This window comes from Silene latifolia, chromosome Y (genome assembly GCF_048544455.1).
Source record: "Silene latifolia isolate original U9 population chromosome Y, ASM4854445v1, whole genome shotgun sequence".
Classification (NCBI taxonomy): domain Eukaryota; kingdom Viridiplantae; phylum Streptophyta; class Magnoliopsida; order Caryophyllales; family Caryophyllaceae; genus Silene; species Silene latifolia.
This window is the reverse complement of record NC_133538.1, coordinates 206,099,024-206,171,112: the sequence shown is the minus strand read 5'-3', so window position 1 is coordinate 206,171,112 and position 72,089 is coordinate 206,099,024. Positions and strand designations below refer to the sequence as shown.

The 72,089-nt window shown below is 37.6% G+C and overlaps 1 protein-coding gene and 1 non-coding gene across 2 annotated transcripts; one reads left to right on the top strand and one right to left on the bottom strand.

Annotated features, from left to right (window-relative positions):
- The first annotated feature begins 17,262 nt into the window (after positions 1-17,262).
- LOC141636387 (small nucleolar RNA R71) lies at positions 17,263-17,369 on the top strand. The gene has a single exon (XR_012541004.1). It is a non-coding gene; the product is annotated as a small nucleolar RNA R71 (small nucleolar RNA).
- A 28,667-nt stretch (positions 17,370-46,036) lies between these two features.
- LOC141629955 (uncharacterized) lies at positions 46,037-48,760 on the bottom strand. Its single transcript, XM_074442863.1, has 3 exons — positions 48,448-48,760; positions 47,363-48,309; positions 46,037-46,801 (listed from the first exon to the last, which is right to left on the bottom strand). The coding sequence occupies exons 1-3, from the start codon at positions 48,758-48,760 to the stop codon at positions 46,037-46,039; spliced, it is 2,025 nt and encodes a 674-aa protein (XP_074298964.1).
- Between the last annotated feature and the right edge of the window lie 23,329 nt (positions 48,761-72,089).

Sequence of the window (72,089 nt, the reverse complement as noted above, 5' to 3'; positions counted from 1 at the left end):
TTCCGAGTGTGGCCACGCATTTGTAGTCATTAACTCCTCGAGTGGCCTTGAGATATAGTTACCCAACGTAGGTGGACAATTCCGGTATGCCCTATCTATCCTATTGCACAATACAGATCACCATGACCTAGTAAATGCCCTTTTGGCCTCCTTTCACGGCACGACCTAGGACAAAGACCAAAGTCACTCGGAAACTGCACTTGCTCAGATAATAGTCTCCAGTCAAAAGAATCGACTCATAGGAACATCTTAGAGATCCCTGCCACGACCAGGCGTCTATAATAGAACTTAGGGACTCTCTAAATGGTCACTGTCCGACAAAGTGTCACACACTCTGTATATATACCCGACTAGTCATCACGTATGACCTTATGGTGTTGAACAACCATCAATCGACTTACAATCTAGTCACTCCGAGACATCACCTCATAAAGTGACTAGGGACAAAATACAATGTTCATCTTATTCACTTGAATATTGTTCTACATTGTCTCCACAAATTATTCAGATAAACAAGGTATTCAATGTTTTCAGTCAATCTGAATAAATGAGTTCTTAAGAGACTCAAACAATGAATGCGATCAACACTTATGTAAATATCAATACTCTATCTAATATTTACATAACGTTCTTCAGCAATTAAGGTATACTGCTCAATCGCATTGAGATGACATAACCATCATGTCTACCTTATGCCAACGGCTTTGGTTAGAGGATAGGCAACAGTTTCATCAATCTAATTTCAATTGCTAATTTCCTTTGTTCTATGCAATCTTTTCATCACATAGAGCATTTCTAAGTACACGTCTAAACAAGTTTTTAGACTCTGGTTCTAAAGCCAGTCAAACACTCGCGCTGTTTTCACACTCTCTTGGGATACGATATTCACCTAACAGAACTACTATAGTCCCATTAAATTCCGGTTATCAACTATCTCTCTTACAACATCGGATGTTGTAATGTACTTAGCTTTCGTTCATGATTTGTACGTATAACACTCATACATACACATCCTTCATATGACATTTTTATGTATGACTCCTCATACATGTTTGCTTTATACATTATAACTTCTTATACACATATGTATAACTTCTTATACATATTATTCTTTATGCACATAGCACTCTTACATGCTAACCATTCCTTAACGAGACCCATAACATCTTATAAGCATAAGAATGTTTCCGTGTAATCCTTTTACACAAAATTTATAGATTCCTCCAAACTACAAGAGTAAATTCTCAGTGCTTGTCAAGTACTCGAGAATCCTCATGATAATCATCTAGTGACACTCACTAGGAAATGAGTGGTAATGACTTCTCATATTCTCAACATGATAAGTCTCGACGAGAGAAGTTTTTAGCATATTTAATAGATCCTGCAGCGGAAGCACAAGAGATCATATTAATTGTTCAACAACTTGAACGAGTCAAGAATCTTATCACATAAGTCTCTTGACTATAATGCTAATATCCATAGAGATCTATCTCATTAGATCCGGATATTTAATATGCGCCATACTACTCTCAAGTATTCACCCGAGAATATTTCTAGTCACTAATATGTCAAACACATATTTTAGACTAAGAAATATCACCTTAGCTACATTTCTAGTCAATAATATGTCAAGCACATATTTTAGAATAAGAAACTCACTTTAGCTCCCAGTAAACTGTTGGAATATGTGTCCTCCGACAATAATGCGATCACAACTGTCGATCATGATGATCACTTGTTTAAGTCTCATTTTAAGAATACATGTGGGATGTAAATATTTTACAGTCAACTGGTCCACACATATCAGTAATGATTGGCTGACTAGAGTTTGACATTACTGTCGTGCGATGGTGGTGATCAGTTGATACCCTTAGGTCATACCTATAGGGAAATACTCTTAATTGATTATTTAATTAATCGTATGCCGATACGGGTTAATTAAATTGCTTAAAATTGACGGATGATTTTGTGAGTAAAGTTAACGTGTCTTATTGTAATTCGATTAAATTAGATACGGTCTAAGTAATCGAATTGTTTTATTACTTGGATAAAATTAATATTTACGAAACAATTGATATTGATTTGAGATTGAATGAATGATTTATTATAAATACAAGATGTTGTGATTTAAAATTGACAAACCATTTTGGTACAAGTAATTACGAATTGCTAGTCGATTTTGTAAATGACGTATTTTATGAGTATGTTGATTTTTAATATGTTAAAAATACATTACATTATGACATGTCTTGTAACATGTTACATGTGACAAAATTGACAAATGACAAAATAAAATGGACCTCCCATTTTATAGACATGTACCGAAATATTGAAGGGAGTTAGTGGAAAAATTGTGTAAATTGTTTTAAGTGGAAAACACAATCATAAAAGCTAACTACTAGCCTTGCATGCCTATCATTTTCTTGGGTAGAAAATCTTGCCCATGCATTTGGGCACTTATACTCCCTCCAACCGGTTTCACCATGAAAAATAGAGAGTGTTTCCTCTACAATTATTCATTCACTCTTATCATAATTTTTCTAGTGTAAGAAAAATGCATGCTCTCTACAATTTGTGTAAATTCTAGAGAAATAAACTCCAAATAATTCCTCCTCTCCACCGAAATAGTAGAGAGACAAATTAATATTTTGTGTCATTTTTAAGTTAGACTTTTATTATTACTAGATCATAATAATATTTGTTATTGAGAGGTTTCCTTGGGTATTCACTTTTGGGAGAGATTCTATACTTGAATCTTTGTTCATCCATTATTTGGAATGCTCAAGAACTAATAAGAAGGAGATCTTGTTGGTGCCCTTTTAATCCAAAATTTATAGTAAGGAAAACGATTTCTTTACTTATCTATTTTAGTTTGCATGCATAAGATTTGTATTTAATTTTATGACTAAATTATATCATCACATATATGAATATGTTAATTAATGAGATATAGATGTCTAACAAGCGGTATCATGAGCCTTAGGTTGTTTGCATGCAAATCGGTTATAGTTTTTCCGAGTTATACGATTAACATATAAAACTTATAAATTTGTGTTTATTATGATATATCACGAAATCAATTTTGCATGTTAAAGTTTCTGATCCTAAAATGTATTTAGGATATTTTGGTTAATTTATGGATTTTTATTGTTCATTTTATATAATAATGGCATTAAAAATGTGATTTTATGATAAAAATGTCATTTTCGGACTAAAATTAGCTAAGCTTCGAATTTTACAGGGGTTTTTTTATATGTTTTCACATATATTATTTTTAGATGACCTGTAAATTTTCATAATTTTTGGAGTTTTTATGCTCGAAATATGGATTTTTCATGATAAAAATCGAATTTAAATGAAAATAGGTTAATATGAGATAAATTTTGAATCTGGTCATATAAATTTAGTATGTTGTCACATGCAATTTTACAAGATGTGTGTAAAATAATAGGCTATTATGAAGTGTTTATGCATGATTTATGAATTTTTGATTAAAAATAGCATAAATAGTGACTTTAATTAGTGAATAATTCTTAAAACATACTTCATTACTAAGGAAAAACGTCACATATTGCATTTTATTACCTATTTCAGATCTAAAATTTAAAAGTTGATAAATATAATTTTTCTCATATTTTTATGATTATATTTGATAAATCCGATAAACCGCAACATTGTTTTTCCCGATAAATTTTCAAAATTTTAACCTAAGTTTTTGGACATTATGAGTGTCATGGTATTTTTCAAGAATGTTCATGTGTTTAAATTTCAAATTTCAAATTTATTTGAAATTTTTGTGATTTATTTGAGTTTATGGCTTTTTATTGTAATTTTGAGTCCATTAATGAACAAATTTTAAGAAATATACGATAATTATTGTCAAATGTTAGTGGAGACTAATTTTGAGTCCTAAGTTGGTTAGGGTAATTAACTTGAGCATAAATATGATTTGATGTAATTTATTGTGATTTTAAAAGGTTGAATCACGCAAATCCGTAAAAACCAATTAATATACGATATTGGCTCCTTAAAGGCGATTTAGCATAAAATTGGGCAGGTTCATACATATTATAATGCTGCATTTTATTTATGATTGACATAATTTAATTTTATGTAATTTTTTAAATTATGTAATTTTACTTAATATGGCCTTAGTTTTTAATTGGTATTACCCGAAATGTATGGGAATATCGATTCGGTTGTAATTTATTGTGATCTCGTATCACCGTTTTGTAATTTAATAGAATTATTTTATTTTAATTAAAAATATAGGAAATTATGTAATTTGTTATGTAATTTATTTATTTCGGAGTTCCTTGAAGACGGTGTCACTCAAGGAAGACGATACATAAAGACGGTGTTACCTCGAGATGCGTGCCAAAAACGAAGTTCAAGGGACCAATGGAGTTGGTTTCCGAATATGTAATAGTTAATTAGATTTTCTATTTTAGGAAGGCCATACTAGGATTTTATTTATGCTTTGCATTTTATTTATATGTTGCATGCATCGCTAAATCGCCATAACTAAAACATGCATTATCATTTTATCGAGTTTATCGACCGTGTCAATTACAATTATCGTAGTTCACCGCTTTAATTCACTTAAAACGTGATAGATAATAAATTGACATGACCTCTCGCTAAATAAACAATTGAGACTTAGCCTTACCAAAAAGTAGAAACCATGAAAACCTATTTCTTGAGGGAGTGCACTCGGCCACACCGGGGTACAAACCTTGTTACGTAGGGGAAGTGGGTGATAAATGTCTATCCACCGAATTTATGTTAATGAAGGGTATTTCGGCACACCGTGCCCTAAGTTGATATGAGTTTGGATCATGGACACATTTATTCGAAATTTGGGTTGAACTCAACGAAAGTATTCACGACGATTTCCGGATGTGTTTCGAGCTAAAGATAAATATTAATGTAATTTTATCGACCAAGAGTTCTAAAAGTAGAATCGATTAAAGAGTTAATCCACCGAGTTATATTAATAAAGGGTATTTCGGCACACCGTGCCCCAAGTTAATATAAATTTGGATCTTGGAATCATTTATCATAGCTGGGTAGAGGTCACTATGTAAATGCTTTACTTGTTATTTACAAGTATTATTATAATGATAAATGTTTTGTTTTCACTATTCTGTTATTATATTGTTCTATTTCTTTACCACAATTCATATACGATATCATTTCGATTTTAATTCAAATCTCCATTAAAACATCGTAACTAAAGACAAATATGAATTTTCTTCTAAAAACCTCATATGAACCATTGCTAAGGATCTCTCTTGAAGAGTATAGATAAAAGTTATTCATTATCAAACAGGTTTTTGATTCTTGACTAACACATCTACTTACAATGGATTGTTTTTCATATACTTAATTAAATTAAGTACCATGAAGCGATAAATTGTTTTGGTAATTAGATTTGTAGGAAATCGTAATAGACCAAAATACCGCAACCACTTCAATGAAAGATTTAAGACTAAACAAACGAATGAAGAGTAGTCTTCATGAATATAATTTTGCTTCTCAAAGCAAAGACTCATTGAAATGAGTGGGAGCATTCTCTTAAACCGTTAACAAAAGGATAAGGTTTTAAAGAAGTAAAATTAGAATGGAATTGATACAAGGTAATGTTAAAAGTAACGTTATTAAGAATAACAATACTAAACCTATCAATCCCGACCAATAAAGTTTCCATTGTCTTAAATGTTGGACACTAGAAAAGAAGCTACCCCAAGTTGTTAAAGAATAAACAAGTTAGTTGTGGGACATCTAATAAGACTTAGTTCTTTATATATTTGATTGACATAAATTTTGTTAGTACTACTTCGTCAATATTAGAAACCAGTGGTGGTTTTCATCATTGTACTTGATACATAAGATGATTATAATATGACGACTAGCATCAAATAATGTCGAGAGATAGAGTTATTGTGTACTCAATCTAGTTTTTGGGTTTATAGTTGTACTTAATTATGACTATTAAGTACATAAACTCTAAATAAGAATATAAACTTGTTAAGATACAAAAGAGGTTTCACTTTTGTGACCCTATACACCATGATTTGATGTATGGCTAGCCCGTTATCAAGGTGATTATATTCTAAACCAAACTAGAATGATATATCATGTAGATGATGCAAGACTCAAATTGGTAACCCAAGATTGAACCTTAAATTCTGGAATGATGAACGCAAAGAGTTTTCGAGTACTATTGAAACCATTAGATCTTATGGTATATGCGTATCTTTAATTCAAAGCAAGATGTCTCGTGTCTTTTCGTTGAAAAGGAGATCGAGATTGTAAATCATTGATCCAAAATAGGTTGATAATTTTCTTTTACCAACGATTTAAGTTGACGCTAATGTGTTCACTTAATGAGGTAAATAGAGAAATCTTTGAAGAAGTTCAAAGAGTTCAAGGAATCACGATTTAGTCGTGATGGGATTATCAAGTGAAGACCTTGATGCAAGCCAAATGAAATGTGATATAGTATCACAAATTAATCTCTCTTAGCACACATTATGGGATAATGTGTAGTTGGATAAAGAAATCAAACGCTATTCGATATGGTTTGGACTTCGATCAAGTTACTTTGAGTTACTTGATCCTTTTGGGGATTTTATCATTTTGTCTAAATTATTTTTCCACTAAATCTAAAACGAATCATATGAGATATGAAATGGTAGGCTACCATGTTTGTAAGTTTTCACAAAAAAACAAATGCTCATTTTTCCTTACTATAATCACGAGTACAACGAGTGTGCGGCTTGTGAAGTTGTCTTTCTAGAATACATGTTTATTTCTTGAAGACGGAGTGGGAGAAATTATTCAAGAGCCACAAAAGAATGTTATGTCGCGAGAAACTGGTCTTTCTTGGCTACATGAGACGTTTTGTACGTTTTGTGTTAGACGTTGTTTCTTCAAAACCTAGGAGGTTAAAGTCATCACTTGTTGAAGATGATGAATTCATGTTACTTTTAAGAAAGTAAAGAGCTAACAACTTACAAAGAAATTGTTTGATTCAAGTTAATTACTTCTGGAAAGTAATGAACATATGACTTACATGAGAATGTTTAAGTCACAACTCAATACAAGGCTTAGAACCATGAAAATCCAAAATAAAAGGCTTGATTAGTGACAAAGGGTTTTGCACTAATAAAGAGAGATTTCAAAGCTTGATTGGTAGCAAAGGTTTTTGCACTAGTTGAAATGGTTAAGTCTATTTGGATCTTCTTAGGGATTAAGTTTCATTATGATGATATACATATAGCAAGTGAATCTAAAACCCACTTCTTCAATTAGAAGGAATGTATTCAATACATGTCTTGAGTTATGTAGATTCTTGCAATCCTGAGATAATGTGCAACTTAAGAGAGGGTCTTAAGTAGGACATCAATGAGTTTGAATCACTGTCTTGATCATGTTAATAAAACTTTTCTCGAAGTTGTGTTTATACATGAGGTTTAGTGGGAGTTACGGAAATTTTAATTAGTCTTATATGTGGATGACATATTGATCATTGGGAATGATTTAAGACTTTTGGAGTATTATAATACATTTTAATATCCGGATTTGTGGAGATAAATCCACATAATATTAGCGTCAAATAAGAAGTCTTATGTTGATAAGATTCATGACTAGTTCAATCAAGTTGAACACATTTGATTGATTCCATTTGCTTCCGCTGTCGAATCAATTAAATAGGAAATGATGTATAACACTTCATATACTTTGAGTATGATGAATTGTTTCAAATCAAATTTAAGTAATAGTTACCAAGTAAGCCATAAAGATTACCCTTAAGTGTTTGCAGAAGCATTAAGGATGTAATGCAAAGTGTTTTTGATGCAATTTTGTGTAAGGGTGTTACACAAGTGACAATTGACAATTGAGATTGCGCATGGTTTCCGACAAAACCATAATCAAAACACATTAGGATGGTTAAAGATACCATTGTGCCTATGTTATTTAAGAAATAGATTTTCTAGAATCGTTCTAGGCAATAAAGAACAATGAGAAATATTTATAACGGAAATTGAGTACACTTGCAATCATTAGATGTGCAAGAAGGATGAGTCCCACACACTGTGAAAACAGTGGGAGTTATTCTAAGGCTAGAGGGCCTATGTCTTGATTAGATCTCGACACGTACTCAGAAAGTTTTGTAATACAAATGTATACATTACAAAGGAAAACGAGTATGTAGTAAGGTTGAGTGAGGTACAAGAAGTTGATAAAACCTATTAACCAAAGCCTTCTCATAGGCTTAACATGATGAGTCATGTTGACACGTCTGTCGTATACCTGTCAAAAATAAACTAATTCAACCAGCTATATAGCTAGGGAAGTCAGGTCGATCTCCGCAGGGAGACAAGACATTTATAGAAGTCCGTCTATTTGGTCACAAATAGGGGGGGTTGTTTGATTGGTTATCTAAACTACGGTATTTAAAGGAAAGAGGAATAAAGGGTAAGAGCAATAAAAGCAGAGAAAAAGGATAAAACTATCAGATAGAGAGGGACATGTTAGGATTTCGGTTCACTACGGTATTCCAGTGGCTCAGCTGTAAATGACTCAGACGAATTAATGTAAAACGAATGTTGAAAGGTCCTTTCGATCCACTTCCTATCCTAAAATACCACTAACTTAACTTTCGTTCTCGTCAGGGTAGTCTACTGTTCATAGCAGGCCTATTTAGTCCAATCTTTCGATCTAGGATTAATTTTAGCCAGATTAAAGGTTAACTCAGAAGTGTGCACTCAACTAAGTTGAATAAATACAGTTCAATTGCTATGGTGACAGAGTCTCGTAATTATTTCATCTGTTTCATTTACTACATCGTCACTTTCCTACCGCAGATCCCCTAATCCCAACATGAAAGGGGTTTAGCTACTCATGTCGCTAATTAAACTAACAGCAGATAAAATTCCAGCAGTAAACATAATGAAATAAACAATAAATTGCATAAAAGTAAATTAGGGCAGAAGAATAAATGTAACGAAACGAAGAATTAAAGCAACAAGAGATTAATTATTAATAAGAGAAGAGAAATAATTACAATCGATGCGAATCCGGCGTAAAGAACACAAAATCCGAGCGAAAGTAATCCCGAAATAAAGTTACAGTAGAGAGGAATGAAATACGCAGTAAAAGTTTGATAATTCAAAAGTAGATAAAAAATCCGATCCTCATAACCTAGTTAACGTAGGTTTAAATTGTAAAGTACTTAAGTTTTGCGAAATTAAACAACACACAGGCTGTTTAAAGCCCATAATCAGCGAAACCACTCGATCGAGTGGATTAAAACCACTCGATCGAGCAAACACCTCAGCAAATCTACTCGATCGAGTAGAAAGTTACTCGATCGAGTAACTGGTCTTTCTGCAGGCTAAGGATCGAGTGGAAAACCACACGATCGACCAATCTGGGACGTTAAACTGCTCGATCGAGTTCTTGGTCTTCATTTCAGCTCAAGTCCGCGCCTAAATGCCTCGTAATCCGTGCCATGACGCTTTTAAGTGCAGTATCTCACTCTGGAAAAATCCCGTCTCCTCTAAATGCATGCAAAAAGGACGAAAAAGAGTACGATTCCACTACTTTCGCGTTCATTTCTACAAAATTGGACAAAACGAACCAAAGTAGCCAATTCGGGGCAAAATACTATAAAAACAGTATAAAAATGCATAGAAATACGTGCTGAAATAGGCTAACAAGACTATATATTATGCACGTATCAAATCTCCCCAAACCGAACTTTTACTCGTCCTCGAGTAAACTCAAAACTATACTAGTGGAACGGAAATGATAACTCAGAGCTAGCTTAACTTGTCTACTTGAACCAATTTAATGCAACAAAAACTAACAGTTAAAGCTAAGCAGTCAATACGCAAACGAATTATAAGCTGTTCAGAAATATAGTCAACCTATCGACCTTGCAAGACCAACAAAATCGGACTCTCTCGTGGTCACTCTTCTCTCATGAAGCAAAGGGTGAATGTTATATGTAAAAGAGAGAAGAAAAGACAGTCACTCACCTAACTGCGACCTACATAGCATGCATGCAACAAAATGAAAGACAATTCAAGTACTAATGCACACACTCCAACCAATAATGTCCGTCACAGCCGAGGGCTTACAAATAATTTGAGAATCGTGAGGTTCAGGTGAGAAAAGGCAAAACATGTTATGGAAATGTGGAGGTAAAAGCGTCAAGCTAGTTCCTAACAGGACCATAATGAAACCATCCAAAACTCAACTGACTGAAAGACTAAGTACAAGTGCCCTTCATTTGGCACAAAGCTCACTAAACTGAAACACAATCTCCTCAAAAAGTATGGGATAAAACGGAGAAGTCAGACGGTCACAAACTTCCCTTTTTTAAACACCGTCTGAACGAACTAGCTGAAACAAACAACCTTTATTTTTCAAACTTTCTTTTTTTTTCCTGTTCACGTGATTCAGCCTTCTTCTTTCATTTTTTCATTTTTTTCATTTTTTTTCTTCACTTTCACGTTTTTTTTTTCTTTTTTTTTCAATTCTCTTTTTTCTCTTTCATTTCCTCCTTCCTCTATGCTTATACCAACTCCAAACAAGAGATACAGGCCAAAATGCAATGGAAAATCATACCACAAAAGAACATACTAACTAGCTTGACTAGGCAGGCTTAGTTTGGGATGTAGCTGATGGGTCAAAAAGGCAAATTTGGCTTATGTGGAGCTAAATGGGTGAAAAACATAAAGAAAGGGAAATTTGCAAGCACCTCCCTGCATGTGACACCAACCACAAACCCGAATATGTGCATTTGACAAGAAATTGAATGTCATAAAAGTGCAAAAATAATGAACATGCTATGCAAGGAGTACTACTTTCAATTCCTAATGAACTGGTCATGAATGTCACCAGTTATGGGCTCTAAAACTCAGAAATTTTCAAGTAGTTTGCCAATTTATCAGGTCAAGTCTAGACAGTCGGCTATATTTGAACAGAAACTCGTAGACTATGCGTATGACAAAGCTAATAACTATCAAAAGAAGTGCAGGGCTCAAGCAAAAAGACAAGTTATAGTGCATTATCATCGCGAAAATCTACCGTTCCGACTCAACCTATATGCAAAAATAAACGTGAATATTTTTTGAATTTTTTGAAATTTTCTAATTTTTTTTGGATTGTTTATTTTTTATGAAAAGAAACAACAATGCAGGCTGAAAAATAAACGTGAATGCAAAACAAATGCAAATGCAGACTCAAAAGGATGCAATACCCTCCCCAAACCAAAACGGACAACGCCCTCGTTGTCCTCCAGCATACACCAGCAGATATATACAAGAGAACGGGAATAAACAACAAATCAATAAAAAAACAATAAATATAAAGGAGACAAAATAAAAGAGTAAGAGATACATACAAAATACGAACTTCCCCAAACCAAATTTTAAAATCGGGGGAAGTGAGTAGACCAGTAGCTACTCGTCGTCGTCGTCGTCACTACTGTCACGGATTTCCTCCACCCTGAACTCCGGGTCTCTCTCCTCCTCTCTCCTCCTCTGCTCCTCAGCTCGAGCTCTCTCCACTGCCACCTCCGGGGGCTCGTCCTCCTCCTCGTCAGCAGACTACGGGTACCCCTCAGCTGGGAACCGGAAGAAGGAAGGGTGTGGCCAACCCTCTGGAATCGGACGGTGTCGCCGCAAGTGGTACTCGTACAGAGGATGCAAGGCAAGAGCCATGTCCCTCTCCATACGAGCCTGACGCGCTGCAATCTCAAGCAACAAACCGTAAACGACGCCCCCTTGGTCCATGACCGCGGGCGCCACAAAGGGAGGAGGTGGTACGAAAGTAGCCGGTAAGACCGGCTAAGTCTGTGTCTGGTCAGTGGGAGTGGGGGTAGGTGTAGGAGTGGTAGTGGTAGTGGTAGTGGGAGTAGGGGTCGGACCGGGAGTATCCGTGGAAGGCTGGGCACTCCCTGAAGGTGTAGACCCCTCTCCGGTCTCAAGACGCCGCTTCTTGGCGCCGGGTGCAGCAGGAGTAGGTCTAGGTGGAAGGAGAAGGTGAGGTAGTGGTGGCAGACGGGCGCCCCTAGCAACAGTAGGAAGGGGCTCAAGACGGGGGAGAGTGTCACAAGGTAAGTCTACAGACAAGGAGCCGTCAATCTTCCAAGTCTGGTAGTCTGGGGTCAGCCAATGCTGAGAAAGCATGGCGTCCAGACTCAGTAGCCTCTCTCCCTCGAGGTACTGCAGGTCACGAGTCCAAACGGGGAAAAGGCGACGGGCAAGAATGGTGGTTATGCCACCGCAGGCAATGGTTCCCGTCTCCTTCTTCCCCTGGCTCAGAAGGTAATGGGCGGTCAAATAAGCTATGTTGAGGGTAAAAGGACCCTCGCAGTAGATGTTTAGGTAACCGCCCAGGATGGAGAGCTCGGTGTTGGTAATGTTGTTCGGCTCCTTTCGGCCGAAAATAGTGCTCCCCATCAGTCTAAGGAAACAGCGGACAGGGGGAAGGTGGACCTGATGGAGCTTTCGCTCCCTAAAAGTGGTCTGGGCCAAGCACCGCCAAAGCTGACGGTAGACCTTCCTCGGGGCAGCAGTCAGGCCCGTAGAGGAAAGGTCAAGTAACCTACCAAACTCCCCTAGTGTCATCGGAAAGGTCCGGTTAAACAACCGGAAGGACACTGAAGAGCTATCAGGGTCAGCCTCGTGTGCCCCGGGGGAGAAGGTAAAAGAGCTGAGAAACTCGAGGCTCAGCTCTAAAAAGGTATGGCCGCTCATAGTGATGAGCCCGGCCATCCCCGTGCCCCGTAGTAAGTCACAAACCGACTCGTAGATACCGAGTCTCTCAAGTGCCGATTTCTCTAGAAATCGGGAAGGTACATACACACAAAATGGGTTTATAAAATTTCTTACGATGTAAGGCGTTAACGAAAAGTACCCGCGGGTAATCTGGTGAGGGTCGAGGAAGTGTCACCTCGGACCGTGATCGTGCTGTAGTAGAAGCGGCGGCAGTGTAGAAGTGCTAGGAGCGGAAGTAGAGGTGACTGGAGCCGGCGTAGCTCGGGATCCCATCTACGACCTCGGCCTCTAGAACTCAAAGCGTAAGCCCGTGCGGCGACGGTGTGAGGAACCAGTGGTCGCTCAAGGCAACTGCTAATCGCCGGCGAGTCCGCCACCGGTGTAAAGGTAGAGGCCGGTGCAAAGTTAGTGGCTCGCCGTGGTCACCGCCGAAGAGGACTAGCAAAGAAGCTAGGCGTGGTGGTGACCGTAGAGGAAGTGGCGACTGAATCGAGCTAGCAAATGAGCTAGCTGGAGCAAAAACTGTCCGTGCAGCTGAAACTAGAAACACTGGGCTGCAGTAATGACTAAGGCGGAGGCAGTGGCAACAGCAGGGGCCACTGTCTCACTCAAAGACGGGCTAGAAGTGGAGCTGGTAGAAGGTAAAGTACTAGACTCCATCCTGGTAACAAGTGGCACGGGACATGATAAGAAGAAAGCGGCTAACAGTGGCTAAAATAGCATGAAAAACTAGCAGAGACAGCATGTGAATCACCAACAGTCGAAAAAAAAAAAAATCGACTTCAGCCCTCAAATTTCCCAAATTCCTCAAAAATTTCGAAAAACATAGCATGCAAATGGTGATAGGGAACGGGATAGCAGTTAACAACAGTAGCTAGTGAGCGATGACTGAGGTTAATTAAGGCATGAAAGCATATAAACCCGTCGACAATAAAAATTCGACCAAATGCATTCTAATCGCAAAATTTCGCACAGAATTCAAATTGAAGCATGTTAAGCATCGACAGGGGTGTGATAACAGTCTAAAACAGCAGCAATTAAGCGATAAGGAAGCTAAATTAGACGAATCACAGCAGCAATAACCAAAGTGACAGTCGAAAATCTCGACTGTCCTGAACCCATTACGCAAAAATCAAGTAAAATTCGAAAAAGGCATGCAATAAACAGCGATGAATTGGGATTGATGATCAAGCAAGATAGATAAGGGCATACAATGACAAATTATGTCGAAAAATTCGACTAAACAGGGATTTCGAACCCTAATTTCAATTTTTACCTCATAAAATTCGAAATAATCGAAATTAAAACGCAAAGAGGTTATAGAAATCACTTACTTGATGGCAAAGATCCTACAAATGCAATTAATCTTCAAGTAAACAAGCAAGAAAAGGCGATTTTTGTTCGAAAAATCGCAAACCCTAACCCGCCTTTAAGACCGTGTAAATGACCACAAATAAAGGGAAAATTATGGGGCTTTGACAGATTAGTTAGCAAGCAATGGATTGTAGGAGGCGGATTTGGTAATTAGGCATCAAAAATTGGGATTTGGGGGAGTTTTAGATCGCAAAAATGGAGGGGTTAGACGAAATTAGGGGAAAAAATGAAATTAGAAACAAAACATAAGAGTTTAAGGCAAAAACTCCCTGCGTCCTATTGCATTTCACTCGATCGAGTTGTTTTAAACTACTCGATCGAGGACTTTTAAAGATCCAGTTGCTCGATCGAGTAAAAATCTACTCGATCGAGAAGTCCCCTTTTATGCTTTACTCGATCGATTGGAAGAAGTGCTCGATCGACCATTTTTTTCACTCGATCGAGTACAAAAAGTACTCGATCGAGGACTTTTCTCGCGTAAGCTCTTGAATTTCGTCTTTTCTTCTTTAGAATGTGTAAAAACTTCCCCAAACCTGCATAAAAACACGTGCAAAATTTTCCCAAAATACCAAATACGCATAAGAACAATCTATAGTCTTAAATCTACGCTAAAAACTGTCTAAAACTAATTGTCCTAATTAAAAGCAATAAAACAAATTCAACGGAAAATTTTAAAAAAATTATCTATTACAAAGTGTTACACGGGGCATTTCCCCGTTTAATTCCCAATGCAATTCAGTAGCCCCTTGAAGGGCTCCTGACTGGAGGACGTCACCTCAGCAACATTGACTGTCATCTTCAACTTCCATGAGCATGAATTATCATTTGAAACGGTATGAGGGGGGTAGTTCACATCCACATTAGCGCGAACTTTCCTCGTCCTTGCTCCTGTATCACCGGTTGTAGCGTCATCATCTCCAATTTGATTGACAGTAATTACACCATGCCCCTTGACAACTCCTTCATTGCTTTCATCTGTACCTACAACAAAGAAAACAGACGAACTTTCCTCCTTTTTGCCCTCAGTCTGAGGCGGAGGGGTAACAATTGCAGCATAATACTCCAAATTTTCATCTGGAGTGTCAATAATAGGGTCAATAGAAGAGAGGACATTGCAAGGCTGAGCTTGCATGGGAGCCCTACGGGACTTAGACTGATGAAAAATCAGCTCCTCGTCCCCTACCTGAAAGGTCAAAGTCTTTCCCCCGACGTCTATAACTGCACGGGCAGTGGACAAAAATGGTCTCCCTAAAATAATAGGAGTGTGTGCATCTTCGGGGATGTCTAAGACAACAAAATCAACGGGAATAAAGAACCTCCCGATCCTCACAGGTACGTCTTCTACTATGCCTAGTGGCCGTGATATACTACGGTCGGCCATCTGGACTGTCATGTTAGTGCAACTCAGCTTTGTCAAACCAAGTCTCTTAGCCGAGACAATAAGACACTTACGCTAGCGCCTAAAGCGCATAGCGCATTATCAATCAAATAGTTACCGATATGACACGGAATTGAAAAACTACCCGGGTCTGATTGCTTAGGAGGTAACTTATTTTGAAATAGGGCTGACCCCACCTCAGTCAAATATACGGTCTCACTATCACTAATACTCCTCATACGCGATAGAATTTCTTTCATAAACTTAAGATAAGAGGGTACCTTTGTCAAGAACTCGAAACGACACGGTGACTTCCAAGCTTTTTAGAAGTTCGACAAATTTGCCGAATTGTTGATTGGCCTTAGTATTCGCAGAATCCGCCTCGGGAAGGGAACCGTGATAGGTATCTCGAGTCCCTTGTTTCTCTCTTCCAATGTATCTTCCGGAGCAAGTTCTGTATCCTTTGGACGCTTCTTACCTCTCGAACGAGGTCTTTCCGGTGATTTATCGCTTAAACGAGCACTGGCAGGCTCTCGAATAAGCTTCCCGTCATCAAAACTACTCGATCGACCAATATACCCATTCGATCAAGTAGAATCTTCATCAATATCACTCGATCGAGTAGTTTTTTCACTCGATCGAGCAACTCCATTTTGCTCATCACTCGATCGAGTAGAAAAACTACTCGATCGACCATTCTGCCTTTCCTGTTCACTCGATCGAGTGGTATTTTCACTCGATCGACCACTTTCGTCCCTAAATCAGCTCGATCGACCACCTGAAACCAGTCGATCGAGCACTTTCTTTGCCGAGTGCTTATTTTCTTCGCCAGAACATTGTTCACCATCAGTTACAGCTCTCCTCGGGTCTGATTTCTGCATTTCCGGTCCCTCATATGAACGATCGCTTCTCAGATTGATGAAATTTACCATCTCGTGTGGATTCTTCTCATTTTGAGTCGGTAATTGACCCTGCTTTCTTGTGGACTGATTAGTGGCTAATTGGGCAACTTGAGTTTCAAGTGCCTTTATGGACGTGTCTTTCTGTTGATCACTCAATTGCCACTGCTTCGTGAAGGCTTGCAACATAGACTTAAGCTCACCAATTTCACTCACCCCACCGGAAGATGATGCACCATGGTTAGGGGGAGTAAAAGAAGGGGGCTTTTGAAAGCCTTGTTGATTCTTGTGTGGAGGGACATAAGGTCAGCTTGCAAAAGTGCGGAGGAGGAGTAGGATTGAGCACATTCGACTAGTCCACCTCGGATTGGGATGGACTGTCCCTTGATTATTGTAATAGGAACCCCCTCCTTGCCTATATTGCTGAAAGGCAAGGACTTGTTCCTTCTCTACAAGACAGCCAACAGTAGTGTGGCCATCATTACTCTCACATCTCTCACATGAAACGGTCTCTCCCGTAGTAAGAACATGGACCGTCTGAGGCTTCCCAGCAGGTTGTAATTCCAACTTGTCGAACCTAGCATTCATGGTCTCCAGCTGAGCCAAAACCTGCTTATCAACTGCATGAACTGTCCTAATCCCATCCCTCGGGTTACCATATTCAGCACTGTGATTCGCCATCTCTTCAATAAGGGACCATCCCTTATCATCATCTGTATTCTCCTGAAATCTTCCACTAGATGCCGCATCAAGTATGGCTCTCTGGTCGTCATACAGCCCATTGTAGAACTGATTAGCTAGAAACCATGGGCCAAAACCATGGTGAGGGATATACCTCACCAACTTCTTGAATCGTGACCATGCTTCATAAAAACATTCATTGGGAGCCTGTCTGAAACTAGTAATCTTGGCCCTCAGCAAATTGGTGCGTTGTGGAGGGAAATATCTCTTGTAAAATGCAAGAGCAAGAGACTCCCAATCTGTAACCCCAGCAGCTCTGCGGTCCAAGTCAGTCAGCCACTCCCTGGTTGAATCAGCTAAAGGGAAAGGAAATAGAACTTCCTTAATCTTGTCCTGAGTTACCCCCTTAGTGGCGGGGATAGTAGAACAGTAATCGGTAAAGGTCTCCATATGCTTCCTCGGATCTTCACCTGCCACACCTCTATAGATATTCCTCTCCACCAGATTAATATAAGAAGGACGGATATTGAATGTATTACCATCCTCAGTCTGGAGATTGAAACCCTTCGGAATAGGGGATGCTTTAGGCACTGAATGACTGGAAAGCTTTGGCATCTTTACTGTAGAAATCGGACTGTCTTCCGCGAAAAGAGAATGATCTAGCTCTGGCTTGAAAGTACTCAAGTCTTCCTTTCGTGATTTCCTTTGCAGACGGAGTCTATGCTTGAATAATCTCTCCGGTTCTGAATCAGCTGAAACTAATTCAAACCTGTCTGACCTGGTCATAAAGAACACTGAAAGAAAATAATAAGAACAGCCTCAAGGAATAGAAATTCCCTGAGATGGATAAAATAAACGGAACGAAAACAAATAGGGCAATTGCCTCCCCGGCAACGGCGCCAAAATTTGACACGTCTGTCGTATACTTGTCAAAAATAAACTAACTCAACCAACTATATAGCTAGGGAAGTCAGGTCGATCTCCGCAGGGAGGCAAGATATTTGTAGAAGTCCGTCTATTTGGTCACAAATTGGGGGGTGGGGGGGTTGATTTGTTATCTAAACTACGAGATTTAAAGGAAAGAGGAATAAAGGGTAAGAGCAATAAAACCAGAGAAAAAGGATAAAACTATCAGATAGAGAGGGACATGTCAGGATTTCGGTTCACTACGGTAGTCCAGTGACTCAGCTGTAAATGACTCAGATGAATTAATGTAAGACGGATGTTGAAAGGTCCTTTCGATCCACTTCCTATATTAAAATACCACTAACTTAACTTTCATTCTCGTCAGGGTAGTCTACTGTTCATAGCAGGCCTATTTAGTCCAATCTTTCGATCTAGGATTAATTTTAGCCAGATTAAAGGTTAACTCAGAAGTGTGCACTCAACTAAGTTGAATAAATACAGTTAAATTGCTATGGTGACAGAGTCTCGTAATTATTTCATCTGTTTCATTTACTACATCGTCACTTTCCTACCACAGATCTCCTAATCCCAACATGAAAGGGGTTTAGCTACTCATGTCGCTAATTAAACTAACAGCAGATAAAATTCCAGCAGTAAAAATAATGAAATAAACAATAAATTGCATAAAAGTAAATTAGGGTAGAAGAATAAATGTAACGAAACGAAGAATTAAAGCAACAAGAGATTAATTATTAATAAGAGAAGAGAAAGAATTACAATCGATGCGAATCCGGCGTAAAGAACACAAAATCCAAGCGAAAGTAATCCCGAAATAAAGTTACAGTAGAGAGGAATGAAGTTCGCAGTAAGAGTTTGATAATTCAAAAGTAGATAAAAAATCCAATCCTCATAACCTAGTTAACGTAGGTTTAAATAGTAAAGTACTTAAGTTTTGCGAAATTAAACAACACACGGGCTGTTTAAAGCCCATAATTAGCGAAACCACTCGATCGAGTGGATTAAAACCACTCGATCGAGCAAACAGCTCAGCAAATCAACTCGATCGAGTAGAAAGTTACTCGATCGAGTAACTGGTCTTTCTGCAGGCTAAGGATCGAGTGGAAAACCACTCGATCGACCAATCTGGGACGTAAAAATCACTCGATCGAGTGATTAAACTGCTCGATCGAGTTCTTGGTCTTCATTTCAGCTCAAGTTCGCGCCTAAATGCCTCGTAATCCGTGCCATGACGCTTTCAAGTGCGAGATCTCACTGAAAAATCCCGTCTCCTCTAAATGCATGCAAAAAGGACGAAAAAGAGTACGATTCCACTACTTTCGCGTTCATTTCTACAAAATTGGACAAAACGAACCAAAGTAGCCAAGTCGGGGCAGAATACTATAAAAACAGTATAAAAATGCATAGAAATACGTGCTGAAATAGGCTAAAAAGACTATATATTATGCACGTATCACATGTCATTTCAATTGAATTGAGATGAACAACTACATTCAAGATCAAACTGGATTATAGAATGTGAAGTATTAATCAAGTATTGACTACTCATGTGATAATCACATTTATCGTTCGAGTTTTTAAATCAGAAAACTCCTTTTATACTTTGTTACATCCAAACGGGTTGTAGAGACAGTATTGAACCCCGTTAAAGTGAACTCGGATTAACATTGAATTCGCCCATAGTCACTTATATGAGGTGACGTCTCGAAGCGACTAGAGTGTGATGCGATTGATGGCAAGTTCAAGTGCCATGGAGTCATATGAGAATGACTAGTCGATCACATAGCCATTGCTATTAAGAACACCTTGTCGGGCCTTATGACCGCTTATAGAGTTCTGGCAAATTTATATAGCCTCGTCGTGGCGAGAGCTACTATAGTATTCTAATTAGTCGATTCTTTTGACTAAGGACTGTTCGCCTAAGATGGCACAGTTTCAGATTAACTTTGATTTGTATTACTACGACCTTCGTAAATGGGGTCAAATGGGCATATTTTGGGTTATGATGGCTGTGGCTAGTCGAAGGGAATAAGTGCGATAGGAATTGTCCACCCCTTGTCAGGGTTATAACAATATCTCAGGGCCACTCGAGGAGTAATGAACTGGAAATGCGTGGCCACGCTCGGAAGGTATCTATGGTAGATAAACTCCGGTCAATCAGTTATTCTCCAAATCGAGGAAACCACTCTCGATATGATCACTTGCAAGTACGACCTGAAAGACACCTTGCATTGAGTCGGAGATAGTAATAGGACAAGAGAATTGGTGACGCACACTTGTCGAGGACAAGTGAGAGATTGTTGGAATATGTGTCCTCCGACAATAATGCGATCACAACTGTCGATCATGATGATCACATGTTTAAGTCTCATTTTAAGAACACATTTGGGATGTAAATATTTTACAGTCAACTGGTCCACACATGTCGGTAATGATTGGCTGACTAGAGTTTGACATTACTGTCGTGCGACGGTGGTGATTAGTTGATCCCCTTAGGTCATACCTATAGGGAAATACTCTTAATTGATTATTTAATTAATCGTATGCCGATACGGGTTAATTAAATTGCTTAAAATTGACGGATGATTTTGTGAGTAAAGTTAACGTGTCTTATTGTAATTCGATTAAATTAGATACGGTCTAAGTAATCGAATTGTTTTATTACTTGGATAAAATTATTGTTTACGAAACAATTGATATTGAATTGAGATTGAATGAATGATTTATTATAAATACAAGATGTTGTGATTTATAATTGACAAACCATTTTGGTACAAGTAATTACGAATTACTAGTCGATTTTGTAAATGACGTATTTTATGAGTATGTTGATTTTTAATATGTTAAAAATACATTACATTGTGACATGTCATGTAACATGTTACATGTGACAAAATTGACAAATGACAAAATAAAATGGACCTCCCATTTTATAGACATGTACCGAAATATTGAAGGAGTTAGTGGAAAAATTGTGTAAATTGTTTTAAGTGGAAAACACAATCATAAAAGCTAACTACTAGCCTTGCATGCCTATCATTTTCTTGTGTAGAAAATCTTGCCCATGCATTGGGCACATATACACCCTCCAACCGGTTTCACCATGAAAAATAGAGAGTGTTTCCTCTACAATTATTCATTCACTCTTATCATAATTTTTCTAGTGTAAGAAAAATGCATGCTCTCTACAATTTGTGTAAATTCTAGAGAAATAAACTCCAAATTAATATTCTAGAGAAATAAACTCCAAATTAACTCCAAATAAACTCCTCTCCACCGAAATAGTAGAGAGACAAATTAATATTTTTTGTCATTTTTAAGTTAGACTTTTATAATTACTAGATCATAATAATATTTGTTATTGAGAGGTTTCCTTGGGTATTCACTTTTGGGAGAGATTCTATACTTGAATCTTTGTTCATCCATTATTTGGAATGCTAAAGAACTAACAAGAAGGAGATATTGTTGGTGCCCTTTTAATCCGAAATTTATAGTAAGGAAAACGATTTCTTCACTTATCTATTTTAGTTTGCATGCATAAGATTTGTATTTAATTTTATGACTAAATTTTATGACGCAATATTATCGCAAAATTATCTCCTTATAACCACTGAGCCACAATAAAGAACGTCTTCTTTCATTATACTCGGTTTGTGGGTCTTGGACTTCCGTTAGTTCAAAATTTCTCCCACTCTGTCTTCCAGAAAATGAAAATCTTTCTGGAAAAACAGTATTATGAGCCACAATCTCTTTGTTCTCGTTTTGGAGGAGTAAAAATCAAGCGGTTCAATTTTGGATAACTCTCACAAATACACAAATTGGTTCTGAAGATAAACATTTATGATCCCAAATTTATAAAAAGACAAGTTAGGGACTCTCCCTATCTATATCTCATATGGAGTCATTTAGGCTATTAAAGTCGGGTTTTAAACTTTTAGTGAGAAAATAGCTTACAAAAATTGCGAAAAACCTCAAACTATATCTCATAAAGTTCGGTTTATATACTTGACTACACCATACTCTATGGTATCCCAAGGAGAAGGTATTATGTGAACTGGTTCACAATCTTCCTAGTGATTAACAAGGTCATTAGTTGATATTACCCATTTGATCTTCAAAGTCATTACTTTGAAACTTCCGATCAACATCTTGATCTTGACGTGCTATTGGTTTACTACTTCATTTTGAAAAAAAAATTCCACGTTTCAAAAATTACTTTTATGTCTTATTAAATAGATATGAGGTTTTCATATCTACTTAACATTACGGTAAAAGTAACGAAGTATATATATGTAACCAACTATCGGCCTTAAGCATCCGTATGTATATGGTCAATCACCTCACTATTGTGTTTCTTTTCTGCATAAGAAAAACATAATACATGCACACATACCATAAGTCTCACAATCAAATGGTTGTTCAATGTGCTTTTCGTTTACTCGTTTGAAACGAATTTAATTGAGGTTTGATCAATTGGGTTCACCAGATTAGAGACTTTAAAATCTATAAGATAGTATAACATTTAGTTTTCGTGAAGAATGTAAAATTCCTCTAACTTAAGTGGTCTAAACCAACCACCAAGTTATCATAGGAGTAGGTACAACAATTTGTTTTAAATCACATGAGTGATGCCTTCTATGTATAAACATAGATAATTACATTCTTTTAAAACAAAATTTAGGTCATTTGTCCTTATCGAAATAATTGCTACTCTAGCTCTATTTCGATACAAAAATTTTCTATGCTAGACGTCTTATATTTTGTCAATTTATGTAAACTTCTTTACAAAGAAATGACCCATACTTGGTATCTCATACCAAGATAGTGGAACTAGCCTATCCTTTGAGTAGATGTCTCCTTCAACTTTGTCCTATCGCATACATCTAGGGTTGCATCTTTTTAACTCCCACTCACTTTCAAATTCCTCTTTCCTTCAATCAAGCAAAAATGAATCTCATGAAGACCTCTCTTCATGTCATTTGTGATATTTTACACACATAGTAAGAGTGAATTACTATAAAGTGAGTGAAACATGTGGCAAAATCTCAACTTCTTGCGAAATTGGACTACCTAACCGTTCAATTGTTAGCATATGCCTAAACTCTTTAGCGCATAAACAATCGATTTGACCTTTCTCGAATTGAGCCATTTGACGGTATCATATTGGAGTATTATAAGTGTTTTTGAAAACTCTTTTCGCAAACTTTTGAATTACTATTGAGTAATCAAAACTAGTATGTCATCTTCATGAAGAAGGTGTCACTTCCAAAATCAAGACTCTCTTGATAAAATGTGACTTCCTTTTAAACTCGTAATAAGAGTTTGCAACATAAAAACCCCCTTTTAAATATGTAGGATGTTAAGTTGTATAATAATCGCAATAATTGTTGTAAGCTTATGTAGGTGAATTAGTAAATTATGTTACCAATCATTGCTACCGAATTCCTGCAAAGAAACCGCTTCCTATGAAAGAACGAAACGAGTATAATTATAAATAGAGAAAGGAGGACGAAGTGCGCGATGTCATACATTTATGAGAATGAACGAAAAATAGGAAAAATTAACATTCAATGTTTTAATTTTACTTGTGAAACATCTTTAATAAGTTTTAACATTTATATAATGATCTCCCACTAAATTATATAAATGATTCCAAGACCCAAATTTTAAACAAAAATGAGCATCGCTTGGACGAAACATCCCATAATTGTGTAAATTCGGTAAGTCACGTTGACTAATTCTACTTCTAGAACTCTTGGTCGACGAATTTCCTTAAATTCATCTACTAGCCCCGGAACATAAGACCGTCTTATACCCCGTTGAATCCAACCAATTTTGGCTTGTGATAACCGCTTCCCACCCTACTTACTCAAGGTAAAAAAAGAACACCCCGCTTGGGCGAGCGTGGCTCTAATGAACAAGAGATTCATAGGTGTTACAAATTGGTAAGACTAATCTCAATTTTAGTTATGTGAGAGATGTTATCAATTTAGTCATAAATTCCCTATAAGTGAACTAATTCAGTGAATGTAAATGACGTGAAATGACAACCGCGAAAATAAAATGCATGTGAATGGCGATTTTGGCATGCGCGAAAAATAAAAACAAGCAAACAAGTAAGCATATGAATAAATCCTAGTATGCCACCTAGTTAATAAAAACTAGACTATTACATATCGGAAACCAACTCCTTGGTCCCTTGCCTCTTCATTCCAAAAGTGGCTCCTTCTTGTGGGATTTGGAACACCTTCCAAAAATAGACTCCGTCTCGATGTAATCCGTCTTTAGGAAACGCCGGTAAGAATAACTATTACAATTGAATTATATAGCTATTCCTATTATACATAAATTAATAAAATAAATAAAACTATTAATTAATTACAAACCGACGATACGAGATCGTATTTAATTACAAACAAGTCGATATTCCCATTCATTTCGGGTAATAACGATTAAAATAAAACTAGGCCATACTAGGTACAACAAGATAAATACTTTAAATAAATGACAATCATTCATTCAACTTAAATAAATATGCTTAAAATGCTGTAAAAATGATGCCAAAATCGCCCTATCCATCAATCGTTGTTATCCATCTCGGGTTTTGTGGATTTAATCGATTTTTAACATGTAAAAATCAATAATTAACTCTTAAATCTCATTTAAGTCCAAACTAATTTTCCAACCTATTTTGAACCTCAAAATTAGTCCTCACTAATTTTATGATGCATAATTAGTTTATTTGGTGATATTTTGCTAATTTAATCGGTAATATCATAATTTTTAAGTAAAAATCCAAAATAATTGAAAAATTATCCAAAAAATTGAAACAAAAATTTTGAGTATTCTGGAACACTCCAAAGAACACCAAAATATCAAAAAAATTGCCCCATAAATCCGGATAAAATTTATGAAGAAAAAGATCAATATTTATCGGTTTTTAACCATTAAAACCAATAAATATCAAAACAAGGTGAAAAAACATTTTAAAATTCACTTTTCCCATTTAAATAATATTTTGAAATGTACATAAATTTATCAAGGGCAGAAGCAATTGTTTCGAAATTATGATTAATTTATTTCACTTTTATCGACTTTTATCTCATAAAATCAATAAACATGCAAAACTTCGAACCAACCTTCAAGCTTTTGCATACAATCAGTAGAAAACATGCATTAAAGACCATAAAAATTTCGTGGCCCGAATCAACTTTTAACTATTTTTAGTCAATTTTTAACTAAAACACGGCATTTTGACTCGGTTTTCTACCAAAAATCATTAAAAATAGCAAAATAACTTCATAAATCACCAAACTTTACCACAAATCTTTTGAGATCAGTAGGCATGCATGTCCCAAAAATTCCGTGCTAAAACCTCTTCTAACACAATTTTTGAGTTTTTATAAATTATCTCATAATTCATTAATATGCTTAAAATTAACATGCAAATTACAAGTCTAAGCTCTGATACCACTTGAAAGATCATAGATCTGAAAGATCATAGATCCATATTAGACTCTCTAATTAAAATTAAATTATCTCATAATTTATCATATAGGTGATCTATGTAACATGCATGCAAATATAAAAGCATGAAAATGAAAGTTTAAGGAAAAACAATTTCCTTACATTGATTTTATGGTAAAAAGGGCACAAACTAGTTCACCTTAATAGTTTGTTCTTGAGCTTATAAAACATGGATGATCCTCCTTACAAATCTTCAAAGAGAAGATCTCCTTCAAGATGCACCCAAGAACTTACCCAAAAATAATAACAAGTATTCAACTAGAAACTTGTCAAAATAATACCCTTGATATTATTTGTAATATTACTAACATTTCTTAGTAATAAAAAGGATTACTAACTTCTTAGTAAAGATGAATAATGATTTTTAGAGAGATGATAGATTTTATGTTCACATGCAAAACATACAAATGATGTAGTGTAGAAAAATGAAAAAAGGATGGAATATAAGGAAGGGAAAAGTGGCGGGTGGATGTGGAGTGTGGTAGTGGACAAATTGTCTTATATTATTTAATCTTACATCACATGCAAAATCTATATAAGATAACTTATGGTAGTATATAAGGTAAGGTGAAATGATTATGTGTGTAATCATCCACTACTCTATTTTACACGATCCACTTGCCCACTTACGGGTCCATGTTGGTTCTCATATTTGTCGCACAAATACGTGTAATTTTATTTTAAACATCGTTTCATGTTTAAATACTTCCATAATTAATTCGTCCAAATAACTCCGTAAATATACGTGTACCACTACACATATTATTTACGTACTAATATTAATCACATTAATAAATTAGTACAATTTTAGTGAATTAACAATTAATTAACTAAAATCCGTCTCCCAAAAATTTATTATTCAATTATCGCATAATTAGATAATAACTGCCGTGCCTCGAGTTCGCAACTCGAAATCTCTCTAAAAATAATCGACTAACCTTTTAGTCTATAAATCAAGGGACTAAATAAATTGTATCTCATACAATTAATTAGTTGTCAATGGGGTTCGTTCCTTTAGGTGTGACCGAAAGGGGTCAGTTGATCACCGCCGTTTCACGACAATAACATCAAACTCTAGTCAGCCAACCGTTATTGATTTACGTTAATCAAATAACGAGGATAAAATAATTAAATATCTGATGATATTCCTTTAATGAGATTTATTATATAAACGCACTATTGTGAGTAGGACACTAACTCCAACAATCTCCCACTTGTCTGACACAAGGTGTGTGCTACCAATTCTCTTGTCCGTTTTAATCTCCCACTCAATGCAAGGTGTCTTTCAGGTCCCACTTGCACACGAACATATCGCGAGTGGTTTTCTCGATCGGGAGTGTGACAATCTGATCGGAAAAATCTCCCACAGATTACTTTCGAGCGTGGCCACGCAATTATAGTCATTAACTCCTCGAGTGGCCTGGAGATATATTAACCCAACGTGGGTGGACAATTCTTGTCTGCCCTATATATCCTATTGCACAATACATATCACCATGACCCAGTAATTGCCCTTTGGCCTCCTTTCACGGCACGACCTAGGACAAAAACCAAAGTCACTCGTAAACTGCACTTGCTCAGATAATAGTCTCCAGTCAAAATAATCGACTCATAGGAACATCTTAGAGATCCCTGCCACGACCAGGCGTCTATAATAGAACTAAGGGACTCTCTAAATGGTCACTGCCCGGCAAAGTGTCCCACAGTCTGCCTATGTAAACAACTAGTCATCCATTGACCTTATGGCGCTGAACCTACCATCAATTATCTTACAATCTAGTCACTCCGAGACGTCACCTCATTAAGTGACTAGGGGCTAATACAATGTTCATCCTATTCACTTGAATTGGGGTTCAACATTGTCTCCACAACCAATTCGGATAGACAAGGTATTCTTGTTTTCAGTCAAACTGAATAATTGAGTTCTTAAAGAGACTCAACAATGAATGCGATCATCACTTATATAAATATCAATACTCTATCCAATATTTACATAACGATGTTCAGCAATTAAGGTATACTCCTCAATTCACATTGAGATGACATAACCATCATGTCTACCTTATGCCTACGGCTTTGGTTAGAGGATTAGCAACAGTTGCGTCACTCTAGTTTCCATTTCTATTTTCCTTTGTTCTATGCAATCTTTTCATCACATAGAGCCTTTCTAAGTGCAAGTCTAAACAAGTTTTTATACTCTGGTTCTAAAGCCAGTCAAACACTCCCACTGTTTTCACAGTCTCTCCGGGATAGATATTCGGCTAAGAGAACTACTCTAGTTCCATTAAAATTCGGATATAAATTATCTCTTTTACAACATCGGATACTGTAATGTACTTAGTTTTCCGTTCATGATTTGTACGTATAACACTTATACATACACATCCTTCATATGACATCTTTTATGTATGACTTCTCATATATATTTGCTTTATACATGTATAACTTCTTATACATATATGTATAACTTCTTATACATATATGTATAACTTCTTATACATATTATTCTTTATGCACATAACACTCTTACATGCTAACCATTCCTTAACGAGACTCATAACATCTTATAAGCATAGGAATGTAACTGTATAACCTTTTACACAAAATTCATTAATTCCTCCATTCAACAAGAGTAAATCCTCAGTGCTTCTCAAGTACTCAAGGATGCTCTTGATAATAATCTAGTGACTCTCACTAAAAAATGATTGGTAATGACTTCTCATATTCTCAATATGATAAGTCCCGACGAGAGCAGCGTTTAGCATATTTAATAGATCATGCAGTGAAAGCACAAGAGATCATATTAATAGTTCAACAACTTGAACGAGTTAAGAAACTTATCACATAAGTCTCTTGACTAAAATGCTAGTATCCAAGGAGATCTATCTCATGAGATTCGCATATTTAAGATGCGTCATACTACTCTCAAGTATTCACCCAAGAATGTTTCTAGTCACTAATATGTCTAACACATATTTTAGACTAAGAAACATCACCATAGCTACATTTCTAGTCACTAATATGTCAAACACCTATTTTAGACTAAGAAACTCACTTTAGCTCCCACTAAACTCCATGTATCATCATGGTACCTCGACAACTCGAGTAATTCCATAATGATTATGACATGATTTAACCCAAGGTTTCAACTCTTTGACGTATATAGATCACAAAATGGATATTTTAAACATGCTAGGCTTCTTAACATTGACAAGATCAACAAAACTTCCCCCAATGAGAAAGTTTCGTTATTCTTTTGCCGATCTCATCCTCATGAGAGGCTATATTGCTAAGAACATACGAATTGATAAAGGAATTTGGGTTGTCACAAACTCTCTATAACCAACCTGAATTTTAAACATCTTATGTAACCTTTACGACAAGATCAAGGTAACCTACCAAAGTATTCACCTTAAATAAAGTCTCGAAAACATCTCGTGTTTCCTTCCTTATCACATCTTGTGTAAGAAGACCAATTCAAATATCATGGTGACACGCCATCACATAGAGTTCATGCTATAGAAAAGCCTTTGATGAGGGGTTAAGATTCGTCACTTTAGAAAAGTAACGCAATATTATCGCAAAATTATCTCCTTATAACCACTGAGCCACAATAAAGAACGTTTTCATGCATTGTACTCACCACTGAGCCTTAATAAAGAATGTCTTCTTGCATTGTACTCAGTTTGTGGGTCTTGGACTTCCGTAAGTTCAAAATTTCTCCCACTCTGTCTTCCAGAAAATGAAAATCTTTCTGGAAAGACAGTATTATGAGCCACAAACTCTTTGTTCTCGTTTTGGAGGAGTAAAAACCAAGTGGTTCAATTTTGGATAACCCTCACAAATACACAAATTGGTTCTTAACATAAACATTTATGATCCCAAATGTATAAAAAAACAACTTAGGGACTCTCCCTATCCATATCTCATATGGAGTCATTAAGGCTATCATAGTCGGGTTTTAAACATTTAGTGAGAAAATAGCTTACAAAATTGTGAAAAACCTCAAACTATATCTCATAAAGTTCGGTTTATATACTTGACTACACCATACTCTATGGTGTCCCAAGGAGAAGGTATTATGTGAACTGGTTCACAACCTTCTTAGTGATTATCAAGATCATTACTTGATATTACCCATTTGATCTTCAAAGTCATTACCTTGAAAATTCCGATCAACATCTTGATCTTGACGTGCTTTTGGTTTACTACTTCATTTTAAAAATATTCCACGTTTCAAAAATCACTTTTATGTCTTATTAAATAGATACGAGGTTTTAATATCTACTTAACATTACGGTAAAAGTAACGAAGTATATATATAAATAACCAATTATCGGCCTTACACATCCGTATGTATATGGTCAATCACCTCACTATTGTGTTTCTTTTCTACAAAAGAAAACATAATACATGCACACATACCATAAGATTCTCAATCAAATGGTTATACGATGTGCTAATCGTTTATACGTTAAATGAATTTACTTGAGTTTGGATCAATTGGGTTCACCGGTTAAGAGACTTTGAAATCTACAAGATAGTATAACATTTAGTTTTCGTGAAGAATGTAAAATTCCTCTAACTTAAGTGGTCTAAACCAACCACCAAGTTATCATAGGAATAGGTACAACCTTTTGTTTTAAATCACATGAGTGATGCCTTCTATGTTTAAACATCGATGATTACATTCTTTTAAAATCAAATTTAGGTACATTTGTCCTTATCGAAATCATTTCTACTCTAGCACCATTTCGATACAAAAATGTCCTATGCTAGACGTCTTACGTTTTATCAATTCATGTAAACTTCTATACAAAGAAATGACCCGTACTTGGTATCTCATACCAAGATAGTGGAACTAGCCTATAAATTGAGTAGATGTCTCTTTCAACTTTTGTTCTATCGCATACATCTAGGGTTGATACTTCTTAACTCCCACTCACTTTCACATTCCTCTTTGCTTCAATTAAGCAAAAATGAATCTCATGAAGACCTCTCTTCATGTCATTTGTGATATTTTATACACTTAGTAAGAGTGAATTACTATAAAGTGAGTGAAACATGTGGCAAAATCTCAACTTCTTGCGAAATTGGACTACCTAACCGTTCAATTTTTATCATATGCCTAAATTCTTTAGCGCATAAACAATCGATTTGGCTTTTATTGAATTGAGCCATTTGACGGTATTATATTGGAGTATTATTTGTGTTTTTGAAAACTCTTTCCGCAAACTTTTGAATTACTCTTGAGTAATTAAAAACTAATATGTCATCTTCATGACGGAGGTGTCACTTCCGAAATCAAGACTCTCTTGATAAAATGTGACTTCTTTTTAAACTCGTAATATGAGTTTACAACATGAAAACCCCTTTTTAAATATGTATGGATGTTAAGTTGTATAATAATCGCAATAATTGTTGTAAGCTTATATAGGTGAATTAGTAAATCATGTTACCAATCATTGCCACCGAATTCCTTCAAAGAAACCGCTTCCTATGAAAGAACGAAACGAGTATAATAATAAATAGAGGATGAAGTGCGCGATGACATAGTAAATTCATTAATGAAAAAGAACGAAAAATAGGAAAAATTAACATTCATTGTTTTAAAAATACTTGTGAAAAACATGTTCAACAAGTTTTAACATTTATATAATGATCTCCCACTAGATTATATAAATGATTCCAAGACCCAAATATTAACCAAAAATGAGCATCGCTTGGGCAAAACATCCCATAATTGTGTAAATTCGGTAAGTCACGTTGACTAATTCTACCTCTAGAACTCTTGGTCGACGAATTTCCTTAAATCCATCTACTAGCCCCGGAACACAAGACCGTCTTATATCCCGTTGAGTCCAACCAATTTTAGCGTGTGATAACCGTTTACCACCCTACTTACCCAAGGTAAAAAGGGAACACCCCGCTTGGGCGGGCGTGGCTCTAATGAACAAGAGATTCATAGGTGTTACTAATTGGTAAGGCTAATCTCAATTTTAGTTATGTGAGAGATCTTGTCAATTTAGTCATAAACTCCTTATAAATGAATTAATTCGGTGAATTTAAATGACGTGAATTGACAACCGCGAAAATAAAATGCATGTGAATGGCGATTTTGGCATGCGCGAAAATAAAACAAGCAAACATGTAAGCATTTGAATAAATCCTTGTATGGCCACCTAGTTAATAAAACTCTAGACTATTACATATCGAAAACCAACTCCTTGGTCCCTTGCCTCTTCATTCCATAAGTGGATCCTTCTTGTGGGATTTGGAACACCTTCCAAAAATAGACTCCGTCTCGATGTAATCCGTCTTTTGGAAACGCCGGTAAGATCAACTATTACAATTGAATTACATAGCTATTCCTATTATACATTTATTAATAAAATAAATAAAACTATTAATTAATTACAACCCGACGATACGAGATCGTATTTAATTACAAACAAATCGATATTCCCATTCATTTCGGGTAATAACGATTAAAATTAAACTAGGTCATACTTGGTGCAACAAGATATATACTTTAAATAAATGACAATCATTCATTTAACTTAAATAAATATGCTTAAAATGCTGTAAAATGATGCCAAAATCGCCCTATATATCAATCGTTGGTATCCATCTCGGTTTTTTGTGGATTTAATCGATTTTTAACTTGTAAAATTCAATAATCAACTCTTAAATCTCATTTAAGTCCAAAATAATTGTCCAAAGTGTTTTTGGACCTCAAAATTAGTCCTCACTAATTTTATGATGAATAATTAGTTGGATTTGATGATATTTTGCTAATTTAATCGGTAAAATCATAATATTTAAGTAATAAATCCAAAATAATTGAAAATATTACCAAAAATTGAAACAAAAAATTTTGAGTATTCTGGAACACTCCCAAGAACACCAAAATATCAGAAAAATTTCCCAAAATTTCCGAATAAATTTTATGAAGAAAAAGATCGATATTTATCGGTTTTTAACCACTAAAACCAATAAACATCAAAACAAGGTAAAAACACATATTAAAATTCACTTTTAACATTTAAATAATATTTTTAAATGTACATAAATTTATCATCGGAAGAATCAAAAGTTTCAAAATTATGATTAATTAATTCACTTTTATCGACTTTTATCTCATAAAATCAATAAACATGCAAAAAATTCGAACCAACCTTCAACCTTTTGCATACAATTAGTAGAAAACATGCATGAAATATCATAAAAAATCCATGCACCGAATCAACTTATAACTATTTTTAGTCAATTTTTAACTAAATACGGCATTTAGACTCGGTTTTCTAAAAAAAAAACATTAAAAATAGCAAAATAACTTCATAAACCACCAAACTTTACCACAAATATTTTGAGATAAGTAGGTATGCATGCCCTAAAAATTTCGTTCTAAAACCTCTTCTAACACAATTTTTTGAGTTTTTATAAATTATCTCATAATTTATTTTATGCTTAAGAACAACCAAGATGTGTGATCTTGGTTGTGCCCAAATACTACCATTTCTCAATGTGAGGAAAATCGTTTTCCTCTTCTTTTATATTAATATGCTTTTATATTGCATGGAAATTACAAGCCTAAGCTGTGATACTACTTGAAAGATCATATATCCATATTAGACTCTCTAATAAAAATTAAATTATCTCATAATTTATCATATAGGTGATCTATGTAACATGCATGAAAATATAAAAGCATGAAAATGAAAGTTTAAGGAAAAACAATTTCCTTACATTGATTTTATGGTAAAAAGGGCGCAAACTAGTTCACCATACTAGTTTGTTCTTGAGCTTATAACAAATGGATGATCCTCCTTACAAATCTTCAAAGAGAAGATCTCCTTCAAGATGCACCCAAGAACTTACCCAAAAATAATAACAAGTATTCAACTAGAAACTTGTCAAAATAATACCCTTGATATTATTTGTAATATTACTAACATTTCTTAGTAATAAAAAGGATTACTAACTTCTTAGTAAAGATGAATAATGATTTTTAGAGAGATGATAGATTTTATGTTCATATGCAAAACATACAAATGATGTAGTGTAGAAAAATGAACAAAGGATGGAGTATAAGGAAAGGAAAAGTGGCGGGTGGATGTGGAGTGCGGTAGTGGACAAATTGTCTTATATTATTTAATCTTACATCACATGCAAAATCTATATAAGATAACTTATGGTAGTATATAAGGTAAGGTGAAATAATTATGTGTGTAATCATCCACTACTCTATTTTACACGGTCCACTTGCCCACTTACGGGTCCATGTTGGTTCTATATTTGTCGCACAAATACGTGTAATTTTATTTTAAACATCGTTTCATGTTTAAATACTTCCATAATTAATTCGTCCAAATCACTCCGTAAATATACGTGTACCACTACACATATTATTTACGTACTAATATTAATCACATTAATCAATTAGTACAATTTTAGTGAATTAACAATTAATTAACTAAAACCTGTCTCCCAAAAATTTATATTCAATTATCGCATAAATAATAATAACTGCCGTGCCTCGAGTTCGCAACTCGAAATCTGTCTAAAAATAATCGACTAACCTTTTAGTCTATAAATCAAGGGACTAAATAAATTGTATCTCATACAATTAATTAGTTGTCAATTGGGTTTCGTTCCTTTAGGTGTGACCGAAAGGCGTCAGTTGATCATGCCGTCTCACGACAATAACGTCAAACTCTAGTCAACCAACCGTTATTGATTTACGTTAATCAACTAACGAGGATCAAATAATTAAATATCTGATGATATTCCTTTTATGAGATTTATTATGTAAACGCACTATTGTGGAGGATACTAACTCCAACAAGATCCATATTAGATTCTCTAATAAAAATTAATTTATCTCATAATTTATTATTTTAGTGATCTATGTAACATGCAAGCAAATATAAAAGCATAAAAATGAAATTTAAGGAAAAACAATTTCCTTACATAGATTATTATGGTAATATGGGCACAAACTAGATCACCTTTCTAGTTTGTTCTTGAGCTAAAAAGATATGGATGATCCTCCTTGAAAAACCTTCAAAAAGAAAGTCTCCTTCAAGTTGCACCCAAGAACTACACCCAAAAATTTATCTTACAAATACTAACTAGATACTTGTAAAATAAACCCTTGATAATATGTAAATAATACTAACAATCTAAGTTATTATTTTTAGTTTACTAACAACTTAGTAAAATGATGGTTATTATTTTAGAGAGAAGATAGATATACACTTGCAAATGTTCAAGTGAAGTAGTGTAAAAATGAGCAAACATTTGGAGTGTATAAGGAGGAAAACCGGGTGGGAGGGTAGAGTGTACAAGTGGACTTATTTTAATTTTTGTCTAAAAACATTATGGCATGCGGAATGATCATATGACAAAAGATAACTTATGGAAGAATATAAAGTAAGGTGAAATGATTATGTTCATCCACTAACTTTATTTACCCGGTCCATTTGCCCATTTACGGGCCCATGTCGGTTCTTATATTTGTCGCACAAATACGTGTAATTTTATTTTAAACATCGTTTCATGTTTAAATACTTCCATAATTAATTTCGTCCAAATCACTCTGTAAGTATACGTGTACCGCTACACATATTATTTTCGTACTAATATTAATCACATTAATCAATTAGTACAATTTTAGTGAATTAACAATTAATTAACTAAAACCCGTCTCCCAAAATTTAATATTCAATTATCGCATAATTAAATAATAACTGCCGTGCCTCGAGTTCTCGATATTTCTCTAAAATAATCGACTAACCTTTTAGTCTACAAATCAAGGGACTAAATAAATTGTATCTCATACAATTAATTAGTTGTCTATTGGGGTTCGTTCCTTTAGGTGTGACCGAAAGGGGTCAGTTGATCACCGCCGTCTCACGACAATAACATCAAACTCTAGTCAGCCAACCGTTATCGATTTACGTTAATCAACTGACGAGGATCAAATAATTATATATCTGATGATATTCCTTTTATGAGATTTATTATTTAAACGCACTATTGTGGAGGACACTAACTTCAACATAGTAGTGTTGGATTGCCTCGTTCTTTACGACGTTGCGATCGTTGTGTCGAAGGTAAGCTTTTTATATATTTTATGTTGTGTTTCGTTAAGTTTCTTTAAAACCCTAATCGGGTGATGTTGGGGGTTTTGGGAGATTTGTATGGTTGTGGTGGTAATTGAATGTATGTATGTTATAGGAGGAGGATTCATTGAGGAAAGATTCTGATTAGCTGCTAGACCGTCTGTGGTGTTTGCATTCCAGGTAGGGTTTCCCTACTCAGTATTGGTTACATAGTGTATTGGTGATTGTTGTTGTGATTGTTGATTAATTATAATGTTGGATTGGTTTTGGTGACTATTGATAGTATATTATTGATTGGTTGTGTAGTTGTCTGTGATCTTTGGGGTACATCCCTGTCTGAGTGAAGTCACTTGCGGGAGTGGCTTCACGCCCTTTATTCTCCTTTTATGGAACCCGCCACAGAAGTGATGTGCACATTAATGAACATGGGTTTATTGCTCGATGGAGATGAGTGGGGCTTAGGTGGGAATGGCTGCGTCCCCCACTGGCGGCGAGGAGTACTTGTTGCGATGGGTACTCTGGCAGGGCTACACACTTAAGTGTGTAGTCAGATTGTGGAGATGAGATTGAGTTGTGTTGATTGAGTTGATTGTAATACTGTTTCTTTGCAGCTATTGTTTCATGTAATCAGTACTGACCCTGGAAATTGTTTTAAAAACTGTGGTGATCCATTCGGGGATGGCGAGAAGTTATTGAGCAGGTATGAGACGATACGCATGGGTTAGATGCGATGAGTCACCACGTTGCTGTTTTTAGAAGTCTTCCGGTGTGTCGAACATTCTTTAGATGTTTAGTAGTTGACAGTTTTGAGGACCTTTGTATTTCGTTTAGCAGTTTTGGAGTTTGGTTATATCACTTAAACTTTATTATCATTTAAGTACGTTTCGTTATTGTCTATTTGATTATCATTGCCTCGGGTAACCGAGATGGTGGCTTTCTCATACCTTAAGTGGTCCTGGTAAGGCACTTGGAGTATAGGGGTGTTGACAGTTGGGTGATGATGTTTATGAGTTCGATAGTGTTGACAGTTGGATGATGATGCTATGAGTGGGAGTAAACTTCGAGGACGAAGTTCCTTTTAAGGGTGGTAGAATGTAACATTCCGTTTGATGTGTATGAGTGTCCTGATATTGGAGATTCTAGAGGATAATATGTAGTGAGATGAAGCTAGCGACGTTTGTGGATGGTATTTGGAAATGTATGGAGTTAGTGTCGACAGACTATAATGTGGTGGATACGATATCGTGAGTCATGTTGTGAAGGTAGGATAGTTGGTGGATTTGGTGTTAAGAGTTCATGTTTTATAGGTTGGGGTTTCATTTTGAGTTCTTAGTTGCGTTGTTGTGTTTTGGTCGAGTTAGTATGTTTGTTTTGAGTATGGGTTGAACTTGAGGGACGAAGTTCTTTTTAAGGAGGGAAGACTGTAATACTACGGTTATATGTGTATATGGGTACTTTATCGAGTGGGGCTTACTCTGTCGAGTAAGTAGTTTTCCGCGCAAAACAGTAGGCTGCCTGTAGGGTACTCGTTCGAGTAAGTTCGGGACTCGATCGAGTAAGGGCTACTCGATCGAGTAAGTCACTTACTCGATCGAGTAAGCGTGTTTTACAGGTTGATTAGCCAGGTTTTGTTAATGATGCGAAGTTAATATAAAAGGGTGGCCGTCACTATTCTTAATCACTGTTAATCTTTCTAAAAACCTTTTTGAGAAAACGAGAAGTTACGTAGTTCGTGTTCTTCGCATTGTTAACAAATCCCAAGGCTAGGAGTGTCGGATTGCCTCGTTCTTTAAGTCGTTGTGATCGTTGTGTCGAGGGTAAGCTTTTTATATAATTTATGTTGTGTTTCGTTAAGTTTCTTTAAAACCCTTATCGGGTGTGGTTAGGGAATTTTGGGTGATTTGTATGGTTGTGGTGGTAATTGAATGTATCCATGTTATAGTAGGCGGATTCGTTGAGGAAAGATTCTGATGAGCTGCTAGATCGTCTATGTTGTTTGCATTCCAGGTACGTTTTCCCTACTCAGTATTGGTTACATAGTGTATTGGTGATTGTTGTTGTGATTGTTAATTAATTATAATGTTGGATTGGTTTTGGTGACTATTGATAGTATATTATTGATTGGTTGTGTAATTGTCTGTGATCTTTGGGGTACATCCCTGTCTGAGTGGAGTCACTTGCGGGAGTGGCTTCACGCCCTTTATTCTCCTTTTATGGAACCCGCCACAGAAGTGATGTGCACATTAATGAACATGGGTTTAACGCTCGATGGAGATGAGCGGGGCTTAGGTGGAAACGGCTGCGGTCCCCCACTGGCGGCGAGGAGTACTTGTTACGATGGGTATTCTGGCAGGGCTACACACTTAAGTGTGTAGTCAGATTGTGGAGATGAGATGGAGTTCTGGTGATTGAGTTGTGTTGATTGAGTTGATTGTAATACTGTTTCTTTGCAGCTGTTGTTTTATGTAATCAGTACTGACCCCGGTAATTGTTTTAAAAACTGTGGTGATCCATTCGGGGATGGCGAGAAGTTATTGAGCAGGTATGAGACGATATGCATGGGTTAGCTACGATGAGTCACCACGTTGCTGTGTTTAGAAGTCTTTCGTTGTGTCGAACATTCTTTAGATGTTTAGTAGTTGACAGTTTTGAGGACCTTTGTATTTCGTTTAGCACTTTTGGAGTTTGGTTGTATCACTTAAAGTTTATTATCACTTAAGTACGTTTTGTTATTGTCTATTTGATTATCATTGCCTCGGGTAACCGAGATGGTGGCGTTCTCACACCTTAAGTGGTCCTGGTAAGGCACTTGGAGTATGGGGGTGTCACAGGTTTCCCGTTTTCTAGGCATACACTTCAACAAAACGTTAGTCTCCTAGTGTTTTTAGACACTAGGGATAAGCAATAAGACAGTCACTCTACAAGAAACAAAGCACTACTCAAATAGGCAAACAAAAGACACCAAGACTAAAGCTAAGACTCTTAACTAACTACGTACAATCTAACGCCATCCCCGACAACAACGTCATTTTGATAACGGAGTTTTGTCGTGGAACCCGCTTCAAACAATATTTATGATCTCAACTACTATGTAGCTATCAGTCGAGGTCGAACACAAAGATGGTGTGGAGTTGTAGTTAAGTCGTTTAAGTCAAAGTTTATTCAAAAAGCAGAGAGTTGGTGAAATTGACTAGACTAAAACTAAAGCAATTACAAAGCAAGTAAATTATGATAATGGATGTAAACTATTGATAAAAGCTAGGGTCTTTGGGTTCTCCTAAGCAAGTCAGGTTAAGTATGGGTATTAGTGGATTCTTGGGTAATTATTGGCCTAGAAGAACTAATGTGTTAGACTCTTCTAAAGATGAACACAAAGCTTTCATAAAGCATATAAACTCATCATAAACACACTATCAAGCATCTATGTAAATTTTCATTCATCAAGATACTAAGCATATATTGAAGAAAAACACGAACTTTCATACACATATTTGAACTAACACCTTCTATGCGTGTTTACAAAGGCCAAACAATTTACCCAATTACCAACATTAAAAACCCATATTTAACCCTTAATCCTCACTTAGGTTCCCCCTAAACCATAGGGGGTCACTACTCACACATACTTAAAAGACAAATGTAAGCAATTGGAGAAAAGCAAGAAACATGGTGATAAACATGATATTAAATGAAAGAACAATTAAATAGGAAATGGAAATGTAAACAATTGAAGATTTAAATCATATAAAGAAAAAATTATACCAACAAAGAGGAAAGATTGAATTTTGGATTGATAAATGGAAGAAGTTCTTCAACAATCTTCAATTACAAACCAAATACCCAAATGTAAACTATTCAAACTAACTAGATCTAGGCTAAATTGGTAAGTAATTAAGGCTTAATTATGGAAAGATTAAAGCTTGGATTAAGGATAAATGCATAAAGTTTAGGAAATAATTAGTAGTTTAAGGTAATGTGCACAAATTGATTATGAGGGAGTATATATAGTCTCCCATAAAATTAGGTTACAAATGAGGGGTAAGTGCCGATATGCATGTTGCTGCTATGTGCTGGCTGACCGGCTGCCAGTGTGGATGCCGGCAGCGAGACCTTTTCTATTTTGACTTCAAATTCGTCTAATTATTGTAGTGGTGCCTCTGCATGCTGCTGGCCTACCGGCAGGGTACACCTCTTCTTATTCTCTTCTTCTTCTTCTTAGACTCTCTGCCGTGCAACCGGCTGCCACTGCACCTGCCGGCAGCACGACCATTTCTCTCTTGGCTCAAAAAATCTCCATTTTTCTTTAAGGCATGAGGGGAGGGTTCCCTACCGGCTGGCCGGCTGCCGGCCTACCGGCAGAGAAAACTTTCTTAGCATTTGCTCCTCTTTTCTTCATGAAAACTCTTCGAGATTCCTTTCTTGCTTCTGTTCTATAGTCCTGAATCATTTCTTACAAAAATGAGATGGACACGTGTAGTATGAGAGATACGGCACAAATTGAAAATAAAGGGGATATAAACCGTCCCGTAATGCGTCAGAACGTGCGTAAAAAGGGAGGAAATGCTAACCAAAAAGACATGCATCACCGCCTTGCAAAAGAAGACGGTAGGCAAGGTGCCTCGGTTTTACCCCGCCGTGTGGGGTTGGACAGTGGCTCGGAAGATGTCAACCAAGACGACTTACTTGGAGTACATGTGTCAGGTGATCGCCATTCGGCTTGACGACGTGCTTTACTATTCCTTATCCTTTCCGTTTTGCAAGAATTGGTAGAAATAGGGTGACTAGGTAGCTAGAAAGCCCCTAGTTAGTTGACTCATCTTAATGTGAATCCAGTTCGTTGCGAGGCCCTGTGGGCACTACACAGAGGTACATACCTTTGTTGGAGAGCGCTTAAGACCTTGTAGTTGTCGTCGCCTGTACTTGGAGATGACGATCCACCCAGTCTGGTACCGTTGTGAGCGTTTGGCTCGCCAGTGCTTCAGCGAGAGTTTCGTGGTGCCTGTCGACCTGCCTAGGGTGTTGTTCGAGGAGTCGGCGTCTGACGAGGCTTCGGAGAACCTTCAGGGTCGTGGAGGTCAGGAGTTGTTGTTGCTGGGGGTGTCTTACTAGACTTTATGTTTATCGAGGCTTGCTTGGTACCCGATTGAGGTATGTCTTCATCACTCCATGTTTGTTGCTTTTCTTTTTGGTAAGGGGAATTGGCAGTATTTTTTTATGTGGTTTCATGTGCAGGGTGTTGACCACCTTATTAGAACCCAGCCTCTAGCTTTCACGGCACAAACCACCTACTAGAGGCTGAGTGGTGAGGAGTTGGAGTTGCGTCTGGCAGAGCTTGCGGTTCCTAAGGTGACCAACATCGGCATAGAGTTGAGGTTGACAGTTTTGAGGGTGAGTTGCTAGTGTGAACTCTTCCGTCCGAGTTTTGTTTTTGAATTCTGTTGTGTTTCTTTGTTAAGGGTTTTGTTTTATTCTGTAGGTGTGACTCGTAGTCATCAGGCTCTGTGGCAGATGGTTAACCATTTGAGGGCACTTGCTAGCGACCTGGAAGGGAGGGAGGCTCGGCTCGTCCAGGTACATTTTGTCAGTTGCCCTTGTGATTTGCTTTTGCTTTGCTTTCACAGTTCGTGAGCTTGACGATCCATCTTTTGTATTGTAGAGCACTGCGGATCCGGCAGAGCTGGCTCGGGTCCGTGCTGATTTGGATGTGGAAAGGGCGACGATCTAGACACAGGAGTTGAGACGATGATATCGCTTCTCTTAAAGCTTAGTTGGCTATTGTGGAGGCTTCTCGCAGTTCTCTGGAGCCGGGGATCGCGATGGACCGGGAGACCCTAGAGAGTTCTCATGAGAGCGTTACTGACTGCGAGACTTTGTTTGCCTTGGCTGCTACTCCTGGCGAGGGCGCGGCTGGCCCGCCGTGAGGCATTGAGTAGTTTGCAGCTGCCTTTCGGACTTTAGTTTGTATTTTGTTTATGGCTGTATTTTGCTTGAGGCGGTTTTGTACATATGGCTTTTTTTGTATTTTTATTGGTTTTTTTTGGTGCTAGGCTTTCTTGTGCTGTGTTTTGAAGGAGAGCGGTCAATGGACGGATTTTCGCTTGCTTTGATCATTTTTACCTGCAATGTTAGTGTAGAAAACAGGCAACCGGTGGCACATATGCATTCACATATGCACATAAACATGTAAACATAGGCAAAAATGTCGTCGAAATAACTGCGATGAGCTGAAGTTAAAATTTTGAAATCACTCGTTTGAAATTGGATTTTAGAAAATTCCACGACGTCAAGCTTGGATTTTTCAAAAGGGATTTGTTTTGAAATTTTGAGCAATTAATTCGTGTTTGAATTAAATTATCTCGAAAAACTGCTTCAAATTTTGTCGAAATTAATTTTCAAGTTGAATTGAAACTCAAACCGTCTTTCGAATTTAAGACGAAGTGAAAATAAAAGGAGAGTTTGTAAATGTGTTGATTTTTGGATTTACATAATCGAGACTCGAATTTACGAGGGCGATTTGCGAGATCGAAATTTGAATAATCGATTTTGCGAAAAATTTTCATCAAGGAAACGATATGTCACAGATCGGGGCGACTAACCCTTGCCTCCTTTAAAAAAAAAAAAGGAAAGTCGTATGTGAATCCAAGGAAATGTGATTGTGAGAAAACACAAAAATTCCTGGGCCAGCCATAAGAGGCGTTGTAGATACCCGGTATCTGTTAAATCCCCAACAAACACCCGATTATTATCGGACTACAACATGCTTAGGAATCGTTACGTTTGATCTACATTTTATATAACTACGCGTCGGAAAACTCAATAAACGATTTCGAAAATGAAAGTACTTTCAAAACATTTCAAAAATACCTGGAGTGTTTTATGCACGACGACGGGGTCACAATGACAACAACTAGACTCAAAACTGACACCCGACCAAAAACCGACTCAAAATTCAAATCCCGACTCCTACAACAAGTCAAACCGAGTCAAACACAAAAAACAAACCTCACACAATGCTTCGATGCTAAGTATACCCGGTATACTTGATGGTCAAGTACAATCATATCCTATAAAACCTAGGATAGAACAAACCACAAATTCAAATGCGAGATAGTGACAAGACAACTCGAAGACCCGCGGACATGCTCGTGCCTCTTCAAGATGCTTTTATAGCCACGTCACCCAAAACGCACAACACCACACAAATCCTTTATAAATACCCCTCAAATGCCACTATTTGAAGGTACACGAGAGTCCGCCCCTTCTTTTGTCCATTAACATTCTAGACCTCGACTTCTCGAGTCAACAACAAACACGTATTTTGGACCTACTAATTGAAAATACGAGCCTTACACATTTTTTGGTACCGTCATCGGGCATTAAATCACTTGACTTACCAATTCGACCAACTACACCATTACTAAAGCAAATCAACACACCATATTTTACGAAAACGGTTTTAATCCGAGTTTTCCGACTCACGAGTTTTTACACTTTGTCGATTTCTCGTCAAGCAACCTATCATGTAAGTATGAGGGTGTAATTAATCCTCTTCTTTCATGTTCTTTTTATCTATTTTCATTACCTTAACATGATAAAACATGCATAACATGATCCAAAATATGGATTGATCGAGCCAAAATCGAGTTTTGACTAGAGACAGAGGTTGGTAGTCGCGCCTCTTTAGTCATCCCCAGTCAGGACTCAAACGTGTTTGAGTTCATCTTTCCTCCATTTCATTTCTTATTTTCAATCGGTTTTTACCATTTCATATATTTCAAATCATTTTTATGATGAGAATTTTTAACCGTGAATTATATTCACCTGGCTCTTCATGTCATGATGGTCTAATCCGTTACTCGGTGATAATATTTGGTTAATTACATTTTTAAGGGGTATTTTAAAGCCCTTTTATTCATTTTTTTACATTTGCAAAAAACCATATTAGTCATACATGGGTAATCATCCTTAGTTCTACATGCCATGTCAGTTTAACCCGAGTACGATGATAAACTTTGACTAATTTCAAAGGAATGACATTAATATAATTAGTTCATATCAAGAATTTTTACACCTTTCATTTACAAAACTTTTTATTTCAAGCTTGCAAATCGGAACTCGACAGCGGATATTATCAAGACAATGATAATCATTCTGAGTCACGTTCTTCATATTAGTACAAAAATGGTCTTAACGACCTTTTCAGCAAAAGCGGGTTTTAACACCCTTTTACAAACAATTTCACAAACATTTTGAACAAGTAGGAGACAACCCTTTGGGTCGTCACCTAGCTCACGCCTAAACATGCTCTCTGAATTCTAGTTTTCAAATCTAGGAAGACACACTTGAATTGCCAACAGGCTCGCGCCTCAATGGCTGCCTGACACTGCTCCTGTCCTATTTCCAGCACTCGTCCAGGATAATCCCGACTTCGGTTAACCCAAATACAGGACGGATCAGATTGATGAGTTTGCATTTTACACTTTGCATTCCTAAAAAATTTTTTAAGACAAATGGATCATGTTAAGCACGAGAAACCTAACTCGGTAAATGGATGTGATGTAAAACTATACGGAAAAACGAGATTGAACAGATCGTGGAACTGTTCGTTTGAGTTTGTTAAATCTGAGATTGTGTATGTCGTTATAACTAGTAAATTTACAGCGGAAATTGATTTGTTTGGACTGATTATTTCGTGATTATGGAAGTAACCGGATAGTATGGTGAATTCCTAGTCCTAACCTCGCAAGGTATCAAACGCAGATTCATGCAATCAACCTCGCTAGGAAGACCTAAAGATTAAGCTCGCAAACCTAATCAGAATAATGCTCACAAACGTAAACAATTTTATTGCTGGAAAATTCGATGTGTGTTTCTGATTACACACGGCCCTAATATACTCCTAAACGAGGTCATAATTCGACCCAAACCCTAGCTTGCAAATCAAGCTATCTTTCCTTTCCCTAAACTAACTAGGAAAGTTATTCCCTTTTCCTAAACTAACTAGGAAAGTTATTAAAATACTAATATTAGAATACAATCAGATTTTAGGGTATTCTAATCAAACTAGGATTAAGAAAAACTAGCTTTCCTAACTTTATTGGAAATAGTAATTAAACTAATTCATTATTCCTACACGATTTAGGAAACCGTGTATCCTAACCATCCTAGGAGCCGTGATATGCAGCCCCAGAGCCGTGATATGCAGCTCCAAAGCCTTCCCATTTTAGCATCAACACTTTACTCGACCCAAGCTCAAATCCTTTTACTAGTTGAGTCACATTTCGACTAATAAGGATCTTATTTGCTTGTTCCGAGCATGCTCCTGCATCATTCTCTCCTTCTTTTTGAGAATTTGCCCTCAAATCCTCGTCTTCTAGATACGGTAACAGGTCGCCTACATTGAATGTCGCGCTCACCCCACCATATTCACTTGGCAACTCCAGCTTGTATGCATTAGAACCATAACATTCGAGGATCTTGAATGGACCATCTGCTCGTGGCATCAACTTATTATTCCTTTTGGACGGAAATCGTTCCTTCCTTAAATGTAACCACACAAGATCACCTTCCTTGAAAACAGGCTGCTTACGATGTTTATTAGCCTTCTCTTTGTATTTAGCATTTGCCTTCTCAATTTGAGCTCGAACTTGTTCACATACTCGGAGAAATGCTGCTTGCCTTTCTTTGGCTTCAAAACTCAACACATCTTTCTTTGGAATAGGCACTAAATCGATTGGCAGGTATGGATTCATGCCATAGACAGTCTCGAATGGAGCTCGTCCTGTCGTCATTGATGGTGTACGATTATAAGCGAATTCAGCATGCGCCAATTTGATATCCCAATCCTTTGTGCTTTTACTAACCAATCCTCGCAATAGACTCCCTAGAGTACGGTTGGTTACCTCGGTCCCGACCATCCGTTTGTGGATGGTGTGATGTACTGAAAAGAAGCTTAGTCCCCATCAAACGCCATAACGTTTTCCAGAAGTAACTAAGAAACTTCACATCTCGATCTGAAACAATAGTAAGAGGTATTCCATGTAATCGAACGATCTCTATGTAGTACAAATCAGCCACTTTAGTTGCATCATCAGTCTTGTGACACGGAATAAAATGCGCCATCTTCGAGAATCGATCAACTACCACCATAATTGAGTCCTTACCCCTCTGAGTTCTCGGCAAACCAAGGATAAAATCCATGCTTACCTCGTTCCACGGTTGCACAGGTACGGGCAGGGGTGTATACAAACCATTGTTGAACGTGCTTTTAGCCTTTTGACATACCACGCACTTTGCCACGATTTCTTGCACGTCCTTATTCATTCTCGGCTAGTAGAAGTGTTCACTTAGGATGTCACTCGTCTTGTTAACTCCAAAGTGTCCAGCAATAGCCCCGCCATGAGCTTCTCGTACCAACAACTCCCTAATCGACCCATTTGGAATGCATAGCCGATTACCTTTGAAGAGATAGCCATCTTGAACAGTATACAAACCTGTTGGATCAATAATTTCCTTTGAGAATTCAGGATCAGATTTGTACAGTCCCTTGATATGTTCGAAACCAAGAATCCTTGCATCCAACTCAATCAACAATGAATGCCTTCGTGATAGTGCATCAGCCAGGATATTCGAACTTCCCGTCTTGTACTTTGAAGAAAACGTGAATGATTGCAAGAATTCTACCCATTTAGCATGTCTTTGATTCAACTTTTGCTGTCCATGGATGTGTTTAAGAGCCTCGTGATCAGAATGTAAAATAAACAGCTTCGGACGCAGATAATGACTCCAGTGGTCCAATACTCTCACGATTGCATAAAACTCCTTGTCATAGGTTGAATAGTTCAACCTTGCACCGTTTAATTTCTCGCTGAAATATGCAATAGGCCTCTTTTCTTGTATTAACACGGCACCAATCCCAACACCACTTGCATCACACTCGACTTCAAACAATTTATTAAAATCGGGTAGTGCTAAAACAGGTCCGGAACATAGCTTGCGTTTCACTTCCTCAAACGCCTTTTGGGCGCTGCTAGTCCACACGAACTCTCCCTTCTTGGTTAGCTCTGTAATTGGAGCCATAATCGAGCTAAAACCCTGGATGAATCGTCTATAAAATGATGCTAAACCATGAAAGCTTCGCACCTCTGTAGTTTATTTCGGAACTGGCCAGGCTTGAATAGCATCGACCTTGGATGGGTCCATACTTACTCCGTCTTTACCCCCAATATAACCAAGAAAAACAACACTTGAGACCATAAAAGTACATTTTTCTAATTTACCATAGAGCTTCTGATCTCGCAAAACTTCAAACACAGCTCGCAAATGTCGTTTGTGTGACTCTTCATCTTTGCTATAAATTAGGATGTCGTCAAGATAGACCACCACAAATTTGTTAAGGAACGGCCTTAACACTTCATTCATCAACCTCATAAACGAACTAGGAGCATTGCACAGTCCAAACGGCATCACAAGCCATTCATATAACCCCTGTTTCGTTTTAAACGCGGTCTTCCATTCATCCCCTTCTCGAATCCTCATTTGATGGTAACCACTCCTCAAATCCAGTTTAGAAAAGACACTTGAACCAGAAAGTTCGTCAAGCATATCATCAAGTCTTGGCATAGGAAAGCGATATTTGATTGTAATGTTGTTTACCGCTCTACTATCAATGCACATTCGCCAAGTCCCTTCCTTTTTTGGTACTAATAACGCAGGCACTGCACACGTACTTAAGCTCTCTTGAACATATCCCCTATCTATGAATTCTTGGACTTGTCTATGTAACTCCTTTGCTTCCTTTGGATTACAACGATAGGCCGGCTTATTAGGCAATGTCGTCCCTGGAATCAGATCGATTTGGTGTTCAATACCACGTAAAGGAGGCAATCCATCCGGTAATTCATCCGGAAACACATCCCGGAACTCTTCTAACAGCCCCTGTACCCCACGGTCATCACACATGCCAACGGACCCCAATTCACGAACCAGCAGCACATAAGTTCGTTCTCCACGAGCTAAATCCTCCTCAACCACCCGAGCCTCCATAAACATACTCCCCTTCTTTGTTTTAGACTCTTTAATCTTATTAGGTGACATAGGTTTCAGATTATATCTCACATTACCCTTCATCACGCTATACACATTGGATCTCCCGTCATGTTCAACCTTTCTATCGAATTGCCAAGGTCTACCCAACAGAATGTGGCATGCATTCATAGGAATTATATCGCACCACACCTCATCAGTATAGGGTCCTAAACTCAACGAAACTGAGGCCTGTTTCTTAACTTGAATCCCGTTCTCCCCATTCAGCCAATGTAATTTATATGGTTTAACTCGGTCTTTAGTTTGCAATTTTAGTTCATCAACAAGGTCCCTTGCAACTACATTAGCACATGATCCACTATCAATAACAAGATTGCAAATTTTACGGTTTACCTTGCACCGAGTGTGGAAGATTTGTTCTCGTTGCTCATTCTCAGCTGAACCCGTCTCCATATGTAAATTACGCAGCACCAAACATTCCTCTTCACTCAACGGATCCAAATCATAGATTATTCCTTCACCATCGCTTTCAACATTCGCTTGACTCGTTTCCTCCTCTGCGTGACAAATACAGGAATCATATCATACAATTCTTGAGATGTTAGGGCTCGTTTCTGAGGACATTCGTTTGCTATATGACCATAGCCTTGACACTTGAAACAACACCTCAAAGAACTCCCTTTGGCTCGGAACACCCTTTCCTTTGTCCTTGGGTTCTTCTTTCGGGGTTTCTTTAGCCTTGCTAGGAGCTGGCCTGGAATACGAGTTAGTTCCCGAACTTTGTCCCTTGGAATAAGCATAAGGTTTCCGTGCCTTGTCATGCTTTTCAAATTTTAACGCCAATCTGCAAACATCGCTAAATCCATCGTAATTCTGGATTTCTACCTTCGTTGCAATTGCGGGTGTTAGGCCCTTAATGAATCTCGCCACCCTTAGCTCTTCTTTCTCCTCAAGATCGCATACAATTGACATCTTCTCGAATTCTTTGATATAATCAGTCACGGACATGCTTCCTTGCTCGAAAGATTGGAGCTTTAAGTAATTGTCTTGTTCATAATCCCTTGGTAGGAATCGTCTCATCAGGTGCTTCTTTAATTTGATCCAAGATTCGATCTTGTCTTTGCCTTCCTTTGGAGTGAAACCTCTAATTTGATAATTTAAGTGGAAAAACTAAATAAATGAGCCTAAGTTTGCATGAAACAAACTGAAATTTTAGGCGTGTTCTTGAGGGACGATTGAGGATATGTCTAGACCCGAACACAAAGCAATAGGAATAGACTCGATAGTTTAAAGCACACAAGCAAGTAAACTACCAAACTCCAAGCACACAGCAAAGGAGCTCTTCAAGCACAAAGCAAAGAAGAGATTTTAATGAAGAAAACTCATGTTTCTTACTTGGTTTTTAACTTAAGCAAATCTGAATATTACACTTGGGAACTTGGTTTATTTATAGCCCAAGTCCTTCTAATCTTAACCATCCAAATTACATATAATGACTAACATTAAACAAGCAAGAAAACAAGAAAAAGTTGCTGAAATCTCCTCCTAGGCAGTCGTGAGCCTCACCCCAACAAGAACAAGCCAAATGGTCTTCTCAATGACTTACACCAAAAGGGACATAAGAGCTAACCTAGGAACACACAATTGGAGGCTTTCTTAGTTAAATATTCAGCTGATATAGCCCCTTGAGAGCAGCCCCCAAAGCTCTTACACAATTGTAAGAATGATAGTGACACTTTGGACCTTCCTTGAAAGCGACATTTGAGCTAATTCTTCAAAATAAAGAAAACAGCCTCCTAGGACTGTTTTGGTCGGTCCAAGCAGCTGGAATTCGTCCTAGGATGGTCTTCATTTGATTAATAAAAAGATGGGACCGATTGGAAGCAAACTAAGCTCGATTGTTGAAAACCGATAAACTCGTTACTCGGTTTTGTCTTGCGAATTCATCTCAGCTTGGATCCTTATTTAAATAAAAGTCCCTACACAAAAAGTCTCAAAATTCATTATAGAGTTGAGACATGACAAAAATTACCATGCTTTCCTAGACGGATTTTGAGTTTGACCCCAAAACAGAAGACGAGCCAAAACCGGGTTGTAGAACATCTCAGGAACTCAGTCGCATCTTGTAAGAGGCATATCTCTTAGCTCAGGATGAATATCAGGGCACATGATAGCTCATTTGAAAGCTAATGGAATTAGCTTTCACCTCTAAAAAGAATCAACCTTATATGTTGAGTAAATATTGAGTTATTGAACTGTTAGTGCACGTAGGTCATGGGTTGTCCAGTAATGCGCAGTCTGTTTGCATCGACCATAACTCAAGATATAAAATAGCTATGATGGTAATTCCGAATCCCTGATTTAGATAAGACCTTAAGCTTTCCAATGGCATAGGAATCATATGAATTCAACCGTTAGAACTTGAGATATAGAGATTGGAAGTCAGGCCTGCCGGAATAATACTTCAAAAAGCGATGAAACACTTTCAATTGTTAACCATTCCTTGGACTGTTTCTTTTGGCCTTGAAATGAATCAAAATGAAACAATATTGAAACAATTTTGTTTCAAACTCCCTTTCTTGAAAAGAATTTGTCCTCAAATTCTGTTGGTTTAAATTAAAGAGACTTGTTGCCAAGACTTTTGTCTTACCACTTATCAAAGCACCTAGCACACTTCAAGAGATGGCTCTCATGACTTCCTCCCGGATCATAGACTAGAATGGTGAATAGCAAGAGAGGTGTCGTGCCATTCCCAACTTCATTTTGCTCACTCACCCAAATACCTCTTAGCCTCCTTGGAATAAAGCTCAAAGTTTCTTGGTTAGGTCGGAAGTGAATACTACCATCAAATAGAGACTCTCCTCTTGCTTCATCCGGATCCTTGATTGAATCCCAACAAATGCCACCATTGAACATGCCCACGGACTGTCCAATCCCTACGGTTTGAAGGTCAAGTAGTCCTTGATCGACAATCACATCTCTCGGCTCCAAATCGCCTTGCTTGTTCATTGATGGTCACATGGGAGAGGATATGGCTATTCTCCTCCTCACTAGTAGGCTTATATGTTGGGTTGAAGAGGGTTTTAGTTTCAAAACATGGACTCTCAAATGTAGCACTACATGGGTTAATCATCTCACCACAAATGCTAATGACTTTTGGCTCAAGGGATTTAGACTTAGGACAAGTAATGTTCAAGCTTGGCACAACTCCTTGGTCTAAACTCTCCTCTTTCCCATCTGTTTTAGCTACCTCTAAACTAACCCCTTTAGCTAAGACCTCATGGTTTTTAGGCCTTGCTAAGCCCTCCTCAACATACAAAGCCAACCCAAGCAATTCTCCATATGAATGCACCATTTCTATGTTAATTTTTCGAGCAATTTCAGATTTCAAGCCAAGAAAAAATCTGATTTTTTTGAAAGGATTAACTTCATTGACACACACAAAATGTAGTTCCTCAAATAATCTAGCATACTCATGAACACTCAAGGAATTTTGTTTAAGGGTTTTAAATTTAGCCCATAATTCATTCATGGTAGAGCAAGGTAGAAACTTTAGTCTCATGTTCTTTTCAAGTTTAAACCAATACCTAATTTTACCCTTCCCTTTCACCATCCTTTCAAAATTAAGAGCATTATACCAAAACAAAGCACTACCCTTTAAACAAGACACAACCAACTCAAGCTTCCTTTCCTCCGAAAAATACTTGCTCTTAAAATAGCATTCAACCTCATATAACCAAGACACAAAGGCCCTACTATTTTCACCATTAAAAGAAGGAAGTAATGGTGTTTTACCTCTGTCTCTAAGGGTGGGAGAGGACTTAGGACAATCACGGAGCAAGTGGTGCTCTCCACGGCTCAAATCTGGTGGTTTTGGTTCCCTCGGAACTCCGTGACAACCGGTTGCACTCCTTGTAGGCACATCACCTTTAAGCCTTCTTATTTGGGCTTGCAACTTCACCTTAGTTGCTTGTAAGGACTTGGAAGTGGAACCAAGGTCACAAGGCTCAATCTTTGAGCATGGAACATGAGGAACATACTCCATTGCTACTGATTTTCCAATGGGAAAACCGAATGACAACACTTTAATAAAAACAGATGTTTCAAACAACAAACCAAAGTTTTGATAAACTCTCTTCACTCATTGGGTTTATTTTTGTGTTTTTGTTGTAGTTAGGATATAATGAACTCACAAAAAGGATTATCCAACCCAAGAATAACACAAGATGGAATTGTGTTATGACCAAAGCTCTGATAACCAAGTTGGAGTGAAACCTCTAATTTGATAATTTAAGTGGAAAAACTAAAGAAATGAGCGCATGAAACAAACTGAAATTTTAGGCGTGTCCTTGAGGGACGATTGAGGATATGTTTAGACCCGAACACAAAACAATAGGAATAGACTCAATAGTTTAAAGCACACAACCAAGTAAACTACCAAACTCCAAGCACACAGCAAAGGAGCTCTTCAAGCACAAAGCAAAGAAGAGATTTTAATGAAGAAAACTCATGTTTCTTACTTGGTTTTTAACTTAAGCAAATCTGAATATTACACTTGGGAACTTGGTTTATTTATAGCCCAAGTCCTTCTAATCTTAACCATCCAAATTACATCTAATGGCTAACATTAAACAAGCAAGAAAACAAGAAAAAGTTGTTTGAAATCTCCTCCTAGGCGTGTGAGCCTCACCCCAACAAGAACAAGCCAAATGGTCTTCTCTATGTCTTACAACAAAAGGGACATAAGAGCTAACCTAGGAACACACAATTGGAGGCTTCCTTAGTTAAATATTCAGCTGATATAGCCCCTTGAGAGCAGCCCCCAAAGCTCTTACACAATTGTAAGAATGATAGTGACACTTTGGACCTTCCTTGAAAGCGACATTTGAGCTCATTCTTCAAAATAAAGAAAACAGCCTCCTAGGACTGTTTTGGTCGGTCCAAGCAGCTAGAATTCATCCTAGGATGGTCTTCATTTGATTAATAAAAAGATGGGACCGATTGGAAGCAAACTAAGCTCGATTGTTGAAAACCGATAAACTCGTTACTCGGTTTTGTCTTGCGAATTCATCTCAGCTTGGATCCTTATTTAAATAAAAGTCCCTACACAAAAAGTCTCAAAATTCATTATAGAGTTGAGACATGACAAAAATTACCATGCTTTCCTAGACGGATTTTGAGTTTGACCCCAAAACAGAAGACGAGCCAAAACCGGGTTGTAGAACATCTCAGGAACTCAGTCGCATCTTGTAAGAGGCATATCTCTTAGTTCAGGATGAATATCAGGGCACATGATAGCTCATTTGAAAGCTAAGGGAGTTAGCTTTCACCTCCAAAAAGAATCAACCTTATATGTTGAGTAAATATTGAGTTATTGAACTGTTAGTGCACGTAGGTCATGGGTTGTCCAGTAATGTGCAGTCTGTTTGCATCGACCATAACTCAAGATATAAAATAGCTATGATGGTAATTCCAAATCCCTGATTTAGATAAGACCTTAAGCTTTCCAATGGCATAGGAATCATATGAATTCAACCGTTAGAACTTGAGATATAGATATTGGAAGTCAGGCCTGCCGGAATAATACTTCAAAAAGCGATGAAACACTTTCAATTGTTAACCATTCCTTGGACTGTTTCTTTTGGCCTTGAAATGAATCAAAATGAAACAATATTGAAACAATTTTGTTTCATCCTTTTTCCTTTGTTTTTTCAGATTTTCGTACCATAAAGATGCATACTTTGTAAGCTTCAAGATTGCAACCTTAAATTGCTTCTTGTCATCATACTCTTTATACTCGAAAACCCTCTCAGCTTGTCTTACTCAATCCAGAAATTTTTCCGGATCCATCTCGCCATCAAAGTCTGGAATATCGAGTTTTAAACCCCGATCATCATCGTTCTTATTTTTTGACTTCCTCTTTGGCTGCTCGTCTTCTTCTTCAGATTCGGATGGAGTGTCCGATTCCTTTTTCTTCTCTTTAGCCTTCAACATGCTTGCTATGTTTTTTAACATATAAGCCATCTGAGCCATCTCTATCTTCAGCTTGTTATGACCATCTTCCCATGTTTTCGGACCCTCATCACCGTCTTTAACCATGATAATATGAAAGTAATCTCTATGACCGTTCATATGCATTCCAACCAACAAATGACCATGACACATGCCGAGGTATATATGGGATATGTGAGGTATGGGTAAGAAGAGGCAAAACATGTATGGAAAAGTGGAGGTACAGGTGATCAAGCTAGTACCCAAACGGAACCACATGGCAACATCCTTCTTCTTGCTCAAAATCAATTGATACGGTGCGATGCTGTAGCAAGCACAAATCTCACAATCTCCAGGTATAAAAGTAATCAACTAACTCCCCATAAGATATGAATAATACATGGGAGCAAAAATCGCCATAAGATAAAGCTTGAATTATACGAAATTGTTCTTTCTTTTTTCTCGAACCTCAATCGATCGACCTATGATGTCAGTCGATCGACCGCTTCAACAGTACAGAACCTCTTTTTCTCTTTTTGAATCATTTTTCACTTCTTTTTTCTTTCTTTCCTCTCTTTTCATTCTCCCAATAACATCTCAAATAAGAGCAAATGCTACCAAAAACTAAGTAACAATCCCAAGAACACAGACTACTAGCTTGACAAAGGACAGGCTAAATGTAGGATGTAGTAATGAGACAAAAAGACTATTTTTGGCAGTATGGAGTTCATGGGTAAAACGAAAAAAAGGGAAACCTCTACCACATGTGTCAACTAACCACAAACCGAATGCATACAGGTATTAAGCAGATTAAGTTCATATTTATGCACATTTATGTAACATGTCTCATAAGGAGTAACTACTCACATCCTAGATAAACTGGTCATAAATGTCACCAGTTATAGGCTCTAAATCTCAGAAATTTGATGTAGTTTGCCAATTTTCTAAGTCAAGTCTCAATTTCAGCAAGAAATTTAACGAAAACTCGTAGATATGCACTTATATGATTCTACTAATAACATGTTAATCAAGCAAGGCTTAGGCATAAACAAATGCAAATGCAATATCATCCTTGAAATACTACCGTTCCGACTCGACCTATATGCTAAAATAAACATGCATTTTATTGAAATTTTTGAAATTTTTCAATTTTTTGGATTTTGTATTTTTTTTTTGTACAAATATAAAATGAAATAAACAATGCAAAACAGAATGTAAACGTGAATGCAAGCAAATGATATGCGACGCAAAACCCTTCCCCAAACCAAATCGCACAATGTCCCCATTGTGCAAAATTATGTAATGAAGAAAAGAGAAATGGGAATTTGCGAGAAAATTTAAACAAATAAAACATGAAGTAAAGACTTAGAAACTCACAAGACTTTTAAGCGCAGCAAAGGAAACCTCCCCAAACCAGCGTGAGCTAGGAGGTTTCAGTAGCCAGCAGTGCTACTCATAAGTACCTGAAAAGACAAACAAAATACCACGCATAAAATCGAGAAAGCAGTGATGAAGCGGTATTATGTGCAAAATTGAGAAATATAGAAGAAATAAATAGTGACGGAAGATAAAGTGGAGTAGAAAACTCCCTTTGTTCCGCAAATCGACCAAACATAGCAGGAGACAGGTCGTAACAGGTACAGCAGTGCAGGTCGGTCGATCGACCACAGCACTCAGTCGATCGACCGAGGTGAAAGGAACAATAGCTCCTGGAAACTGCAGACCAGTCGATCGACCACTCAGGCCAGTCGATCGACTGAAAATACTGCTGTAACTTCTTATTTCTTCGTGTTTGCTCAATTATTTGAGCTAATGAGGTCTAAAAACCTGCAAGTGCACAATAATACGCGCCCAAAATTGCGCAAAACCCAAAATAAAGTCTAAAGCGTATAAAATCCTAAGCAAGCAAAATAAAATGCGAAGTTTCGCGCACACAAAAGCAATAAAAAGTGTATAACAAAAGCAAATAAAAAGTTTGGAAAACATGTGATCAACTAGTAGTTGATCAAGAACGGCCACGGAATGGCCCACTTCGTCGACTTCTGGCTACTAGAGGTAGCCTCAATGGTGCTTATCTTATCAGCTGCACCCTTCTTAGCTTCCACGTCTGTATGGCTCAACGGATCACCACTTTCATCATCTCCCCAGTCAATGATCTCTTCTTGCTCATCAAAGTCCAAGTCGGACTCCGTTACTTTGATTGGCTCGTCATCAACTTCCTCATCAGAGGCATAGCTAAGGCAACCAAGACCTCCTCGTGAAATGATTGGCTTCTTCGCAGCTAGGGTGACTTGCAGCTCTTCCTTCCCCAAACCAGCTCCTGCAGTATCAGAAATAGACAAATCTTCCTCCAATTTGCTCCCAATCTGAGGCGGAGGGGTTACAACAGGAATAGAGATAGGCATATCAGGAAGCACAAAGTACGATTTCTTGTCAGAAACCGTATTACAAGTCACAGCCCACATGGGGTCCTTTTTCTTAGCAGGTTGGGCAAAGACAATAGAATGCTTCCCTACTTTAAAAGTCAAGGTACCCGAACCAACATCTATGCCTGCACCAGTAGTGTGCAGAAATGGCCTACCCAAAATAATGGGAATATGGGCATCCTCAGGCATGTCAAGTACGACGAAGTCAACAGGGAGGAAGAACTTCTCTATTTGCACGAGGATGTCCTCTAAGACTCCTATCGGCTGGACCGCAAATCGGTCAGCCATTTGTACTGTCATGTCTGTCACTGCAAACCTAGTCAATTTGAGCTTCCTAGTAAGACTCAGGGGCATTACACTTATACTAGCTCCTAAATCACATAATGCCTTCTCAATAGAGAAGGTACCTATATTGCAAGGAACAGAAAAGCTACCCGGGTCCTCTAGCTTATGGGGTGCAGTGTGAGACAAATAAGAGCATGACTCTTTGGTTAATGCGACAGTATACACATTTTCAAGTGACTTTTTCTTAGACAAGAGTTGTTTCATGAATTTAGTATAGGCAGGCACTTGATTAACTAACTCAAGGAAAGGCACTTGTACATTCAAGCTACGAATAACTTTTTCAAATTTGTTGAAAGATACCTGTTCCTTCGTCGGCACTAGCCTTTCCGGATATGGGGCTGTAAGAAGTAGCTTAGCCCCCTTCTCTAAATCGCGCATGCCGGTATCCGTGGACTTAGGCTGGAAGTCCACTACTTTCTCCTTGTTGAAGCTTGAACCCTCTTCAGACCGTCGTAAATGTGAACCATTGATCGACATCGGGTCGTATGGAGCCGGATCGACCCATCAGCATTCTGGTCTTTCCCCAATATTTTCGGAACCTCGTCGTGCCCAAACAAATGATCCCTCAAGTTGTCGGGCATCGGAGGACGAAAAATCTCACTATCGCCAGCCGATCTCGATCGATCGACCAGTGATGTCAGTCGATCGACTAAGATGAACAGGACCAGAAGCTCCTGTAACCCGCACTTCAGTCGATCGACCGGGTATGTCAGTCGATCGATTGATATACCTGGTAGACGCCTTTTTCTTTCCTTTGCTCGTTCCAGCTTTGTTTTGACTCGGTTTTGCCTTATCTTTTGCAGCATCGTCCTCGACCATAGCAGGCCCCTCCAGGGTAGACCCACTCCTTAAAGTTATGGCATTTAGGGTCTCTTTCTGGTCAGTTTGAGTCTGTAAGTGTCCCGGAGCTCGAGTGGTACTCTTGCTAGCCAACTGAGCAATTTGGCTCTCTAGCATCTTCATCCCGCCTCTCTAGCTTGGGACTCCTTCAAAGAATAAGTTCTTCAACTCGGTGAACTCGGAATTTTGGGATTGTTGCTGCTGCTGAGGAGTATACGGAGGTTTTTGATATGGTTGTTTGTGTGGAGGCACATATGTTTGCTGCTGCTGCTGTTGTGGAGGTTGAGTTGGATTCAGGACATTCTGGCTACTCCACCTCAAGTTGGGGTGGACATTCGGCTCATAGTACGTGTTTGTTTGCCTATAGTGTTGAAAGGCAAAGACAAGACTCAAAGGGACAGAACAATTCTCCGAGACATGCCCCTCACCTCCACATCTTCTACGAGACGAAAGGACATCCAAAACAAATATGTTAACATGGTACATCCCTCCTTTAGAAGCTCCTCCTAACTCATTTTGTCGAACCTTGCAGTGAGAGCTTCTAGTGCAGCAACAGAGGAAGATTCAGCAGCTCTCCTCTGGTTTCCTCTCGAATTCCCATATTCAGCCTTATGAGTGGCCAAATCATCAATGATCTTCCACTCCTTAGTCTCTCCCATGTTCTCAGCAAATCGGCCATTGGCTGCAGCATCCAAAATAGCCCTTTGATCGTCATACAGCCCATTATAGAACTGATTGCAAAGACTCCATTTTTCGAACCCATGGTGCGGTATGGTTCGCACCAATTTCTTGAAACGGACCCATGCTTCATGAAAGTTCTCATCAGGCCCTTGTTTAAAGCTCATGATCTGAGCTCTAATGGCATTCGTCTTCGAGGCATAGAAGTACTTTTTGTAGAATGCCAGGGCTAAGGAATTCCAGTCGGTGATCCCATGGGCGGCTCGGTCCAGATCTCTATACCACTCCCTTACAGCATCACGAAGGGAGAAAATTAACATGGTATCCTTGATCTGGTCTTGGGTCACACCGGCCGGCGGGGGTATAGAGCAGCAATAATCAATAAAAATCTCCATATGCTTGGCTGCATCTTCATTTGCAGCTCCCCCGAACTGGTTTCTCTCAACCAGATTAATATAGGAAGGCATTAGCTCGAATTTTTTCGCCTCCCCAGGTAGTTCGAATCCTTTGTAGAGATTCGCAGCTGTCGGCTCTGAGTGACTAGCAATGGTTGCTTCTTCAGCCATGACTGGAATTTCTGGAGAAGTGACTGTCTCAGCTGAAGAAGTAGAGGCAGGAGATGTAGGTGGATCTCCTTCGAACAGAGCGTTCTCGTAGTAGCTTGACAGAGTACTCAGCTCTTCCTCTGTCGGTAATACCCTTTGTGATCGTCTCAACTCGCGCAAGGATTTCTCGATCTCAGGATTGAATGGTACTAGTTCACCACCCTGTGACCTGCGCATAAGAAGAAACTACAAAAAGAATATAAGAGAAGTTTAAGGAACGGAAGTCCCTTAAACTAAAGAAAGAGTAAATAAAAACAACTAAAAATTAGAACAATTGCCTCCCCGGCAACGGCGCCAAAATTTTGATACCCGTCGTGAGGTGTCAAAAATAAATTTATAATCTCCAACTACAACTATAGCTAGCGGCAGTCGGGTCGAACCACAGAGAGGCAGACGTAATTTCTAGTTGTTTAAATTCGGTCTAAGGTAACAATAAGATGGGGGTTTGATTGGGTTTGGTCTATAGCTAATAACAATAACAGAAATGTAAACTAATGAAATATATAAAATCAAGTATAAAACGAGGTACTAGGAGGGTCGGTTCGTTATAGTTTGGGCGGCAGCATACTAAACAGGTTTAAGTCAAACACATGAGGCGGGAAATAAAGAGGTCCTCTCGGTCCACTCTTAACAAATAGCATCTTTCGATCTCGCTATAGGTCCCTAATATCATTAATACTAACTTTCGTCCTGAAAAGTGATTTACGGTCTAAACTTTACCTATCTTTCGATCTCAGCATAGTTTAGTCATTTTAATTGGTGATCTAACAACTGTCCCTATCTCTCGATCTAATGGGTCAGTCATATCCTGAGCATTCAACTAGTCGTGTGCACTCGATTCGTCGAATAAAGAATTAAAACAATTAAAACGAAAATAAAACCTCACGTGGTCAGTCGATCGACCAGGTATGGCGGTCGATCGACTGACACGCGATTCAGGCCGTGTTCATTATATTGCCGCCTACACTACAATTCCCCTACATCCTAGCACGAATAATTTAGCTACTCATACTAAGAATGGTAACAACAATAATATTGATGAAATAAACAGAAGAATTCATAATTAAAACTACGGAACAAAAGGGTAGCATAAAACGATAATTATGGTTTCGGGAACTAACTAACAATTCTATATCTATGAATGCAATAAAGATGAACTGAAATAAGAAGAATACCAAGATCGCAGAAGAATTGTAACGGAAATGATTGAAAGCACAAACGAAAATCCAATGCGAAATAGTATCCCGAACCCTAATTATTAAAGCTAATGAAAATCAATGTAAAACTCGATGAAAATCGGATGAATAATCGATGTTCTAGGTTACGTTATATAGAAAGTATACGTAACATAATTCCTAAACCTTATAACTCATGGGCTTGATAAATCTCGATCTTTAAATTCTCGTCTAGAATAGCGACTTGGTCGATCGACTAAGAGTGGCGGTCGATCGACCGAATGGCGATGTCTGATAGCTTGAACCCGCAAGGTGGTCGATCGACGATCAAGGTAGTGGTCGATCGACTGCTTTAGCTGCTACTTGACTTTCATAATCTCGTGGATTTGTCTTTTGGGCCTTGGATTGCGCACCAAGCTCGTTCCTTAAGCGAATACTTCACGTCAAATGCAATGCAGGATACTCGGGGATGGATTTAGCTCGATTTCCGCTGGATTCTTCACATTTCTGCAATAATGTACAAAAATACGGAAGTAACGGGAAGAGGGAGAAATGTAGCATAAACTACATGAATGAGCTCTGAAATGCGTGTAAAATGGGATGTAAAACATCATATAAAAGACACGCATCACACGTTGTGCACCATAAACCTAACTCGGTAAATGAATGTTTAATTTCCGTCTTACATTCAAATAAACATTAAATCTAACTCGACATCAAATACTTGATACTTGGATTAAACAACCGATATATAAAGCTCACATGTTCGGGTAAAACTTGTGGATACGCATTCATGAATTTACCCGTCTTATCAACTTTTGCATTTAACCAACCAAGATCGATCAGTAGAGGCCGCTACCGCGGGCGGGATTGGGTGTCCGATTAACGGGCTTCCCAATACGTACCTTCATCTCTTACTCAGAAACTTTGGATAGTGGACGACCTTATCCAGGGCGTACTAGAGTCATTCTAGAGTTAAGATGCTAAAGAGGGACGATTCCTTGTCTTTAGTACCTATGTCAAACACCGCTTTTGCCTGGGTTGATCTACGTATAAAGTGGATTCGAACGGGTTCCAAGCATCCCACAAATGCTTGGTGGCGACTCGAAACATCTCTTGCATCATTCCGAGACCCTTGGCGAGACGAAACCGACCGATTTAAAACGATCCGGTCAAAAGCATATTTTTTACGCCGTTGAGCGTGGCTTTCTAAAAACCGCTGCCATGCCCACAGATCGGCTGGGCGTCGCAAGTGGGCCATGTCCACAGATTGGCGACTCTGCTGGGGGTGACTAGTACACTTGTGTCTTTGTGATCCCTAGATGGTGAGACTCGAACGAGGTCTTGGTTGAAATACATTAATTGATATTACAGTCATAGTCGGGTTCCTTGTACGGGCTCACAACCTAACCATTTTCGACCAATTGGCTCGTCTCGTCGGCGTGAGTTTTCTCATCCCCACATTTTGAATCCCGATTGAGTCAAGCATGCCATTAACATTACACATCTCTCTTTCGTCAAAGAGCTTTCATCACCTTCGAGCACATGGCTAGGGCACTACATTTTGTTTGGATTGGTTTCCCTCTCGAAAATCGGGGTTTGCTTACTTGGTGTGTAACCCACCCTTTTAAGCCAAAACTCGTGTCAGCATTATGCATAATATAATGAAACTGCGACTGCTTATGTGTTATGTGATCATAAGTCCTTCCGTGTCATTTCAAAAACACCCTTTTTGCGCCGTTATAATGGCCATTTCAAACCTTAGCCTTTCGCCGACCATTGCATTTCAAACCAACACGTCTTTATAGGCCGCCGTAATGACGATTTTCAAACCCGGTTTTTTACAACCATTTCAACACGCCTTTCTAGGCCCTCGTAATGACGATTTTCAAACCCGGTTTTCCACAACCATTTTAACACGCCTTTCTACGCCATCGTAATGACGATTTTCAAACCCGGTTTTCTACAACCATTTCAAAACACCTTTTTATGCCGTTATAATCGTCGCGTCAAGACACGGATTTTAACCCATCTCGCACTAACAATGGCTCTTTCAAAACCCGAGAAAGGCACACCCCCCTTTTTCGAGACATTTTCAAAATCTCGAGGACCATACACCATCCCCGAGACCATGTCAAACATTTCAAAACTCGATTTTCAAAAAATACAATTTTGAATTTTAAAACTGTCTCTGGAAACAGTACGTTGTTTTTCGTCCCGACTCAAACTCAAACCGTCTTTTGAAAACAAACTTAAGACAACTCTTCAACTGACCGACTTTCGGAGATCCCTATTCTTCGGAAGCCGTCCATAAAGCGACAAATGAACTTTTTGAAAATAACTATTTTCGAAAACTTAAGTCCACCATTCCAATTCCGCCTCGTGTCTATCGAGTCGAAGCAAGCGTACTTATGGGTCTTTACTTATGAGGGTGAGACTCGTCCAACGGCGTCACGCCACCACGTTGGATGCGAGTCAAAGTTCGGTCAACACCGTCACATTATAAATCGAGTCAGCACCGAGGTACCACACACAGTTGTCCTCGTCTTGTTGGGCCTGATCTTCGTTCTGTCCTTTGCGTTGCATGCGTTTAGCCTTTAAACCGTGTCGGATTGAGATATAATGTGAGCCGTTTTTCTACCTCAGAACCACGGCCCCGTTGTAAGATTCATTAACCTCTTATTAAACACTTCTAATAACTATATAAATTTAGTTTAGTCATAAATTAATAAGATATTATGCATGCATAACAATATAATGCGAAGTATGAAGAAAACCGATCTACTTACAATGAGGGCCGAAATGGGTATACTAATTGGTCTCCTACCAAATTAGTCTTTGTAAAAATCCGAGTGCTCCAAGGATGAATTCAGACCCAATATTAAAATCTACTCCTTAAGGATTTGTACCAAGATAACCCACTTAATACTTTTACTAATTTGTTACTAGAAATTAGTATAAGTGCCCTAAAATTGATACTAATATTATATTTTACTACTTCTAGTAATGGTGGAATAATATTAGATGGAGTGAAACTTCTAACTCGATAATTTAAGTGGAAAAACTAAGGTAATGAGCCTAAGTTTGCATTGAACAAACCGTGGGATTAGGCGTGTCCTTGAGGGACGAATTTGATATGTCTAGACCCGAACACAAAGCAATAGGTATAGACTCGATAGTTTAAAGCACACAAGCAAGTAAACTACCAAACTCCAAGCACACAGCGAAGGAGCTCTTCAAGCACAAAGCAAAGAAGAGATTTAATGAAGAAAACTCATGTTTCTTACTTGGTTTATAACTTAAGCAAATCTGAATATTACACTTGGGGACTTGGTTTATTTATAGCTCAAGTCCTTCTAATCTTAACCATCCAAATTACAACTAATGGCTAACATTAAACAAGTGAGAAAACAAGAAAAAGTTGCTGAAAATCTACCCTAGGCAACCGTGAGCATCAACCAAGCAAGAACAATCCAAATGGTCTTCTCAAGGTCTTACAATGAAAGGGACATAAGAGCTATCCTAGGAACACACAATTGGAGGCTTCCTTAGTCCAATTTCGGCTGGTATAAGCCCTTGAGAGTAGCCCCCAAAGCTCTTACACAATTGTAAGAATGATAGTGACACTTTGGATCTTCCTTGAAAGCGACATTTGAGCTAATTCTTCAAACTAAAGAAAACAGCCTCCTAGGACTGATTTGGACGGTTTGAGCAGCTGAAAATTGTCCTAGGATGGTCTTCATGTGATTACTAAAAAGATGGGACCGATTGGAAGCAAACTAAGCTCGTTTGTTGAAAACCGATAAACCCGCTACTCGGTTTTGTCTTGTGATTTCATCTTAGCTCGGATCCTTATTTAAATAAAAGTCCCTAGGCAAATAGTCTCAAAATTCATTATAGAATTGAGACGTGACAAAGATTACCATGTCTTCTTAGACGGAATTTGAGTTAGACCTCAAATTGGACGAAGGTCCCAATTCGCGGTCTAGCTCGGCCTCCTCTCCCGTTTCATTAGAGATATGTGAGTTTTTCTTCTTATATCTTCTAAGACTATTAGAGAGATGTTCTAATTATCAATTATGATAATTTTGTATGAATGAATGGTAAATAAGAAGAGAAAAACTTCTCATCTTTTGCATAGGGTGGCCGGGTGGGTAGAGGGAAGAGTGCCCAATGCTTTTTCAAGTTTTGTTATTCTCTAGATGTAGGCATGCAAGCCTATTATTAGTAGGGCATCATTATGTTCCCTCTAATTAATTGAACAAAACACAACCAAACCCTACACCCTCCATTTACACGGCACAATGGACTTAAAATGGTCCATTTTAAGTTTGCCAATTGTCAATATGTATAGTGTGACATTTTGGTCATGTTACTAGACATGTAATTAAATAATGCATTTTTAACTTATAAAAAATCAATATATATGAACAAAATAAATAACATACAAAATTAACTAGTAATTCACAATTACAAGTACTTAAAATGGGTCATAGTATTATAAATCCCAAAAACTTGTATTTATAATAAGCCATTCATTCTTATTTTAATTGTTTCATAAACAATAAATAAACTCAAGTAATAAAACAGTTTAATTACTTAGTACGAATCTTTTTTTAATCGAATTACAATAAGATACGTATTATCACTGACAAAATCATTAGTTCAATTTTAAGGAATTAATTAACTTGTATCATCATACAATTAAATAATTAATCAATTAATAGTGTTACCCTAGAGGTATGACTTTAAGGGATGAACTGATCCCCACCGTCATACGACAGTAATGTCAAACTCTAGTCAGCCAATCATTACCGATTAATGTAGATCAGTTGATAATAAAATATTACTTTCCCTCATGCATTATTAATATGAGATTTAAATATGTGATCGCATTATTGTCGAGGACACATACTCCAACAGTCTCCCACTTGTCTGCGACAAGTGTGCGTCACAAATTCTCTTGCCCTATTACTATCTCCCACTCAATGCAAGGTATCTTGCAGGTCATACTTCTATTTGATCATATCATGAGTGGTTTCCTCGATCTGGAGAATAACTGTCTAACCGGAATTATCTACCATAGATACCTTCCGAGCGTGGCTACGCATTTCCAGTTCATTACTCCTCGAGTGGCCTTGAGATATTAGATAACCCTGACGGGGATGGATAATTCCTATCGCACTCTTCCCTTTGAATAGCCACAGCTCATCATGACCAAAAACATGCCCATATGACCCCAATTACGAAGATCGTAGAACATAAATCAAAGTCACTCTGAAACTATGCCATCTTGGGCGAACAGTCTTTACTCAAAGAATTGACTCATAAGAATACTAAAGTAGCTCTCGCCACGACCAGGTTATAAAAATTTTCAGAACTCTATTAGCGATCATAAGCCCGACAGAGTGTCCTTCACAGTCTGCCTATGTGATCGATTAGTCATCTCTCATGACTCTATAGCACTTGAACTGGCCATCAATCGCATCACACTCTAGTTACTTCGAGATGTCACCTCATATAAGTAACTAGGGACGAATGCTATGTTAATCCAGTTCACTTTAATGGGGTTCAATATTGCCTCAACAACCCATTTGGATATAACAAAGTACAAGATGAGTTATCAATAACTCAAACGATAAATGTGATTATCATATACGAGTAGTCAATACCATATTACTACTCTATGTCTCATAATCATAAGTGTATTTATACACTTGCCTAATGAATAAAAGTTTAGCTTGTGAACATACAATGTGTCCAATTGTTCAAACTTAATGAATTGCGATTTCCTTCAATTTCATGTTATTTCTTATAGCATGATTTTCTCTAAGTACACGTCTAGACTCCATACTAGACTCAGGTTCTTTAGCTTGAAAGAAGCTCCCATTGTTATCACATAACCAGTGATGTGGGTATAGTCTTCAAAGTACACAACTTTATCACAACGTACTTAGGTTTAGAATCTTAAAATGGTTGACAATAAAATACCCTTTCTAGTCATTCTCTCCTTAGGTCAATAAAATCAGCCTTGGATTTTCACAGATCCTAATGAGTTCGGAAACTTGATTTTGTGTATCCTTAACACACAACTTAGTATACTTCCAAACTCCCGAACTGATCATTAGTTCTCTTTGAGAATTCATGACGGTTCCTTGAGGCTTACCAATGACTCTTTTATGGGGTCAACTTGTTATCGACTTATCATGCTCCAAGCATGTGATTCATCTAGGACATGTGAACTATGGCATACATGATTATGCTAATGGCGGAAACATTAGTAATCGAGTTCATGTAAACACCAGTTCTTAGGTGCAGCAAATAACCATGACCCTATCATGGTAATTTTATATTCATTGATATGAATAACCTACTTAACTTGTTGATATCTTTAAGATGAAGGATCATTATCAACAGAAGATACCCATCTAAGTGTCAATCCAACATCCCATGTTTTAATAGATTCACATAATGTCCAATATCATCCAGAATTGAAAACCTAAATACTTCTTTATGAAAGACAATATTTGCTCTTCATTCCCAATGAGTAATATGTTTATGTAATTCATGAAGGATGATTGCTCCCACTAAACTTCATGTCCAAACATGACTATAATTGATTCCACTCAATTCAACATGTTTCGATTTTGACAACTCATTCGAAACATTACATGAATTGGAATAATCATTGCTTCTCTAAGTATCAGTTAAAACCATATATGTCATTCACATATCCCTTTCAAAATACCTATTTGGAAAGTGGTTTTAATACCTTATTTATTTTCATAATGAGGTATAACAATCATTTGAATCTTTTGCTTAGTTAATTAACATAGCTTTTGTAGACATCGACATGCCTCTCTATGCAACTTTTAGTCATAAATTTCTATTTACTTTGGATTGGTCTCAACAATCCCAAATAAATCTATTTGCTTGCATAGATATCATTTTGGTTTCATAAGGCTCTTAAGTAAAATGTCGAATTTTAAAATCTTTAGGTATATCCACTTCATAGATCAAAATCTTATTCTCCAAGAACATATGCTTTTGTCTTTTCATAAGTCTCAAGTTATCTTAAGAACGCTTTCTTTTGGTCTCCTCACGTCAAGAGTCTAACCTAAGAATATCTTCTTTTGGTCTCCTCATGTAGATCCCATACCTAAGAACATTTTCTTTTGGTCTGCTCACATAGATCCCATCTAGTCAAGGTTTGTGGCTAAATTCACTCCCACTCTATCTTTAGAAAAATACATGTATTTTCTTCAAAGATAACTTTATAAGCCACAAATAACTTTGTAATTATTATAGTAAATGAGGAAAATATTACACAAGATAACTTTTAGTGACCTATTTGAGACATATTGTAAATACATTTTAGTTCCCTAATATGTGAGTTCAATAGCTCAACATAACTTTATAATTGATCTTACATTAGTAAGTTGTTACTTTTAGTAAAAATGGCATAAGGAGAATCGTATTCATAGCTTATGGACATATAATGACTCAATCATTATAATTGTCTATTTGCTCAATTTAAGTCGATAATCTTATGTTTCTCGACGCAAGTAGTATATGATGACAAATTTTAGAACAAATGATACAATAATGTAAGTGACTTGGGTTGCAAACCAAGTCACCAATATCCAAAATACAACCATTGTTTAAAGGAAACAGACAAATTTCCATGTCGAACGAGGAAATCAAAATAGTTCTAAAGTTTCAAAATACAACATGAAAATAAAGACAAAGTAAACCCTAGCTTCCATAGATCTAGCACCATGGGCGGCTACATCTAGCTTCCCTCAAGATCTTCTAGGCTTGCTTTTCTTTGCCCTTATCCTTGCTCGGATGCCCTAAGTACAATAAAAAGGGTAAAAACCACAACTTGTATCAAAATACCAAAGTTGAGATTGAAACATAAAAGATAGGGATAGTTATTTACCTACTGGAATAACTTTTCCAGCTTTTATATTGCCAAGGTACTTTGGACAATTCCTCTTCCAATGCCAAACACCATTACAATAGTGGCATTTGTCCCAGGACGGGGCACCCTTCTTGGGCTTAGAGGAGCTAGCTTCGAAAGTCTTTCCTTTGTTCTTGTAGGGAGTTTGCTTCTTTCCCTTATTGCCACCTTTCTTAAAATTCCCTTTGCTCTTATGATTAATGTTGAGCACATCCTTGGTGGTGCTATCACTTAGCCCCATATCCCTCTTGGCTTGCACAAGCATTTTGTGCAATTCATCAAGAGAAATTTTCAAGTTTTGCATATTAAAATTCACCCTGAATTGAACATATGCCTTAACCTTGTTTAAGGAATGAAGAATTCGGTCAATGACGAGTTCCTCGGGAATCTATACCTTTTGCAATTTTAGAGTCTCAACATGCTCCATCAACTTGAGCAAATGAGGGCTAACTTTTTGGCCCTCCTTTATGTTGAGATCGAAGAATACGGATGCCGCTTCATATTGAATGATCCTCGGAGCTTGTGAAAACATGGTCACAAGCTTCATATAGATCTCATAGGCGGTGCTAATCTTTATAGCACTCCTTTGGAGTTCGGCCTCCATAGAGAAGATCAACACATTTTTGATCGCGGCCGACTCCTTTTGGTAAGTCTCGTAGGCTTCCCTAGCGGCGGGGGTGGACCTTGCGGTAGGTGCGGCGGAAGAGGCCTCGGTAAGGTAACAAAGCATGTCGTCACCCTCCGCGGCCAAGCGAAGTTGTGCGTCCCAATCGGCGAAATTTTACCCATTCTTTTCTAATTTACATCGATCCATAAAGGATCGGAGCCAATAAACATTGATGAGAGTGTTTGAGCTAGTGTTGGTGGATGAATTTGGAGTTGCCATTGCAAAAACAATTTTGACTACAAAATAAGAAGTGAAGGAATTAATAAACATTTATCGTTTTAATAATTTTTGTACACATTTTAAACAAGTTTTAAGCATTTATATAGTGACCTCTACCCAATTATTATAAATGATCCCGAGATCGAAATTCATATTAACTCAGGCACGGTGAGCCGATTCATCCTTAATCAATATAATTCGGTGGATTAACTCTTTAATCGATTCTACTTCTAGAACTCTCGGTCGATAAAATTACGTTAATATTTATCTTAAGCCCGGAACACATGCGGTTACGGTCGCGAATACTTCCATTGAGCTTAATCCAAATATCAATGTAATAACAATTTACTACCCACTACCCTAACGTAACAAGTTTAGCACCCCGGTGAGCCGAGCGTACTTCCTTATGAAATTGGGATTCATGGTTCTACTATTTGGTAAGGCTAATTCTCAATTATTATTTAGTGAGAAGTCTTGTCAATTTATTATATATCACGTTTTAAGTGAACTAAAGCGGTGAACTACGATAATTATAATTGACACGGTCGATGACTCGATAAAATGATATGCATGTGAAGTTATGGCGATTTGGCTATTCATGCAAACATATAAAACAAATGCAAAGAAAAGCAATAAAATCCTAGTATGGCCTTCCTAAAATAGTAAATCTAATAAACTATTTACAAATTCGGAAACCAACTCCTTTGGTCCCATTAACTTCATTTGACACGCACTCCAAGGCAACACCGTCTTTATCGGAACACCATTATGAATGGCACCGTCTTCAAGGATCTCCGGGATAAATAAATTACATAGCTTTTCTACTTTATACATTATAAAAACAAAAACAAAAACAAAAATAAAATAAAATAAAAGTGATACGAGATCACATTAATTACAACCGAATCGATATCCCCATTCATTTCGAGAAATATCAATTAAAAACTAAGGGCATACTAAGTACAAATTACATAATTCAAAATTATATAAAATTAAAATATGACAATCATAATAAAAATGCAGCATTAATATATGTATGAAACATGCCATGTGATGTCCCAAATCGCCCCAGTTAAGCTAATATCGTATATTCGGTCCAGTTTTATGGATAATTGTGACTATTAACATATTAAAATCACACAATATTACATAAATCAAATCTATGTCCAAGTTAATTACCCCAACCTTCTTAGGACTTAAAAATTTAGTCTTCACTAAATATTTGAGAATAACTCAACTTGATATTTTTATTATTGTTCTTTAAACACCTTTTATTCCTAATAATAAAGAAATAATTCCCAATAAGTCATAAAATTCGAAAATTTCAAATTCATAATTTTGTATATTCTTGAAAATTCCCAACATTCCAAAATTTTGATAAAAATTTGCCCATAGAATATATTCAACTTATTTCACAAATAAATCGCATAATACTGATGCGAATAAAGCAGCGGAATTAAGGACGTTTTGGACAGTACAGAGGACTGTTCGTACTAGGTACGCGCAGACCTGGAATTGTTTGATTAAGACAACAAGAACTGTTAAAATGACGGACTGTTTTTGGCGAACCGAACGTACTAGGTACGACCCGTTCTAATTTTTGTGAATAAAAGGGATAGTGTTTGAACAAGCAAGACCTATTACTTGATCAAGGTGAGAGAGACCAAGACCTATTGATCTACTACTCGATAGTTTAATCGAAATCGCGTTTCAACCAAACCAGTTTTGTTTCTAAGCAAGAAACGATTTTTACACAAGTGTTTTGTTGGTAATTTCTGGATGATTTTATTCAAGCAAGTGAAGGCATTATATAGCCCTCCAAATGAGCCGTGCATAGCCTAGCAAAGTGAAGAGTTTATCATTTACTCTTCACTTAATTACAATTATTAAACAACTAGTTCATTGAACTTAGACAAACAACAATTTAAGCTAACATTTTATTGTGAACATAATCTGAAATGTAAAGCTAAAAACGTGAAATTGGTCCGTCCTCCTTGGATTGCGTGCCTTCCCATCAGCTCCCATGTTCCACACTTAGTAAATTAACAAAAGAAGGATAATTGTAGCTCCTAGGCTGAAAATTACGGACCAACATCAGACCTTCCCCTTGAGTGTTCATAACCAACTCGTCTAGTCCATCAACTAACTCCGAGTCATTAGCTTGGTTCGCATCATCCCCTCCCCCTTGAAAAGGAATTGACCTCAATTCAGCTAGGCCATTGTCATCCAAGTAAGGAGAGAGATCACCAACATTAAAAGTGGCGTGAACACCATAATCACCGGGAAGTTCAACCTTGTAAGCATTGTTGTTCACCCGACCCACAATCTTGTAAGGACCTTCCGCTCTAGGCATGAGTTTATTCTTTCGTTTACTAGGAAAACACTACTTTCTCAAGTGCACCCAAACCAAGTCTCCAACCTCAAACACCCTTGGCTTCTTATTCTTGCTTGACTTGCGTTTATAGGTTGCATTCACGGCTTCAATTCTTGCACGGACTTGCTCATGGAGCTTCAACATTGCTTTCAACTTGGACTCGGCATCTTTATGCACCAACTCATCTTTAGGCAACGGAATTAAATCCAAAGGAAGATAAGGATTAATACCGTATACAATTTCAAATGGCGAATGACCCGTAGCATGAGTAGGCGATCTGTTATAAGCAAATTCGGCATGAGAAAGCTTGAGATCCCAATCCTTTTGTGTCTTGGTCACAAGCCCACGCAACAAAGTTCCCAAAGTACGATTGGTGACCTCGGTTTGCCCATCCGTTTGAGGATGGTGAGAGGTACTAAACAGCAACTTTGTACCCACTTTCCTCCACAATGTATTCCAAAACTAGCTCAAGAATTTAGAATCCCGATCCGACACAATAGTCTTTGGAATGCCATGTAACCTCACAATTTCCCGATAGTATAAATCAGCCACATTAGAAGCATCATCGGTTTTATGGCAAGCAACAAAATGAGCCATCTTGGAAAAACGATCAATCACCACCATGATAGCATCCTTACCACGTTGAGTGCGTGGCAAAGCAACAATGAAGTCCATAGAAACATCGTCCCCAAGGTCCACCGGAATTGGCAAAGGAGTATATTCACCCGGTTTGAACTTGCTCTTCGAAACTTGACAAGTAACACACTTACCCACGATGTTGTGAACATCTTTTTGCAATCGTGGCCATAAGAAATGCTCTTTCAAGATCTCTACGGTCTTAGCCACCCCGAAGTGACCAGCTAGTCCTCCACCGTGAGCCTCCCTTACAAGTAGTTCTCGAATCGGACGCTTAGGAACACAAAGTTGATTTCCTTTAAAAAGAAAACCGTCTTGAATCAAATACTCTCCCTTAGCTCCTGATTTGCACTCAAGATATATTGCACCAAAATCTACATCTTCACCATAATAATCCTTCAAAGTTTCAAAGCCCAAA

Coding starts and splice junctions, on each gene's coding strand:
- LOC141629955 (XM_074442863.1), bottom strand. CDS start 48,760: ATGTCCGTGACTGATTATATCAAAGAATTCGAGAAGATGTCAATTGTA. Junction 48,310..48,447: donor ACCCAAGGACAAAGGAAAGG/GTGTTCCGAGCC, acceptor TTTGTCACGCAG/AGGAGGAAACGAGTCAAGCG. Junction 46,802..47,362: donor TGTGCATTGATAGTAGAGCG/GTAAACAACATT, acceptor CGATTCATCCAG/GGTTTTAGCTCGATTATGGC.